Genomic DNA, 72089 nt, shown 5'->3' with positions numbered 1-72089 from the left:
ATTGGAATTGTAAGGAAAAAATGTCAAGAAAAACCCAAAATAAAGTATAAGGACCAAAGTGGTAATTTAGCCACTTTGAGACAAATATGGAAATTATCTCGCCAAGGTCCGCGAAATGTATTACAGGATATATGGTAAAAGTTTCGGGTCAATCGGAGACCTTTTAAAATTTGGACGCGGATGCGTTGTGGGCTAAATTGTCACTTTTGAGAAGTTTAAGGGCTAAAGTGTAAATTAGCCAATTAAGTCTCGAGAATAGTAATTAAAAGATTTTGACGGAAAATAATAATATTGAGTTAGTATTATTTATATGAATATAAATAATACGTAAGTAATCGAGTTAAAAGAATAATTTAACCATTTGGTTAAATTAGAAAGTTTAAAAGAGAAATGGTTTAAGTTAAAGAAATGAAGGATCAAAATGGACAATTAGCCAAGATATATATGATAACTTTCCTTAAGAGTAAGGAAAGGAAGTGATGCGCAGAGGATTTAGAAAGGAAACAGAAGCTTTCGACGATCGATTACGATCCGTCGCCGTTTCGCCGTTTCTCATCCAAATCGCGAGTTCTTTATATCGATTCGTTCAGAATTCGATTCTCTATCATCGCTAAGCTTCAAATCGAGGTAAGCTTGACGTTTTTATTATGAGAATTGATAAATAAGGGTTATTTCGTTTTAACGAATTAAACGAATCGTAATCGCGTTTCTATTGGTGTTTTTGATGAAATTTGAAGTGGTTATTAATGGAAATCATGTTAGAATCGACTTTGGACGTTTAAGCACGTCGGAAATGGCCCGGGGAATGAACCCCGGGGCTGCACATCGGCAGCCGTTTGCTGCACGAACGTGCAGTACACGTTCGTGTAGCATACTGCACGAACGTGCAGTACGCGTTCGTGTAGCATACTGCACGAACGTGCAGCACTCGATCGTGCAGCGTACTGCACGAACGTGCAGCACACGATCGTGCAGCGTACTGCACGAACGTGCAGCGTACTGCACGAACGTGCAGGACACTGCTGCACGAACGTGCAGTCCTTCGCTGAGTGAGGATTCCTGATTTGGGATTTCTGGGCCCTGACGCGACGCGGAAACTCGATTTCAAACAATTTCAAGTCGTGTAATCAATCGTGATTCGATTGAATATCAAAACGTAAACTAGGACGTTTAAAAGAGAAGTGTGATTAAGAGATTATCAAAGTTAAGAATCGTATTTGAAATACGATTATGTTAACCTAAGTTTATAACTTAGGGTTTTGATACTAAGTCAACGTTTATGAATTAAACGTACAGATTATTCGGATAAGTAACTGACTTATTGACGAGCTACTAGACGGACGAGCTACAATAACTAATGGATCAAACGATGCATCGGGCTCGTGTTCATGGGATCCTTATGATGTTATTATTTGGATAGCGGTCACGGTGAGTGGCAAATTTACTTTCGTGTATTATATATATAAAGTTATTTTGCATAGATATACATATACTTTTTATACGCATCGCATGTTATATAATTGATTGAAAGGTTATATGCTTTCTTAATTTCTATATACGAGAACTAGTATGCGATCCGAAGAAACTAGCTACCTATTGGGTGTCAATAGGCTGTGTGATCACCAGTATCGAGTCAGTCTAGTGTGTTTGCATTTGAGAAATAATGTGACACAGCTGGGAGCTGTTGATGATTATGAAATTTACGATTGGGTATATGATTTTGATACGAGTGAGCACTCGGCTACGGTGTAGTCTGGAGTCCCCGTATCTAGTGGCTGGGCCACCAGCGAGTTGGAATCGCAATTGATATTTACGATTGGGTTGAATGATATATGATTATTCGAGAGATGTGTCGCATGCTAGGATATTAGTTTCGTACGGATCAAATACCTGTTTATATGTTTCATATTATTGTTTTCTTAGGATGCAATGTTATATTTTTACATTAATACTGTTAGTAACTTGCAAGCTCACTCAGTATTTTCCAAAATACTGACCCCCTCACAGTGTTTCCTTTCAGGTGACCGGAGTCGGATCAGACAGACCATCTCCTTTGTGTCGGCAGCCTTTTGGCTTACACAAAGTGCGAGTTTTTATAGAGCTGCAGTAGTCAGTAGGTGTCAGTATAAGATTTATGATTTAATTTCAAACGGTATTTGAAAAGTAAACTCTGATATAATTTTATAAATAAGTCGTTTATAAAGGTGACGTTTTATCCGTTTGAATTTTATACCGATTGCCTTGAGAGGAATTGGTTGTGATTATGACTAGAAACAGGGCGGTGCTGGATATGAGATATCGCTCGGTAAGACCCTGGTTTCTAAGAATTGTGCTGCAAACATTTTCAGGAAAGGAATGCGATATTTTGATATTTGAATTATATTACTTAAGAAAGATTTCTGAAAACGTAATATATATAATAATATGTTTTATTCGCGAAAAATTTATTATGGTTTTAGGCTTGCTACGGGTTCCGGAGCTACCACTCTCGTTCCCTAGCGCCGGCCGCGGCTCAATAATTTGGGTCGTGACAAATATGTATTGGTATATTTTCCAAGAAACTTTCTAAAATCACAACTAATTTAAATATGTGTATTCATCAATAATGAAAGAAAAATAATGAGTTATGGTTATTTTGTTATATCTGTTTTTATATAGTGCAATTTAGAAATTTACCTAAAATAAAAACATAATATGGTTTTGTACTTCAACAAGAAAAACTTAGCAAAATTACATCACAATTTTATCAATTTGATATTTTTCCTCTTTTATGTAAAAAAATTTATGATTTTACTCTTACTATATATCACATGTCTGACACATGTGTCAAGATTCTCTTTTTCTTTCTTTTTTTCCTCTTTCTCTTTTTGTCTTTTTCTTTCTCTCGTGCATTCAAGTGACCTGCTGCATTGTTTCCATTTTCAATCAATTATCTCATTTTTACTCATTCTTTTAATTTTTTGTATTTTTTCTTTTGCATGTCAAATATTTATTTTATTTCCAATTTTTACAATAATCCAATTTTAAGCGAGCTTAACAGTTCTTAAATGAATATTTTTATAATATAATTTTAAAGAATTTTCAAATCTTTTTAGTAATTATAAATATAATTATCTTATTTAAAATATTAATTGTTTCTATTGATTCTATAATATGTCTACTATTTTAAAAATTATTACGTATTTTATCATAGTCTTATTATAAAAAAATCATTTTACGTATTTTATCATAGTTTTATCATAATATTATTTTGCAAAATAATGTTACATATTTTTTTTATAATCTCATCATAATCTTTTCAAAACCTTGTCATAATATTATCAATAATTTTATCATATCATAATATTATCATATCACTATATTATCATTACCTTATCATAATTTTTGCATACTTTATTTTACATAATTTATGCAAATATTAGATAATATTTTCATTAATGTATCGTAATATTATCATCATCTTATTATGCAAATCTATTTTACGTACTTTATTGTAACCATATTATAAATTTATCATAATATTGTCAAAATATTATGATAACCTTGTCATAATTTTTGTATAATTATTTTTATTTAATTTATGTACTTTATCATAAGCTTATCATAATATTATCATAACTTTATCATAAAATATTATCATAATTTTATCATTACATTATTATAACCTTATCATAATCTTATCATAACTTTATCACGGTGTTTTAAATTTATTTTACGTAATTTATTATAACCTTATCATAATATTATCATTACATTATCACAATATTATCATGAAATATTATCATTAGAATATCACTAAATATTATCATAATTTTATCATTATATTATCATAATCATAGCATTATATTATATTATCATAATTTTATTATTATATTATTATTAAATTATCATTATATTATCATAATCATAGCATTATATTATTATAACTTTATCATAATGTTATCATAAAATATTATCATTATATTATCATGAAACATTATCTTTATATTATCATAACTTTATCATAATTTTATAATTACATTATCATAATTTTATCATAACTTCATCATGAGCTTATCATAATATTATCACAATCTTATCATAACCTTATCATTACATTATAAAAGTTGGCTTATTGATATTAGTAATAATCAATCTTGATCATGATCATCAAAACACTACCAAATTAAAACTTGACACTGTTCCATAGTACATTTGAGCAATCTAAAACCGTATAAGCACATATGCTATATTAGCAATTGAGAATAGATCATGAAACTTAAATGAAAAAGAATACCACAATAGCAAAATTAGTAGCGTAAGTAGCAGAAATATTAGTAGTCCATGAATTGGTCAATACTAAGAAATCAACCCAGCTCCTCCACCAGCAATCCCTGCGCACGTATAAAAGATTCCAAATTTATCAATTTAAATACAAACCCAGAAAAATGGTACTAATTCAATCCTCCAAAAAAATAACAAAACCTCCAAGAATAGTGGGGATAAGTATCCGCTCCTTCCAATTTTCAGTGAATGAGGAAGAAGAAGAAGAAGACAGTGGCGGTTTCGAATCATGTGATTCCATGTTAAATAAGATTAAGCAGATTGATTTGGTTTAGGCTTCATTCGGAGAAGATGGTTAGGGGAACATTCTTATAAGTCAACCGAGCAGTAACATCAAACATGATAATAACACATTGCCCATGAATGCTGCAAAATAGATAAATCTCTAGCTAAGTCACTTTAAGCTGAAAAGAAAAGAAATTATCTTGTAGAAACCCAATAATCTTATCATTACATTATATTGTCATAAAATAAAATTAAAATATAATAGATCCATACAATAGCACCAAAACGAATCTAGAATTCCAAATAAAGAAAAAAATTCTCTAGAAAATTATAAATTGGTATTTCTACTGTGTTACTAGGATCACAAACAACGCGTCTAGATCTAATCAGATCCTTCAAACGTGAGCGGCGACCATAGACGGCAGCAGAGGCGGAGGTAGAGGCGGCACCGTCGAGGGAAGAAAGGAAACGATAGCGAATCCCGTCGGTTTCAGCTGCTTTACCTACGACCTGTCGTGATCTGTGTTGTTTTTGTGGCAGTTTGTAGTGGTGATATGGAGATCTTCAACGGCAACACGAACAAAAAAACTGATATATAAGACCTAGCTGAGGACGAGAGATTGAAAGGAGAAAGAAAAGTAAAAAGATAAAAATTAAAAAATTATAGAGTACTGTTGACAGGTATATAGAATAAATAAATAAATAATAAATATATTGGAGCAGAAACATAAAAATGAAAAAGTTGAGAGTATTTTGTTTAACTTTTGAGTGGTGAGGTATGTTTTACAAATATTTTTAAAATTAGAGTATTTTTTATAATTTTCTCTTTTGTATATGTAATCACATTTAGAGAATCTAAATAATAGTTTGTGTTTCAACTCAAATGTACTATTAATTAGGTTGTATTAAATGTTAGATTATGTAATTTATAAGGTTCGTAAAGTATAGAATCATGTGTAGTCATTGTTTTGTTTTTTCCTTAAATTGTGTATAACAATTTGCATTCCTATTTGTGTGCATGTTGTGAAATATATAATTCCAGTTCTGAATACTCCCTTATGAATATAGGAGTGATAATATATATATTTTTTTTTATCAAGGCTAGAAATATTGAAGAACAAAATTAAAGTACAATAATGAAAGCTATATAACAATAAAAAAAGAGTTAATTAGACAAAATACTACAATATGTAAACTTAATTAGATAATTACGGTGTCATCTTTCTTTTTTGATAATTACAATTTGTTCTTTTTTAATTTCATTTTTAAGCTTTCTATTTTAGACAAATACCTTTATCTCTTCATCTTCTTCTTTTGTTCTCAGCCAAACCTAATTTCTTCACCATCTCATTCTAATTTTCCTTTTTTTTATCTACAGCCACCCAAATCTATGTTTTCCAACTCAACCTCCTTCTTTCGCCGGTATTTCTTCTCGGCCGCGAGTCCACTTCTACTGCTGCTACTGCGATTCTCAGTCTTTCTTTTTCGTCGCAAGTCATCTTCATACTCTCCTCGTCTTCAGTCACTACCTCCGCCATCGCACACCATCGCCAAAATCCCACTGCCGCCGTCGTCGCACACCATTGTTTTAGTCAATTTTTTTCAGATCTAAAATCGATTTCTTATTTTGGGTGTTAGTTAATCCATTTCTTATTTTGGGTGTTGGTTAAAATCGATTTCTTATTTTGGGTGTTAGTTAATCCATTTCTTATTTTTCTTTTGTGAACGATGGTGATGATGTGGTTGTGGTTCGATTTTCTGGTGCTACACAGCCTGCACTCTAGGTGTTTGTAGAAATGCCTATGAGAATTGTAATGTTTTTGGGTGTTGGATAACTAATGGTTACCATTGGATAAACCGTTGGATAACTTTGTAATAAATTTTATTTTGAATATATTAGTAATAAAATCGTTAGTTAACTGGTTGTCGTCGCCGGAGGTGGCAGATCTGTTGTGATGAAATTTAATTTTGTTGCTATTTAACCAATCGTTAGTTAACTGGTTTTCTTTTGTAAACGACAGTGGTGATGTGGTGGTGGTTCGATTTTTTTTGTGTTGCACTGCTTTCACTCTAAGTGTTTGAAGAAATGCTTATGAGAATTGTAATATTTTTTAGGTGCTGGGGTAATTAATGGTTAACATTGGGTAAACCGTTAAGTAACCTGTAATTTTTATTTTTGATATATCATTAATGAATTCGTTAGTAAACAGTTGCTGAATTTTATGTTTGTGGTTCGATTTTTTGTTGTTGCACGGCATGTTGCACTCTAGGTGTTTGAAGAGATGTTTGTGAAAATTGTAATATTTTTGGATGTTGGGTAACCAATGGTTAACATTGGGTAAATCGTTAGGGAACCTGTAATTTTTATTTTGAATATATCATTAATGAAATCGTTAGCAAACAGTTGTTGAATTTTATGTTTGTTGCTAGTTAACCAATGGTGTACTAATGGTACACCAATGACCTTGTTTTTTTAGAACCATGTTGGTTAACAAATGGTGAATCAATAATTTTAGATTTTAAAAAAGACGATTTACGTTTTATTTGACGGTTGCTCTTGCAGTGATGAAGGGGAGGGGTTTGTAATAGAATTTTCAACTAGTTTAATAAAAATGGAGGTTTGAATTTGAAATAGTTTTTTTTGTTGGTTAACCAACGGTGTTGGTATACCGCTGGGTAACCAAAATCGTATTCCTGAGATTAAAAAAAATATTTTTGAGAATAACAAAAGTTATTTTTGAAAAAAAAAGTACAGATTGTATTTTTCAAAAAAAATTTTTGAGGTAGTATTCTTGAGAATATTTTATCTTTTTTTGGTATTAGCCATAAAAAAATATATGGTTTTTCAAATAGTATGATTTAAAAGTATATGGGCCTAATTACGTAAAAAAACCCCACTTTGCATTTTTTGTTCGTTTACACGCTGACCTTGTAAAAAAACCATTTGTACCCAGTTTTGTGTTTTTCGTTTTCATCCCTACCCAGCACAAGGAAATCATTGACAATTTAATAAATGAAATGATGAAATCATTAAAAACAACAAAATTGAATATTATACTATACTTTTTTCTATTTTAAAAAATACAAATAAGTCTTTCAACTTAAAAAATGTTCAAATATATCCTAATAATTAATTAGCTTTTTTAATTTTATAAAAACTAAAATAAATTTAAAAACTTTAAAAAAAATCCGGAACCAACCGAAGAGCTACTGCCGCTCCTCATCGGAGAAGGAACGGCGGCCGCAGCTCACTTATTCTCCAATTTGGAGAAGGAGCTGCTGCTCCTTTTCCATGGAGAAGGAACTTGGCGGCTTCGAGAAATTTAAAAAGAATATTAAATTAAATTTATTATTATTTTTAATTTTTTTAAAGAAGATGGTAATTTTGTAATATTAATAACATTAATATCTATTTAGTATATAGGTTAAAAATGAAGGATTACTTTAAAAAAAATTCAAATGAAAAGAGTACAATTTAATATTTTTGGATAGGGATGAAAACTAAAAACCTGAAATTGGGTACAAATGGTTTTTTTACAAGGCCAGGGTATAAACGAAAAAAAAGTACAAGGTGGGAGTTTTTTAAGAAATTAAGCCAAATTATATGTACAAGCAAATGATAATAACCGAAAAAAGAAAAATTAAGCTGAAATTCCGCTAATTTTGCCATTTTGGCATCTAACACGAAACTAAGTTCCGTTGTGAGTGTCTTAACTTGAAACTTGATCGATTATGTCGAGAAACCGCTTGAACCTTTAAGGTTTCAACCATTACAATCATGTTCTTTAAGAATATCTAAAAGATAGAGATTTACTAATATAAAACTAAAAATTAAAATAAACAACAAAAACAATAAATAATATAATATTGAAGACAACTCCAATATTTATGGGTCTTAATACAGACAAGAAATTTTTAACATGCAAGCTAATAAGACTTCAAAGATTTATGTTTGGACCATAGATCCTTAACATACAACTCAAAAAAATCAAGATCAAACATGATTTTGTAAGTGCTTTCAAAATTGAACATATAAAATAACACAACTCACTCCAACCATGGAGTAATTATTAAAGCAAATCAAAATAAAAAAAGAAAAAAAAGGGTGGTGGAGGAGGTGGTTTTTCGGCCAAAATGACCGGAAAACCACCTCCTCAAACTAAAAGAGTTGAGAAGTGTTCAGAGAGAAGGGAGAGAGTGTTTTTTCTAGGAGTGATAATATATATAGATTAACATATTAAATAGTTTACTTATTAACTTAATTTATCTATACATGTTTGTGGTTTATCTCTATGCTCTTTTTGAGGTAAGATACACTTACGATTACTTCAATTGGTGACAAGTGGTCAAATATACAACAAAGTATGAAAAATTCAGAATTTATCATGTTTGCCTTTATCTTGTGGTACTTATGGAAGGCACATAATGTCATTTTGTTCGGAGGTGAAGATTGGTCGACAATGAAAATTGTTTCAAAAGTAAATTATTATTATCTAGAATTTATTGTAGCATCCAATTTAATGAGAGAGGCCTCACAAATGGTTCTCCAAGCTAACACTCCTCTTCACCGTATTGGTTGGATTTCTCCCCTCTAGGTAAGAATGAAACTAGTTCTAAATTCAAGTAATCATGTAGGATCTATTGGCGTGATTTGTTCAAATGATTCTAGCACTCCAACTTTATGCTTTGTAAGAAAATACACGATGCTTTCTCCCCAATAGAATTAGAATCTATTGCTATGTTGGAGAGTTTGTTATTTTCCAAGCGTATGGATTATTCACATGTGATCATTGAAGGTGATGCTAAAAATGTATAGAGGCTGCGAATGGAAGTGTCTTCCTGATTCAAGTATTGAGATTTTATTAATTGATGTCACTCGTTTAGCAAAATTATTTCCATCTTATTCCTTTCAATATGTTAAACATACATGTCATCAAATGACTTATAAAGTAACTAGTAAGGCCCTTTATAATTCTTTTTTTTGGGAAAAATCATAATCTCCTATTAGAATGACTCATTACCTCCATGTAACATTTATTTATATTGTAATCTCTAAAAATAATTTTATTTGAATTTCGACAAATTTATTTACTCATTTATTACTTATATTTCCGTTAATTGTATTATAATTATTCATTAGATTGTTTAATTTTTTAGATTTAGATATTGTGAGTGGAATGGGATTCGGGAGCCGCTCGCCTAAGGCTTTTGGCTGACTTCTCGATTTGGAAATGGGTTTTGAAAATAGAGTCCCCATCTAGTTAATCTAGGAATTGCCTTTTAGACCGACTAGGTAACCTTATTCGCTTATGGGTAAAATTACCGTGCATCGGATCAAAGACCAAGTTCGTGGACCTCCCCGGGACTCGTGCGCTTGGCCTATCGGTTATCGGTTTTATTTGCTGGACATATTTGCATTATCTCATCTCAATAGTGTATACAGTTCATAGGATATAAAAGCTGGTAAATAAATAGGGATGAAAGCGGTAAACACGTTTGACACGCATATGACTCGATCTGGACTGGCATTTGAGGCAAGTAGCAGGTACTCTTAAACATACATCTAACCTTAGAAGTTTCTAGCAAATAACAATGTCTGGTTAGTCTGGATATTTTACATGCACAAAGCCTAAACCGGATGTAAACTTTTGATTGATTGATTTTATTAGGCGAGTCTTGAAAAACCTATACAACCGTTAATACATTTTCATGGCAGTCCTACGATGTCTAAGTGATGGGCTGGAATTGCATTAATGGGCCAATTTTAGGTGATTAAGTCATTTAACCGGTTATTATTTGATTTGGAATACTTTTGGAAAGAGGTAAACATCGCTGGCATGCTCAGGGGCAGTTTGATATACACATAAGGTTAGAGATACTTTTTAACCTCGTTGACTTTGAGTGCCTGGCACTCGCGCGTGTTTTGACCATTGGTATGGTCAGAATTGGCTTTCGGTCAGATCATGAGAGTTATGCGTCTCATTGATCCAGTTCTACTGGTTTGATCCGGAGACAATTCCGAGTTCGGATTAGTGCAGAATCGGCTCTGGAAGTTGCTGGTTTGTTAGGCCTCTGGCTTATGGGCTCGGTTTATACACTATGTTACATATTTGGAATTTTGGGTCCGTTTTACATTGAGTCTGGCCCGTTACAATACAGAATATTGTTCTACATTAAATTATCTACGTTTGGATTCAGACTGGGCCTGATTCGGAGTCCGGATGAGTCCGGAAACATGTTTAGAAATTCGAATCGGAGTCTGGAAGATCTGAGAAGGGGCGACGGCGAAGAACACGGCGCCGGTGTGATTTCCGGTGCCGGAAGTTCATAGTGGCGGCGCCGCTACTTTATTCTGGCGGCACCGCCGGTTCTTGGGGACGGCGGTTGTTCGATTTGCAACAGTTTCGGGATTTTGTTTTGTTTCGTTCTTACTCGTTATTACTCCGTTTTTCATGAAAAAGTAGTCAAAACCGCATAGGATTGACCAAAGAATCCAAATATGACAGTATTAAAGTATTTAAATCTCATTTAAACAAAAAAATATTTCGGGGCAGCAACTATTTTTAGGTCTTTTTCATGGCAAAAAGGCTAAATATCCCTAGAAACATGCATTCTAAGAGCCTTAAATCAATTGAGTTTCTGAATTTGAGCTTAAACATGTTTAATTACAGCTAATTAACATGCATATCAATTAATTTTATGGCAATCTAGCAGGATATTAAATAAGCTTTGTATGGCAATTCTATGGTTAAAATCAACAACAAGCTAAACATACACCCTTGAATAGATTACTATAGCAGTTATAACACATATGGCATGCAAGCTAATGGAAAATCAAAGGGAATATTGATAGGTTCCTTAGAATTACCGATATGAGTTCTTGGCTCGTTTGATGGCGAAGTGGATGTGGAATCCAACTTTGAGTCTGTGCGGCTTGCGTTCTTGGAGAATCAAAGCGAATCTTAGGTGTTTTCAGGATTGGGTTCAAGTGCGATTTGTATGTGGTGTGTGTGTAAATATTCGGCCTAAGGGTGTTTGAATTTTTATTTGTGATTTTTACCTTTCTAGTCCGACCCATGACTTAGTTGACTAACAGTAGTATTTATAGTGAAAAGATGTGACATAGGATTCCCTAGAATCTTCTAGAATATTCTAGAATCTTCTAGGGTGAAAGTGTGTGAAGTAATAGGTCTTAAGGATTTAGAATTAGCTTTAAACTCTATTTTTTAATTAAATTCTTATTAAAGCCTGATGGCTACGTAAAAGAGTGCTAAAAGTGTATTTTGGTGCCCGAAAGTGTTAAAAAATGTTACTTGGGCCCTGTAGGTTTGGCTATGGTCAATTTCAGTCTGTAAGACTTGCACATCGGCCCATAAACTTCTAAGATATGACAATTAGTCCAATTTCTAGACTTAGATTATAATTGCTTTGGATTTCTATGGGCTATTTACGCCTAATTTCGTTCTCATCCTCCAAGTTTGCAATTGTGCACAGACTACGCTTGCTTAGATACCTGCAAGCAAATCTGTAGCTCGTCACGCGGACGGATTTCTCTGGAATTTATCATTGGACGCTTCAGTTCCTTATCACTTTTTACCGGTCTGAAAAATAGGTGTCTACAGTTTGCCCCTCTTTAACGAGAATTGGAAAAGTAGGTCAATTCTTGTTCAAGAAGTGACTTGCTGTGAGACAAGCGACTAGGATAATGCCCATCATCTGAGGCTCTCGCTCGCCCGGTGCTATGGTAATACCCTTGCCTGAGCATTACCCGTCTGGTTCTAGTCTACTCCGAATCTAGCCGGGAGCATGTCTTCTCAGTTGCCATTGAACCTGGGCTTGCTGAGTATGTGCCCCGTGGAATGGGGCTATAAACTCTCAGCCATCCCGAGAGTGATCTGATGGCTCGAATCCTGGTAATTGACCTGTCCAAGACTTCTTTATAGAAAATACAGGATCCCTTGGCCCTCCAAAAGGCCACCCTATTGAATAGATGTCAAGGTTCCGTTAATTATTCCACGCTTAACGGATGCTAGTGTCTTTCTGCCAGGCTTCGGTGTCTTTCTACCATTCTCTGGTGTTTTTCCACCAAGCTTTGGCGTTTCTATACCATATTTTGATGTCTCTCTACCATTCTTTGGTGTTTTTCTACCAGGCTTCAGCGTCTTTATGCCATATCTTGGTGTTTTTTTTACCATATGTGGAGTTTGGCTCTGTCTTGAAAATCCCGTCTTCTGGGCAACTTTCTGGTCCTTTAGGGTTATTCTGATTTTTGCCTAGGGTAATTCTAATTATCTGTTTGGGGGTTTCTGTATTTTTGACTTTTGTCTGTCCATCCTCTAGGGTTACTGTACTTCGGACTTCTGTCTTTCTGATTTCTGCCCGGGATAATTATGATCCTTTGTTTGGGGGTTTCTGTATTTCTGACTTTTGTCTGTCCATCCTCTAGGGTTACTGTACTTTTGACTTTTGTCTTTCTAATTTCTGTCTGGGGTAATTCTAATCCTCTAGGGCTTACTCTGATTCTCTCGGGCTTGTTCCAATTCTTTGGGGCTTATTCTAATCCTTTGGGACTATTCTGATCCTCTAGGGTTCCTCTGATCCTCTAGGGCTTGTCTGAAGGCTCTAGGGTTTGTCTAAATGTTCTGGTGCTTTTCTGAAGGCTCCGGGGCTTTTCTGAAGGCTCTGGGCTTGTTCTGATCCATTAAGAATATTCTAATCCTCTGGGGTTTCTCTGATCCTCTAGGACTTGTCTGAAGGCTCTGGAGTTTGTCTGAACGCTTTGGGGCTTTTCTGAAGGCTCTGGGGCTTGTTTTGTATTTTTGGTTGTTCATCTCTTGAAATGTCTGTATTATGTCTATCCGACGGAGGATTCTGTGTTCCGCATTCTTGCTCTACATCCTTATAGGTGCTTTTCTGGCTTTTCCTCAAAGGATGTACTTTTTTGTCTTTTTAGTGACTTGTGCCTTTTTAAGAGAGCCATCCCCTCATTTTTTATTTTTATTTTTCTCTCTTCTTCTTCTTCTATTCTCTGGTTTTAAAAATTTAGTTTGGGCAATGGCACCACCCTTGAACTTTAGGGAGCCGTGTATTAATCCTGACCGGTAGGTTGATCATCATGCTTTTTTACTGGAGGCAGGCGAGGAGGTCCCGCTCTTATTGCATCTGGAGAGGCATTTGTGTGCCGAGACTCATCGAGAAGTACTCTTTTGCTATTTTTTAACTTGTAGATATATGTTTTATTGTCTGTGTAACATCCAGTAAATAATAATAATAATAATAATAATATAATATTATAATGGACAAGACTGTAATTTTAGTATTTTCTAAAATAAAACCCTAAACCTAATTCAAAACTATTTAAAGGAGGCTAATCAATTTTATTTCATATACAAATAAAAATAGAAATTTAGCCGTCATCGAAAGATTAAAACTCACCTTTTCAGTGTGATTTCTATCTTTACACAAAGGTACTACTTTCAACATCGAATTTAATTTAGCTTTGTTTAATAGTGTTGTAATTTAATTATCTTAAATATTAAACTGTATAAAATAAGAACGTCAATTTGTTTCCATTATGTACCCAGTCGTTTATAAAACAAATATTATATAAATTTGATATTTTTTTACTAATAAGAAAATTAATTTTTGTGGTTTGAAGTGGAGATTTGATGCGGAGAGTCATTATTGGCACACAACAAAAATGTATATATGCGTGTCTTGTTTACTCTGTACATAAATTAGCTTCTTAGTTTCACGTTGTAAGAAGCTGGAGATTTTCCAATTTGAATATAGATCAAATGTTATTGGACTCAATTTGATTGAGTTTCAACCATGGTTGTCAAACCTGAATCGGACCGGCCGATTCGACCGGAATAACCGGAAACCGAACACATCTCCGGTTGGGGTTGTACTAAATAACCGTATAATTAAGACCCCGGGTTTTCCAACCAAACCGGCCGGATAACCGTTTTGTAGAACGGTCAAACCGGTCGAACCCGGATCCGGTTCAATTGGATAGTCAAGAAACCAAATACCCTTATCTATCTATAACAATCTTATATGTGGGAAGGGGGGGGAGGAAAAATTACGATATTAGGGTTAATTAAAAGTTTAATTACTATTAAAAATATAAAGCTAATAAAAGTTAATTAAGAGTTTAACTTTTACAAGGAATTTAATTTAAAAATCGGCAATACATGGAGACAATTTAATTTAACCTAAATTACTATTACTTAATTTACAACAACTATATAAGTTAAATAAAAAATAAATATTAGGTATTGTTATGAAGATAATGATTTGAAGCTAAAACTCTCATCAACAAGTTCCGCATCACATTTGCTTTCAACAATGTCCATATTTTTTTACCCTTTTCAATGGTCTTTTTGGATTGTTGGTGATATATAAAATACTCTCATTTGTTATTGTTCTATTTATGTGATAGTGAAATACTGCCATTATTAGGTTAAGATATCATGACTTATGAGAAGAAAGATTATTAACACGTGGAATCATGTGCTAATTCTATCTCCTTTAATTTCTTCTGGGCACTGTTATTAGACCCGTACGAGTCATGAGTCGACTCGTATGAGTCGAGTCGAGTCAGAGCTAAAACGATGTGACTCTATAGGGTGAACCGAAAGTAACCCAGAATCGGTCTAGAATCGTTAGAATCGGTGGCGACTCGGTCGACTCGGTTGACTCGGAGGATACATCCGATTCGGATAAAGTTTCATATTTTTTATACGTTTTTCGTGAAAAAAGGAGAGAAAAGCACAAAACAACAAATTATTTTTCTGTCTCTTTAAGTGAATCAGTTGCAGAAGGATGAAGTATGAAGGAGGAAGAAACTTAAGGAAGAAGATGAAGATGGTAAACTTAAAGAGACAGAAAAATAATGATGTGATTTTTTTACTTTATTAGTATTATATTGTCAGTTCTAGTAATAGAGTTTTATTGGAATTTGTTAACAGAAAGACGCGGGATAGAGAAATTAGAATTTAGGACTACTTTTTGTGTGGCAGAGAAAATAGGAATCCTTATTGACTCGTCAAATCAAACTCCTTTTTGTTCTTAAAGTTATCCATATTTCTAATATAACAATCCTGTTCTAATACGAAAAATATGACTTTCCTATAACTTCTAATTCTAAATTTATTCTTTTATATATAGAGGTGTTATATAATTTTTTTAACATAATTCAGATTAATTTTCTCTCTTCTTTAATTTTCGATCATCTTTTTATTTTGAGCACTTATATAATATATTATTATTCCAGAGTTTACAATCAGCCATCAAATACGATTTTCTAGAAGAACTCTCTTTCTACTTTTTTAATGTTTTATTAGCTTTACATGTCAACCTCTTCTTTTAACATAAAAATCAACTATTTTACCATATATCATAATATTATATTGATGTATTGATTTTAGAAATACATATTATGTGGTTATAATTTTTTTATATATAATTATAAATAGAAATTTAATAAATAATAAAATTTTAATTTTTTCACTTTAATTTTTTTTAGGAATTACTTTATTTTATTTAGGGAAAAGGGTCATTCATGCCCCTAAGGTTTGGAGTTTGGATCAAATAAGCCCTCAACGTCCGGAAAGGTTCACTCATGCCCCTAACCTTTGTAAAAATGGACAATCAGGCCCCTCGGTTTAACGTCGTTCCGTTGCTCCTAAGACTCCGTTAGTATGATCCTACGTGGCAGAGACAAAAAGATCATTTATGCCCCTAAGATTTGGGTCCGGGATCAAATGAGCCCTCAACGTTTGAAAAAGGATCATTTTATGCCCCTAACGTTTGAAAAGGTTCACTTATGCACTCAACGTTTGAAAAAATGAACAATTAGGCCCCCGGTATAACACTTTATCATTACTTCCCAAACTCTATTAGTGTGATCCTACATGTCTGATTTTTAGTGTTTTCCATTAATCGAACCATAGACAACCGACACCGAACATTTAATAGGTAATAATTTCATTTGGTGTTTCTTCTCATGCACTGCCTCCTTCAACTTCATCAACCACTTTTTTTCCATCTCTGACATTGCAAGTTTCATCAAATAAGATATCGATTAATGAAGAGAATTCCTTATTCGATTGTTGGAGAAGGATAGTCTATCGGTTTAGCTCGGTCATGCAATAAAATTAATTTGCAACGACAGAGTATTGTTGCTGGGAGAAAGACCGTCACCATAGAGAAAAATTTGACGGTAAAAATTAGCCACGTTGGATTACACTAACGGAGTCTGAAAAGCAATGAGGCAGTGTTAAACTGAGGGCCTAACTATTCATTTTTCAAACGTTGGGGGCATAAGTGAACATTTTCAAACGTTGGGGGCATAAGTGAACTTTTTTCAAACGTTGAGGGCTCATTTGATCCCGAACCTAAACCTTAGGGGCATAAATGATCCTTTTATCTTTGCCACCTAGGACCACACTAACGGAATTTTAGAAGCAATGAAACGGCGTTAAACTGAGGGATCTGATTGTCTATTTTTTTAAACGTTGGGGGCATGGGTGAACCTTTTCGGACGTTGAGGGCTTACTTGATCCAAACCCTAAACTTTAGGGGCATGAATGACCCTTTTCCCTTTTATTTATTAAATATGGCTTCAAAATCAAAAAAGGGATTTTCAACTACCGATCCTTTTTAGAACCATTGTTCTCGGGTTAACGACAATAGAATGAATTTAAGGTGTAATTATTGTGGATTGCAAAGGTGGGGGGTATAAATCGAATGCAACATCATCTAGCGGGAGATCATGTGTCACGATCCATTTTCATGAATCGCGATCGGCGCCAGGGTATGGGTATGGTGGTACCAAAACTCGTAGCTAGCCTTGCGGATAACCAACTTAACACATTTGAAACAATGTACCTGCATAAAACCATATGCTCGGGGGCAATCGAGACTTCAGCCTAATCTAGCAGTACATATAAACAACATATATTTAAAGTACGCTTATCTCAAAATAATCTCCAACAGTATGACAATATAATATAAATATCATAAACACTGTAATCATGCCAAAAACGATATAGTAATAGTTGGACAAATCCAACAAACAATAGTCAAAACTACAAACGTAAGACTAAGACATAAATAATCTGATACTACTACTGTGGTCTAAGAGTTTAAAACAGTTCGACTCTTTTATTCTGAAAATAAAATAAAGAACCTCCGAGAATGAAGAAACGGAGATCGACCAATACTCAAATCATAAATCTAGAAAATTTGGGAAAACAACGGGGTCAGATTTACTGAGTAGAGTTTATATAACTATTTATATTTATTAAGTTAAAAACATTTAAAACATTTAATAAAATATTTTCATTATGGATTATCAATGAAACCTAAACCACAATTCTAAATTCATTGTCGTGTCGGTGAGACGTATCTCAATTACCGATCCCCGACTATCACTTAATAAATAGTGAGCCCAGCAGACGTATCTTCCACCGGTGCCCTCATTAAGGTGAGACGTATCTCAAACCTACCTCAATACCATAATCATTAGCGGTGCGCACGCAGTCCCGATGATGCCCATCGAGTAGCACGTTCCAAATCAAATCCACAATGCCGAAAACAGTTCAAAAGCTGTTTATACATATGTATATACAAAATATAATAATTTCTTAATAAAGAGGTAAATAGAGATATAAACTCACTGCTTGCTAAATCCACGTGATCCTGACAAGCACCTAACTCTGGTTCGCCTCTGAAGTACGAACAGTCGACGGGTCTAAAAGATAATAAAATCGTAATTAAAACAGACCCTAACTCTAAAGAGTAATAGACACCACATAGGACTAGCACAACACAATACCAAGCCACATTTAATAAACACTTATATTAAACGCATTCCAGATATAACCCAACTTATAGAGTATAAATTATATAAACATATGTAGGGTGATTCGTAAAATAATTTAAATAAACCCAAGTTAAAATCAATATCAGTGAGTCAGCCGAGTTATTAAAAACTACCAAGCTTATTCCCACTTGCTGGGCGACCAAAGTCTAACCCGGTCTAAAAGTTTATCAAATTTATAAACCCGAGTTTATAAATTAAAATACTTGATAAAATAATTATCCTATTTTTTAAAATAGAATTTAGTAACTTCAAATCCAAGTAACCCAAGTTACAACTAAAACTTAACCATTTTAAGTTTATAAAAGTATAGGGGCTAAACTGTACTTTAGCCAATTTGATTTTTGAAATCAAATTTAATTACTCGTTTTCAATTTACTAAATTATAAATCAAATAAAAATTTAAATGTTATCCAATAGATAAAACTTAACTTGAATAAGTCTTTTAGAAACTTTAGGGGCTAAATTGTAACTTTACCAATTTAACATATCAAACAAAATTAACTATAATTATCCGAGTAATTATATTAATTTAGATATAAAATAAATATTGTTCTCAAGTTGCTAATTAAAATTGGAACAAATACAAAAGTTATTATCAATTTATAACATAAAGGTAATTTGGTTAATTGGCAATTTGATTAAGGGCTCAATTTACCAAAACAAAAAGAACAAGGGTTTCAAATAAGTTGACAAAATTTACACATGATCCAATCACACTTTTAGTCATCTTCTCCACTTCACTGAATCCCTTTCCCGCCAACCATACAATTCGAATGGACCAAAAGTATCAACAGTGATATTAACAACAATTATAATTTGTTATTAAAAGCAACTTCAAATCACAGAACTTAATTAATAAAAACTCCAACAAGCATTCAAGACAAGAACAACCATGATACCATGTTCACGTTGCCGGGAAGAACAACGAAGGATGAAGAATAATGAATGGAATCCAATCTCGGACACTAACGATTCAGTTTATGACTAGAACATAAGCTAAGACGTCCAACACATATTCAAATAACGGCAGTAACATGAACAAAGGAATGGCAGTAAACAAGCAAGAATACGGCGAATCGAAACGGCGATAAACGGAGGGTAATTCACGTACCTTTCTTGATTCCAACACGTAACGATCGTAGAGATCTCTGAGTCGATGAGAACCGTCAAAAGACAATCGGATTTAAGCTAATATAATGAGAAAGTATTCAAGAACCGTTTCATGACGATATCGAAACAAGAAATAAGTTAAACGTGAACTTACCAATTTCAAACGAATGAGAAGAGAAGATGAGAGTTTTGATTTTTGAGATTTCAGAATGTTCGGAGAGAGTGGCGGATGAGTGATGAGAATTTAAGTTTTACCAAATAAAGAAACGTGATGCATCACGTTTTATAGAGAGGGAAAGAATGGCTGAGTTTCAGCGTTGTCAAAACGCAAGGGCTGAGGCACAAACGTGCCTTCAGCAAACAAAGGGGTGGTCTCGAACGAGACCACCAACTTGACAAGGTCTAGTTCGAAACCTTTGGTTTCGAACGAGACCGGATGCTCTTTCTTTAGGGTCTCGTTTGAGACCCTTAAGCCAAACAAGGTGATTTCTATTTTTTTTTAATTTTCTAAAAATTAAAACAAACCTAATTAAAACTTTAACGAATCCAACTTTACTCGGACCACAATCGAAACACCGAAACCAAAAACGATCCGGATTTATACTAAAAACTCATCGGAAATTTTAGAAATTTTTACGGTATATTACATTCTCCCCAACTTAATAAAAATTCGCCCACGAATTTAAACACAAACAAATAAACATAACAACACGATAAGCACAGAAACAAACGTAAAACACGTAAACAACGATACACGTACCTCAAGGAAAGAGGAAAGAATAACGTTTCCGTATATCGGAATCCGTCTCCCAAGTGCACTCCTCAACAGAATGATTCCGCCATAGAACTTTGACCATCAGAATCTCCTTGTTCCGTAACCTACGCACTTGCGTATCGAAAATCTCAACTGGCTGTTCCTCATAGGTCAGCTCCTGGTCAATCTCAACACTCTGAGGCACAATCACATGTGAAGGATCCGTGATGCACTTCCTCAGCATAGAAACATGGAATACAGGATGCACTAAAGACATGTCTGGCGGCAGAACCAGACGATAAGCCACATTTACAATCCTCTCTGAAATCTCATAAGGTCCAACATACCTCGGTGCCAATTTCCCCTTGACACCAAAACGAACCACAGCTTTCATAGGCGAAACCCGAAGAAACACAAAATCTCCCACCTGAAACTCGATGTCTTTTCTCTTTGGATCAACATAACTCTTATGCCGACTAAAAGCTGTCTCCAACCTCCGTTTTATCAACGGTACCTTCTCTGAGGTCACCTGAATAATCTCAGCACCAGACAACTTCCGCTCGCCAACCTCTTCCCAGCAGATAGGAGATCGACACTTGCGTCCGTACAAAGCCTCATAAGGTGCCATCTCAATACTCGCATGATAACTGTTGTTGTAGGAAAATTCAATCAACGGCAGATGAGTATCCTAGCTACCCTGAAAATCAAGAATGCACATCCTGAGCATATCCTCCAATGTCTGAATAGTCCTCTCAGACTGACCGTCAGTCTGAGGATGAAAAGCTGTACTGAAGTCCAATCGAGAACCCAAAGACTCATGTAACGCTTTCCAGAACCTCGAAGTGAAAACAAAACCTCTGTCTGAAACAATCAAAACTGGTACACCATGCAAACTGACAAACTTGTCGATGTACAATTGAGCCAACTTCGAAGAAGGATACGAAACCTTGATCGGAAGGAAATGAGCTGACTTGGTCATACGGTCAACTATCACCCAGATGGAATGGTACCCCTGTCGAGTTCGTGGTAACCCAACCTCAAAGTCCATGGCAATCCGCTCCCACTTCCACTCTGGAATAGGTAGGTGCTGCAGATAGCCAAAAGGTCTTTGATGTTCCAGCTTCACCTGCTGGTAAGTCAGACACTTGGAAACGTACTCTGCAACATCCTTCTTCATTCGGCTCCACCAATATGTACCCTTAAGGTCATGGTACATCTTGGTAGATCCCGGATGAACACTGTAAGCTGACCTATGCGCTTCCTCTAGAATTTGATCTCTCAAACCATCTGAATCCGGAACGCACAGTCTAGTACCAAACCTAAGAACTCCGTCAACAAAAACAAACTCGGAATTCCAGTCCAGATGGATCTCATCCATAATCCGTTTTAATTATAGATCCTCAGCTTGTAAAGCTTTAATCCTATCAATCAAAACCGGTTGCAACTGCAGATGTGCCAACAAAATACCATTCTGAGAAACCTGAAAACCGTAGCCTGAAGCTATCAAACCATGCCACTCTCTAACCATTGGGTCTACGTCCAACCTCAGAAATATGGGCCAAACAGCCCGAAGACTTGCGACTCAGCGCATCGGCTACCACATTGGCCTTACCAAGATGGTACTGAATAGTACAGTCGTAGTCTTTCAGCAACTCTAGCCACCTCCTCTGTCTCAGATTCAACTCTCGCTGATCGAAGATGTACTTCAGACTCTTATGATCAGTGAAGATCTCGCAAGTTGCACCGTACAAGTAGTGCCTCCAGATCTTTAGAGCAAAAACCACAGCTGCTAACTTTAAATCATGAGTAGGGTAATTCACCTCATGTTTCTTCAGCTGACAAGAAGCATAGGCGATTACCTGTCCATGTTGCATAAACACGCAACCTAAGCAATCCGAGAAGCATCGCAGTACACAGTAAAACCCTCGATGCCAGAAGGTAACGCTAAAACAGGAGCTGTAGTCAGAATCTATTTCAGCTTCTCGAAACTTGCCTCACACTTGTCGGTCCACTCAAACTTAACACCCTTCTGTGTCAGCTTAGTCAAAGGTGCAGATATCCGAGAGAAATCTTGCACGAACCGACGGTAGTAGCCAGCTAACCCAAGAAAACTCCTGATCTCGGTAACTGATCTCGGCCTCTGCCAATCCATAACCGCCTCAATCTTCTTCGGATCAACCTTGACCCTATCCTTCGACACCGCGTGTCCTAAGAAGGTAAACTGTTCCAGCGAAAACTCGCACTTTGAGAACTTAGCATATAACTGATGCTCTCGCAAGGTCTGTAGTATAGTCCTCAAGTGATAAGCATGCTCCTCCTCTCTCCGAGAATAAATCAGAATGTCATCAATAAAGACGATAACAAACTGATCTAAAAATGGCTTGAAAACTCGATTCATCATGTCCATAAACGCTGCTGGTGCGTTAGTCAACCCAAACGACATGATCAAAAACTCGAAATGCCCATAACGCATTCTGAAAACAGTCTTAGGCACATCAACATCCCGAATCCGAAGTTGATGATACCCGGATCTCAAGTCAATCTTGGAAAAGCACTTCGCACCTTGAAACTGATCAAACAAGTCGTCGATGCGAGGAAGATGATATCTGTTCTTGATGGTAGCTTTATTCAACTGCCTGTAGTCGATACAAAGCCGAAAGGAACCATCCTTTTTCTTAACAAACAGAACTGGAGCACCCCACGGAGAAGTACTCGGTCTGATGAAGCCACTGTCTAACAGTTCTTGTAACTGCTCCTTCAACTCCTTCAGCTCAGTAGGAGCCATTCGATACAGCGGTATCGAAATACGACCAGTTCCAGGAACAACGTCAATGCAGAACTCGATATCCCGATCAGGTGGTAATCCAGGCAACTCCTCTAGAAAAAACGTTAGTGAACTCATTCACTATAGGGACAGTGTTCATACTGCCCACCTCAGCATCCATATCTCAAACCACATCTAAGAAAGCTTGACAACCCTTACTCATCATCCGCTTTGCCTTGATTGCAGAAATCAGATACTTAGGCGTCTCCGCCTTCTCCCCTTGAAAAGAAAAGGGTAGATCACCTGGAATCCGAAACTCAACCGACTTCCCTCGACAGTCGATCGAAGCATAATGGCGTGCCAGCCAATCCATCCCCAAAATCACGTCAAATGAAAGAACATCCAAAACAACTAAATCAGCACGCAAGTCTCTTCCATGGATAACCACGGAACACGATGGATACACAACGTCCACCACCACACAGTCAGACAAAGGAGTAGAAACGGATAAAGGTTCACACAAACTCGTTGTTGTTACACCCAACTTAGCATCAAAACACGTAGACACAAAAGAATGGGTTGCACCCGCATCAAAAAAAACTAAAGCATTTACAAAGGAAATCTGAATATTACCTTGCACCATTGCGTTAGATGCGAGAGCATCCTGAGGAGTCAAGGCAAAAACTCTGGCCTGACCCTGACTCTACTGCTGAGAACTCTGTCCAGTACCATAGCTGCTAGAACCTCTACCGCCGTTGCCACGGCCTCCAAAACCACGCCCTCCAGAACCTCGGCCCCGCTTGCCACAAAAGAAGCGGCAGGTTGAGAGAACCCTGCCGGTGCAGAGAACGCTGGTCTCTGACTCTGATAGAATGGCTGAGCAACACTAGCTGCTGACATCTGCTGCCCAGATACCTGACACTCTCTGGCAAAGTGACCCGGCTGGCCACAAGTAAAACAACCCCCTGGTGCTAAACGACACTCGCCCAGATGTCGACGTCTGCAATTCTGGCAGAAGGGAAAACTAGCACCTGCACTGTTACCGCGCCCAAAACTGCGGCTGCTACCGCTGTTGCCTGAACTATAGGTGTAAGGCTGATAACTCTTCTTGACACCCCTCTTCTTGTTCTTGTATTCAGAAGGCGTCGATTGGTAGCTACCACCACCACTCGGCTGTCCAGGGCCAGATGACGTCTTAGCCTGAGAAGAACCTGGAATATCCCCAAACTGCAATAACGAGCTCTCCATACGCCAAGCACTGTCCACTATGTCTGTAAAGTCTCTGCGTATCTCAGTTAGCAAACTCATAAAATCGCCCCCTAAGCCTTTTACATATCTGTCGTTCACCCTTTGCGGATCTGCCTGCAGGTCCGGAGCGAACCGACCCAACCTCACGAACTCTGTCGTGTACTCGGATACTGACCTATCATCCCTAGTAAGCATAAGCAACCTGTCTCTATGACCCTCTGTCACTGAGAACGGCAAGAAGAAAGCTCTGAATCTCTCCACAAATTGAGCCCAAGAGATGGTAGCCATGTCAGCATGAACAGATCTACGAAACCTGTCCCCCGCTGAACCCTTCATATACATCTCGACTAGAACGACGGTCTGACGCTCAGTAGCCTGTAATCGCCGAGCATTCTGCTCAACCTCCTCGAGAAAATCCAGCGCGTCTCCAGAACCGTCAAACTCAGTTGGCTTCAGCCTCATGTAAGCCAAAACCAAATCCCTGTCAGTGGTTCCGACACCGCCAACTACTGCACCACCAGCCCGTGGTTGCTGCTGAACTATCTGACCCAAAATCGCATACTGATCCTGCATTGCGACTTGACCTGCTTGCAGATGAACCTGGTTGAGTTGTAAAGCAGCAACTCCAGCCAAAAACGTGTTGAAGTCAAAATCGTCGAACTCAGGTTGTGCCACCCCTGGTGCTTGAGCACCCCCTGCAGCACCGCGTCCTACGCCTCTGCCTCTACCTCTGCCACCTCGACCTCGGCCAGCTTGACCTCGGCCACCTCGACCTCGAACAGCTCGACCTCTGCCTGCTAGTCCTCTACCAGCTTGAACCTCTGGTTCATTCTGGTCCACCTCCATAGAGATTGCATCATCAGCCTCTGCATTTTGCTGAGCCGCAGCACGAGTACGAGTATTCATTCCTAAGAATAAAAAAAAATTCTCAATACAAGCATTATTTAACCAAATAAACACAACATGGCGAATCAGCCAACAAGTAATCACCCAAGTGAAAACAATCATATAAAAAGCAATAAAGCAAATAAATTTACACGACTGACTCACGACATTCCTATAGGAGTAGGCAGAAAGTTCGAAAACAAAAGATGACGTTTCAAGGACAAGACTCGAATCCTAATTCCGCAGTAGTTCCTAGGACAAATTAACAACCTCAACATGCCAATCAATTAAACACTTAACATTAAGAAGGCCTTGGTTTGAAACCAAAGCTCTAATACCAAGTTTATCACGACCCATTTTCATGAATCGTGACCGACGCTAGGGTATGGGTATGGTGGTACCAGAACCCGTAGCTAGCCTTGCGGATAACCAACTTAACACATTTGAAGCAATGTACCTACATAAAACCACATGCTCGGGGGCAACCGAGACTTCAGCCTAATCTAGCAGTACATATAAACAACATATATTTAAAGTACGCTTATCTCAAAATAATCTCCAACAGTATGGCAATATAATATAAATATCATAAACACTGTAATCATGCCAAAAGCGATATAGTAATAGTTGGACCAATCCAACAAACAACAGTCAAAACTACAAACGTAAGACTAAGACATGAATAATATGAAACTACTACTGCGGTCTAAGAGTTTAAAATAGTTCGACACTTTATTTCAGAAATAAATAAAGAACCTCCGAGAATGAAGAAACGGAGATCGACAAATGCTCAAATCATAAACCTGGAAAATTTGGGAAAACAACGGGGTCAGATTTACTGAGTAGAGTTTATATAACCATTTACATTTATTAAGTTAAAAACCTTTATTAACGTTTAATAAAATATTTTCATTATGGATTATCAATGAAACTCTAAACCACAATTCTAAATCCATTGTCGTGTCGGTGAGACGTATCTCAATAACCGATCCCCGACTATCACTTAATAAATAGTGAGCCCAGGAGACGTATCTTCCACTGGTGCCCTCACTAAGGTGAGACGTATCTCAAACCTACCTCAATACCATAATCATTACCGGTGCGCACGCAGTCCCGATGATGCCCATCGAGTAGCACGTTCCAAATAATATCCACAATGCCGAAAATAGTTCAAAAGCTGTTTATACATATATATATACAAAATATAATAATTGCTTAATAAAGAGGTAAATAGAGATATAAACTCACTACTTGCTAAATACACGTGATCCTGACAAGCCCCTAACTCTGGTTCGCCTCTGAAGTACGAACCGTCGACGGGTCTAAATAAAATATTAAAATCATAATTAAAATCAGACCCTAATTCTAAAGAGTAATAGACACCACATAGGACTGGCACAACACAATACCAAGCCACATTTAATAAACACTTATATTAAACGCATTCCAGATATAACCCAACTTATAGAGTATAAATTATATAAACATATGTAGGGTGATTCGTAAAATAATTTAAATAAACCCAAGTTAAAATCAATATCAGTGAGTCGGCCGAGTTATTAAAAACTACCAAGCTTCTTCTCACTTGCTGGGCGACCAAAGTCTAACCCGGTCTAAAAGTTTATCAAATTTATAAACCCGAGTTTATAAATTAAAATACTTGATAAAATAATTATCCTATTTTTTAAAATAGAATTTAGTAACTTCAAATCCAAGTAACCCAAGTTACAACTAAAACTTAACCATTTTAAGTTTATAAAAGTACAAGGGCTAAACTGTACTTTAGCCAATTTGATTTTCGAAATCAAATTTAATTACTCGTTTTCAATTTACTAAATTATAATCAAATAAAAATTTAAATGTTATCCAATAGATAAAACTTAACTTGAATAAGTCTTTTAGAAACTTTAGGGGCTAAATTGTAACTTTACCAATTTAACATATCAAACAAAATTAACTATAATTATCCGAGTAATTATATTAATTTAGATATAAAATAAATATTGTTCTCAAGTTGCTAATTAAAATTGGAACAAATACAAAAGTTATTATCAATTTATAACATAAAGGTAATTTGGTTAATTGGCAATTTGATTAAGGGCTCAATTTACCAAAACAAAAAGAACAAGGGTTTCAAATAAGTTGACAAAATTTACACATGATCCAATCACACTTTTAGTCATCTTCTCCACTTCACTGAATCCCTTTCCCGCCAACCATACAATTCGAATGGACCAAAAGTATCAACAGTGATATTAACAACAATTATAATTTGTTATTAAAAGCAACTTCAAATCACAGAACTTAATTAATAAAAACTCCAACAAGCATTCAAGACAAGAACAACCATGATACCATGTTCACGTTGCCGGGAAGAACAACGAAGGATGAAGAATAATGAATGGAATCCAATCTCGGACACTAACGATTCAGTTTATGACTAGAACATAAGCTAAGACGTCCAACACATATTCAAATAACGGCAGTAACATGAACAAAGGAATGGCAGTAAACAAGCAAGAATACGGCGAATCGAAACGGCGATAAACGGAGGGTAATTCACGTACCTTTCTTGATTCCAACACGTAACGATCGTAGAGATCTCTGAGTCGATGAGAACCGTCAAAAGACAATCGGATTTAAGCTAATATAATGAGAAAGTATTCAAGAACCGTTTCATGACGATATCGAAACAAGAAATAAGTTAAACGTGAACTTACCAATTTCAAACGAATGAGAAGAGAAGATGAGAGTTTTGATTTTTGAGATTTCAGAATGTTCGGAGAGAGTGGCGGATGAGTGATGAGAATTTAAGTTTTACCAAATAAAGAAACGTGATGCATCACGTTTTATAGAGAGGGAAAGAATGGCTGAGTTTCAGCGTTGTCAAAACGCAAGGGCTGAGGCACAAACGTGCCTTCAGCAAACAAAGGGGTGGTCTCGAACGAGACCACCAACTTGACAAGGTCTAGTTCGAAACCTTTGGTTTCGAACGAGACCGGATGCTCTTTCTTTAGGGTCTCGTTTGAGACCCTTAAGCCAAACAAGGTGATTTCTATTTTTTTTTAATTTTCTAAAAATTAAAACAAACCTAATTAAAACTTTAACGAATCCAACTTTACTCGGACCACAATCGAAACACCGAAACCAAAAACGATCCGGATTTATACTAAAAACTCATCGGAAATTTTAGAAATTTTTACGGTATATTACATTCTCCCCAACTTAATAAAAATTCGCCCACGAATTTAAACACAAACAAATAAACATAACAACACGATAAGCACAGAAACAAACGTAAAACACGTAAACAACGATACACGTACCTCAAGGAAAGAGGAAAGAATAACGTTTCCGTATATCGGAATCCGTCTCCCAAGTGCACTCCTCAACAGAATGATTCCGCCATAGAACTTTGACCATCAGAATCTCCTTGTTCCGTAACCTACGCACTTGCGTATCGAAAATCTCAACTGGCTGTTCCTCATAGGTCAGCTCCTGGTCAATCTCAACACTCTGAGGCACAATCACATGTGAAGGATCCGTGATGCACTTCCTCAGCATAGAAACATGGAATACAGGATGCACTAAAGACATGTCTGGCGGCAGAACCAGACGATAAGCCACATTTACAATCCTCTCTGAAATCTCATAAGGTCCAACATACCTCGGTGCCAATTTCCCCTTGACACCAAAACGAACCACAGCTTTCATAGGCGAAACCCGAAGAAACACAAAATCTCCCACCTGAAACTCGATGTCTTTTCTCTTTGGATCAACATAACTCTTATGCCGACTAAAAGCTGTCTCCAACCTCCGTTTTATCAACGGTACCTTCTCTGAGGTCACCTGAATAATCTCAGCACCAGACAACTTCCGCTCGCCAACCTCTTCCCAGCAGATAGGAGATCGACACTTGCGTCCGTACAAAGCCTCATAAGGTGCCATCTCAATACTCGCATGATAACTGTTGTTGTAGGAAAATTCAATCAACGGCAGATGAGTATCCTAGCTACCCTGAAAATCAAGAATGCACATCCTGAGCATATCCTCCAATGTCTGAATAGTCCTCTCAGACTGACCGTCAGTCTGAGGATGAAAAGCTGTACTGAAGTCCAATCGAGAACCCAAAGACTCATGTAACGCTTTCCAGAACCTCGAAGTGAAAACAAAACCTCTGTCTGAAACAATCAAAACTGGTACACCATGCAAACTGACAAACTTGTCGATGTACAATTGAGCCAACTTCGAAGAAGGATACGAAACCTTGATCGGAAGGAAATGAGCTGACTTGGTCATACGGTCAACTATCACCCAGATGGAATGGTACCCCTGTCGAGTTCGTGGTAACCCAACCTCAAAGTCCATGGCAATCCGCTCCCACTTCCACTCTGGAATAGGTAGGTGCTGCAGATAGCCAAAAGGTCTTTGATGTTCCAGCTTCACCTGCTGGTAAGTCAGACACTTGGAAACGTACTCTGCAACATCCTTCTTCATTCGGCTCCACCAATATGTACCCTTAAGGTCATGGTACATCTTGGTAGATCCCGGATGAACACTGTAAGCTGACCTATGCGCTTCCTCTAGAATTTGATCTCTCAAACCATCTGAATCCGGAACGCACAGTCTAGTACCAAACCTAAGAACTCCGTCAACAAAAACAAACTCGGAATTCCAGTCCAGATGGATCTCATCCATAATCCGTTTTAATTATAGATCCTCAGCTTGTAAAGCTTTAATCCTATCAATCAAAACCGGTTGCAACTGCAGATGTGCCAACAAAATACCATTCTGAGAAACCTGAAAACCGTAGCCTGAAGCTATCAAACCATGCCACTCTCTAACCATTGGGTCTACGTCCAACCTCAGAAATATGGGCCAAACAGCCCGAAGACTTGCGACTCAGCGCATCGGCTACCACATTGGCCTTACCAAGATGGTACTGAATAGTACAGTCGTAGTCTTTCAGCAACTCTAGCCACCTCCTCTGTCTCAGATTCAACTCTCGCTGATCGAAGATGTACTTCAGACTCTTATGATCAGTGAAGATCTCGCAAGTTGCACCGTACAAGTAGTGCCTCCAGATCTTTAGAGCAAAAACCACAGCTGCTAACTTTAAATCATGAGTAGGGTAATTCACCTCATGTTTCTTCAGCTGACAAGAAGCATAGGCGATTACCTGTCCATGTTGCATAAACACGCAACCTAAGCAATCCGAGAAGCATCGCAGTACACAGTAAAACCCTCGATGCCAGAAGGTAACGCTAAAACAGGAGCTGTAGTCAGAATCTATTTCAGCTTCTCGAAACTTGCCTCACACTTGTCGGTCCACTCAAACTTAACACCCTTCTGTGTCAGCTTAGTCAAAGGTGCAGATATCCGAGAGAAATCTTGCACGAACCGACGGTAGTAGCCAGCTAACCCAAGAAAACTCCTGATCTCGGTAACTGATCTCGGCCTCTGCCAATCCATAACCGCCTCAATCTTCTTCGGATCAACCTTGACCCTATCCTTCGACACCGCGTGTCCTAAGAAGGTAAACTGTTCCAGCGAAAACTCGCACTTTGAGAACTTAGCATATAACTGATGCTCTCGCAAGGTCTGTAGTATAGTCCTCAAGTGATAAGCATGCTCCTCCTCTCTCCGAGAATAAATCAGAATGTCATCAATAAAGACGATAACAAACTGATCTAAAAATGGCTTGAAAACTCGATTCATCATGTCCATAAACGCTGCTGGTGCGTTAGTCAACCCAAACGACATGATCAAAAACTCGAAATGCCCATAACGCATTCTGAAAACAGTCTTAGGCACATCAACATCCCGAATCCGAAGTTGATGATACCCGGATCTCAAGTCAATCTTGGAAAAGCACTTCGCACCTTGAAACTGATCAAACAAGTCGTCGATGCGAGGAAGATGATATCTGTTCTTGATGGTAGCTTTATTCAACTGCCTGTAGTCGATACAAAGCCGAAAGGAACCATCCTTTTTCTTAACAAACAGAACTGGAGCACCCCACGGAGAAGTACTCGGTCTGATGAAGCCACTGTCTAACAGTTCTTGTAACTGCTCCTTCAACTCCTTCAGCTCAGTAGGAGCCATTCGATACAGCGGTATCGAAATACGACCAGTTCCAGGAACAACGTCAATGCAGAACTCGATATCCCGATCAGGTGGTAATCCAGGCAACTCCTCTAGAAAAAACGTTAGTGAACTCATTCACTATAGGGACAGTGTTCATACTGCCCACCTCAGCATCCATATCTCAAACCACATCTAAGAAAGCTTGACAACCCTTACTCATCATCCGCTTTGCCTTGATTGCAGAAATCAGATACTTAGGCGTCTCCGCCTTCTCCCCTTGAAAAGAAAAGGGTAGATCACCTGGAATCCGAAACTCAACCGACTTCCCTCGACAGTCGATCGAAGCATAATGGCGTGCCAGCCAATCCATCCCCAAAATCACGTCAAATGAAAGAACATCCAAAACAACTAAATCAGCACGCAAGTCTCTTCCATGGATAACCACGGAACACGATGGATACACAACGTCCACCACCACACAGTCAGACAAAGGAGTAGAAACGGATAAAGGTTCACACAAACTCGTTGTTGTTACACCCAACTTAGCATCAAAACACGTAGACACAAAAGAATGGGTTGCACCCGCATCAAAAAAAACTAAAGCATTTACAAAGGAAATCTGAATATTACCTTGCACCATTGCGTTAGATGCGAGAGCATCCTGAGGAGTCAAGGCAAAAACTCTGGCCTGACCCTGACTCTACTGCTGAGAACTCTGTCCAGTACCATAGCTGCTAGAACCTCTACCGCCGTTGCCACGGCCTCCAAAACCACGCCCTCCAGAACCTCGGCCCCGCTTGCCACAAAAGAAGCGGCAGGTTGAGAGAACCCTGCCGGTGCAGAGAACGCTGGTCTCTGACTCTGATAGAATGGCTGAGCAACACTAGCTGCTGACATCTGCTGCCCAGATACCTGACACTCTCTGGCAAAGTGACCCGGCTGGCCACAAGTAAAACAACCCCCTGGTGCTAAACGACACTCGCCCAGATGTCGACGTCTGCAATTCTGGCAGAAGGGAAAACTAGCACCTGCACTGTTACCGCGCCCAAAACTGCGGCTGCTACCGCTGTTGCCTGAACTATAGGTGTAAGGCTGATAACTCTTCTTGACACCCCTCTTCTTGTTCTTGTATTCAGAAGGCGTCGATTGGTAGCTACCACCACCACTCGGCTGTCCAGGGCCAGATGACGTCTTAGCCTGAGAAGAACCTGGAATATCCCCAAACTGCAATAACGAGCTCTCCATACGCCAAGCACTGTCCACTATGTCTGTAAAGTCTCTGCGTATCTCAGTTAGCAAACTCATAAAATCGCCCCCTAAGCCTTTTACATATCTGTCGTTCACCCTTTGCGGATCTGCCTGCAGGTCCGGAGCGAACCGACCCAACCTCACGAACTCTGTCGTGTACTCGGATACTGACCTATCATCCCTAGTAAGCATAAGCAACCTGTCTCTATGACCCTCTGTCACTGAGAACGGCAAGAAGAAAGCTCTGAATCTCTCCACAAATTGAGCCCAAGAGATGGTAGCCATGTCAGCATGAACAGATCTACGAAACCTGTCCCCCGCTGAACCCTTCATATACATCTCGACTAGAACGACGGTCTGACGCTCAGTAGCCTGTAATCGCCGAGCATTCTGCTCAACCTCCTCGAGAAAATCCAGCGCGTCTCCAGAACCGTCAAACTCAGTTGGCTTCAGCCTCATGTAAGCCAAAACCAAATCCCTGTCAGTGGTTCCGACACCGCCAACTACTGCACCACCAGCCCGTGGTTGCTGCTGAACTATCTGACCCAAAATCGCATACTGATCCTGCATTGCGACTTGACCCGCTTGCAGATGAACCTGGTTGAGTTGTAAAGCAGCAACTCCAGCCAAAAACGTGTTGAAGTCAAAATCGTCGAACTCAGGTTGTGCCACCCCTGGTGCTTGAGCACCCCCTGCAGCACCGCGTCCTACGCCTCTGCCTCTACCTCTGCCACCTCGACCTCGGCCAGCTTGACCTCGGCCACCTCGACCTCGAACAGCTCGACCTCTGCCTGCTAGTCCTCTACCAGCTTGAACCTCTGGTTCATTCTGGTCCACCTCCATAGAGATTGCATCATCAGCCTCTGCATTTTGCTGAGCCGCAGCACGAGTACGAGTATTCATTCCTAAGAATAAAAAAAAATTCTCAATACAAGCATTATTTAACCAAATAAACACAACATGGCGAATCAGCCAACAAGTAATCACCCAAGTGAAAACAATCATATAAAAAGCAATAAAGCAAATAAATTTACACGACTGACTCACGACATTCCTATAGGAGTAGGCAGAAAGTTCGAAAACAAAAGATGACGTTTCAAGGACAAGACTCGAATCCTAATTCCGCAGTAGTTCCTAGGACAAATTAACAACCTCAACATGCCAATCAATTAAACACTTAACATTAAGAAGGCCTTGGTTTGAAACCAAAGCTCTAATACCAAGTTTATCACGACCCATTTTCATGAATCGTGACCGACGCTAGGGTATGGGTATGGTGGTACCAGAACCCGTAGCTAGCCTTGCGGATAACCAACTTAACACATTTGAAGCAATGTACCTACATAAAACCACATGCTCGGGGGCAACCGAGACTTCAGCCTAATCTAGCAGTACATATAAACAACATATATTTAAAGTACGCTTATCTCAAAATAATCTCCAACAGTATGGCAATATAATATAAATATCATAAACACTGTAATCATGCCAAAAGCGATATAGTAATAGTTGGACCAATCCAACAAACAACAGTCAAAACTACAAACGTAAGACTAAGACATGAATAATATGAAACTACTACTGCGGTCTAAGAGTTTAAAATAGTTCGACACTTTATTTCAGAAATAAATAAAGAACCTCCGAGAATGAAGAAACGGAGATCGACAAATGCTCAAATCATAAACCTGGAAAATTTGGGAAAACAACGGGGTCAGATTTACTGAGTAGAGTTTATATAACCATTTACATTTATTAAGTTAAAAACCTTTATTAACGTTTAATAAAATATTTTCATTATGGATTATCAATGAAACTCTAAACCACAATTCTAAATCCATTGTCGTGTCGGTGAGACGTATCTCAATAACCGATCCCCGACTATCACTTAATAAATAGTGAGCCCAGGAGACGTATCTTCCACTGGTGCCCTCACTAAGGTGAGACGTATCTCAAACCTACCTCAATACCATAATCATTACCGGTGCGCACGCAGTCCCGATGATGCCCATCGAGTAGCACGTTCCAAATAATATCCACAATGCCGAAAATAGTTCAAAAGCTGTTTATACATATATATATACAAAATATAATAATTGCTTAATAAAGAGGTAAATAGAGATATAAACTCACTACTTGCTAAATACACGTGATCCTGACAAGCCCCTAACTCTGGTTCGCCTCTGAAGTACGAACCGTCGACGGGTCTAAATAAAATATTAAAATCATAATTAAAATCAGACCCTAATTCTAAAGAGTAATAGACACCACATAGGACTGGCACAACACAATACCAAGCCACATTTAATAAACACTTATATTAAACGCATTCCAGATATAACCCAACTTATAGAGTATAAATTATATAAACATATGTAGGGTGATTCGTAAAATAATTTAAATAAACCCAAGTTAAAATCAATATCAGTGAGTCGGCCGAGTTATTAAAAACTACCAAGCTTCTTCTCACTTGCTGGGCGACCAAAGTCTAACCCGGTCTAAAAGTTTATCAAATTTATAAACCCGAGTTTATAAATTAAAATACTTGATAAAATAATTATCCTATTTTTTAAAATAGAATTTAGTAACTTCAAATCCAAGTAACCCAAGTTACAACTAAAACTTAACCATTTTAAGTTTATAAAAGTACAAGGGCTAAACTGTACTTTAGCCAATTTGATTTTCGAAATCAAATTTAATTACTCGTTTTCAATTTACTAAATTATAATCAAATAAAAATTTAAATGTTATCCAATAGATAAAACTTAACTTGAATAAGTCTTTTAGAAACTTTAGGGGCTAAATTGTAACTTTACCAATTTAACATATCAAACAAAATTAACTATAATTATCCGAGTAATTATATTAATTTAGATATAAAATAAATATCGTTCTCAAGTTGTTAATTTAAAATTGGAACAAATACAAAAGTTATTATCAATTTATAACATAAAGGTAATTTGGTTAATTGGCAATTTGATTAAGGGCTCAATTTACCAAAACAAAAAGAACAAGGGTTTCAAATAAGTTGACAAAATTTACACATGATCCAATCACACTTTTAGTCATCTTCCCCACTTCACTGAATCCCTTTCCCGCCAACCATACAATTCGAATGGACCAAAAGTATCAACAGTGATATTAACAACAATTATAATTTGTTATTAAAAGCAACTTCAAATCACAGAACTTAATTAATAAAAACTCCAACAAGCATTCAAGACAAGAACAACCATGATACCATGTTCACGTTGCCGGGAAGAACAACGAAGGATGAAGAATAATGAATGGAATCCAATCTCGGACACTAACGATTCAGTTTATGACTAGAACATAAGCTAAGACGTCCAACACATATTCAAATAACGGCAGTAACATGAACAAAGGAATGGCAGTAAACAAGCAAGAATACGACGAATCGAAACGGCGATAAACGGAGGGTAATTCACGTACCTTTCTTGATTCCAACACGTAACGATCGTAGAGATCTCTGAGTCGATGAGAACCGACAAAAGACAATCGGATTTAAGCTAATATAATGAGAAAGAATTCAAGAACCGTTTCATGACGATATCGAAACAAGAAATAAGTTAAACGTGAACTTACCAATTTCAAACGAATGAGAAGAGAAGATGAGAGTTTTGATTTCTGAGATTTCAGAATGTTCGGAGAGAGTGGCGGATGAGTGATGAGAATTTAAGTTTTGCCAAATAAAGAAACGTGATGCATCACGTTTTATAGAGAGGGAAAGAATGGCTGAGTTTCAGCGTTGTCAAAACGCAAGGGCTGAGTTACAAACGTGCCTTCAGCAAACAAAGGGGTGGTCTCGAACGAGACCACCAACTTGACAAGGTCTCGTTCGAAACCTTTGGTTTTGAACGAGACCAGATGCTCTTTCTTAAGGGTCTCGTTTGAGACTCTTAAGCCAAACAAGATGATTTCTATTTTTTTTTAATTTTCTAAAAATTAAAACAAACCTATTTAAAACTTTAACCAATCCAACTTTACTCGACCACAATTGAAACACCGAAACCAAAAACAATATGGATTTGTACTAAAAACGCATCGGAAATTTTAGAAATTTTTACGGGATATTTCATCATGATAATGTTGCTCCTTGCACTCAATGTCCACAAGAAGTGAAAGATCTTTGTATTAAAATTTTAGGAGATTTCGAAATTCAAAAATTTCAACATGAGAAGGAGTGTTTTGATGTAGATGAAAGAGCTCAAGGAGATCTAAATTTAGGTGAAAAAAGAAAGAATATGGATGCATTCATAACTAAAGGTAAAGGAACCAAACAACAAACTTTAAATGCAATGTTAAAAAAAATAGAACCCGTAATTCAAAGTATTTGTAGATTTCTATATGGACATGTATTACCTTCTGTTTTGGTGAATAGTCCATTATTTTCTTCTATGTTGGATACAGTTAGTGAATATGGTAGGGGGTTAAAACCTCCTAGTTATCATGAAGCTAGAGTCACTTATTTGAAAAAATAAGTGGAAAGTGTGAATTCAATGCCAGAGAAGTATAAAAAAGAATGGAAAAAAACAGGTTGTACTTTGATGTCTGACGGGTGGACTGATAAAAAATCTAGATCTCTCACTAATTTTTTAGTAAATAGTCCAAGTGGGACAGTTTTTCTTAAAGCTATAAACACATCTGTTGTAATCAAAGATGCACAAAAGTTATTTGAAATGTTGATGGACTAGTGGAGGAAATTGGACAGGAAAATGTTGTTCAGGTTGTGACTGATAGTGCTTCAGCTTATGTAAAAGCTGGGGACTTATTGATGGAAAAGAGAAAGAAATTATTTTGTTCTCCTTGTGCGGCTCACTGTATTGACAATATATTGGAGGATATAGGTGAATTGTTGATGTTTAAAGATACAATAAAGAAAGCTAGGGAAGTTTGTGTTTATATTAATAGGCATGCTTGGGTTCTTAGCATGTTTAGAAAGTTTTATGACAAGAAGGAGTTAAAAAGAGCCGGAGTTACAAGATTTGCTACAACTTTTCTCACATTGAAGAGTTTTGAGGAAAATAAACTTCCACTTAGAGCGATGTTTGCTTCAGAGGACTGGGCAAAGAGTCAGTATGCTTCCAAGCCAGAAGCAAAAAGGGTGGGCACAATTATGTTATCTGATGTTCGATTTTGGAAATCAGTTAAGTATTGTCAAAAGTGTGTGAGTCCAATTATCAAAGTTTTAAGACTTGTTGATGGGGATGCCAAACCGGCTATGGGGTATATTTATGAAGCAATGGATAGGGCAAAGGAGCAAATTGCAAACAATTTCAATAAGCAACTGACAAAGTATGAGCGAGTTTGGAAAATTATTGATACAAGATAGGATTTGCAACTCCATAGGCCACTTCATGCAGCTGGTTATTTTCTTAATCCCAAGTAAGAATTATATTTATCAAAATAAAATATTTTATATTTAGATGAAATTGATAAGAATCTATGATTAACTCTAATAATTTTGTTTTTTTAGGTTTCAGTACGACGAGTCATTCAATGCCGATACCGAAGTCAAAATAGGATTATACACAACAATTGAGAAGATGTTTCCGGATATCGAAACAATAATTAAAGTTGATCAACAATTAGAAAAGTTCAAAAAAGGAGAAGGAATGTTCGGGATAACCATGGTACTTTGACTAGAGATAAAAAAACAACCAGGTTTACGGTGGGAAAGCTATGGAGAAGAATGTAAAGAGATTCAAAGTCTTGCTATTAGAGTATTAAGTTTAACATGTAGTGCTACAGGATGTGAGCGAAATTAGAGTACATTTGAGCATGTTCGTTCTAAAAAGAGAAATCGTTTAGAACAACAAAGATTGAATGCTCTCGTGTTTGTTAAATATAACATTCAACTTGAATTAAGGCAACCAAAGAGGGAGAAACGTGGTGAAACATATGATCCAATTTGTTTGAGTGATATGGAATCCGATGATGAATGGATCACCGAAATTGAAGAGAGTTGTCTACTCGAAGACAATTCATGGATGGATGTCAATGAATGCTTTGATGATGATGAAGGACTAGGATCTACTAGCCAAAGAAAACGAGGACCAAGAAACTTGAGGCATGATAGACACGAAAAAGAAAAGACAGTTGAAGATGAGGTAATGGAAGTGTCACGACCCAATTTTCATGAATCGTGACCGGCGCTAGGGTATGGGTATGGTTGTACCAAAACCCGTATCTAGCCTTGCGGATAACCAATTTAAACAGTTAAAATAATGTACCTGCAGAAAACCACATGCTCGGGGGCAACCGAGACTTCAGCCTAGTCTAGCAGTACATATAAACAATATATATTTAAAGTACGCTTATCTCAAATAATCTCCAACAGCATGGCAATATATAAAATACCATAAACACCGTAATCATGCTAAAGCTAATAAAATAATAGTTGGACCTATCCAACAAACAATAGTCTAAAATATAAGTAAAAGACTAAGACATAAATAATCTGATACTACTACTGTGGTCTAAGAGTTTAAAACAGTTCGACTCTTTTATTCTGAAAATAAAATAAAGAACCTCCAAGAATGAAGAAACGGAGATTGACCAATGCTCAAATCATAAACCTGGAAAATTTGGTAAAATAATGGGGTCAGATTTACTGAGTAGAGTTTATATAACCATTTACATTTATTAAGTTAAAAACCTTTAAAACATTTAATAAAATATTTTCATTATGGATTATCAATGAAACCCTAAACCACAATTCTAAATTCATTGTCGTGTCGGTGAGACGTATCTCAATAACCGATCCCCGACTATCACTTAATAAATAGTGAGCCCAGGAGACGTATCTTCCACCGGTCCCTCATTAAGGTGAGACGTATCTCAAACCTACCTCGATACCATAATCATTAGCGGTGCGCACGCAGTCCCGATGATGCCCATCGAGTAGCACGTTCCAAATCAAATCCACAATGCCGAAAACAGTTCAAAAGCTGTTTATACACACATATATATATACAAAATATAATAATTTCTTAATAAATAGGTAAATAGAGATATAAACTCACTGCTTGCTAAATCCACGTGATCCTGACAAGCACCTAACTCTGGTTCGCCTCTGAAGTACGAACAGTCGACGGGTCTAAAAGATAATAAAATCGTAATTAAAACAGACCCTAACTCTAAAGAGTACTAGACACCACATAGGACTAGCACAACACAATACCAAGCCACATTTTTATAAACACTTATATTAAATGCATTCCCAATATAACCCAAGTTATAGAGTACAAATCATCTAAACATATTTAGAATGATTCGTAAAAATAATTTAAATTAATTCATGTTAAAATCCATATCAGTGAGCCGAGTGATTTAAAACTACCAAACTTTTTCACACTTGTTGGGCGACCACAGTCTAACCCAAAGCAAAATTTTATTAAATTTATAAACCCGAGTTTATAAATTAAAATAACTTAATAAAATAATTATCCATTTAAAAATAGAATTCAATATCTTGTAATTTAAGTAACCTAAATTACAACCCAAAACTTAACCATTTTAAGTTTATAAAAATTCAGGGACTAAACTGTACTTTAGCCAATTTAATTTTTTGATATCAAAATTAATTATTCGTTTTCCAATTTACTAAATTATAGGATAAACAAAATCCAAAAAGTTATCATATAGGTAAAACTTAACTTAATAAGCTTTTTAGAAACTTTATAGGGTAAACTGCAAATTAGCCAAATTGACATTTCCATTTAAAATTAAATATAATTACCCAAGTAATTATATTAATTTAAGTTATTAAATATTTAACGTATTCAAATTGTCTATTTAAAATTGAAACAAAAATCAAAAGTTAAAAACAAACAATTATGATTCAATTGATTTAAACTAACAACTTTAGTGACCATTTTGGCCAATTAGCCATCTTATTCCTTTATTCCCGCCAACCCTCTTGTTGAATGAATTAATCAAATCACTTGCAATCTGTAACTTGAATCATTCAACCAAAAACCAAAAGCAATTTAATCCTAAGCTTATCACCCAAATCACCTAATCATAACCTAATCCTTATTAACGTCACCTAAACTAACAAGAATAATATCATAAACACGTTACTGAAACCATGGTAATTTCACGGTGGCATCAAGAATTTGTTAAACGATGGGTTGACGACGGCACAACACGACTAGACAGCCATAAACTCAAGTAATCGATCTATATTCTATTCATGTAAGGTTAATGGGGACTAACAAAGGCAACCGAAACATAGACAAGAAGAACAACAGTTATAGCATGAATACGGCGAATCAAAACGGCGATAAACGAAGGAATTCTTACGTACCGTTAATGATTCAAATACGTGAGATTCAAAGAGATCGTTGAGTCGATGTGAACCGTCAAAGGATAATCAAAATATATCTAAAACAATAAGCTAGAAATCAAGAACCGTATTTTGACGATATCGAAACGAAGAACAATGAAGGGAAACTAAGCATGAACACTTACCGGATGGGAACGATTGAATGATGAAGATGAAGTTCAGATTTGCTAAGGAGGAATGGCGGCTGAGTTTTGTATAAACGATTGAAAGTTTAGGTTTATGAATTAAGAATCGTAGACAGATTATATAGAAGAGAAAATATGATGACTGCAAAATATATTCGCTGCATAATTTCTCTTAATGATTCATGGGCCTCTCTTAAAAATGCATGAGCTTTTTAATATACTAAAGACATGGGCCTTCCATATTATTCAAAAGAATGGCCAAAGTTACGTTTGAAATTAAGTTAAATGCATGAGTTGCATGCATGAAATGTATTTACTCGTTTTCTTTTCTTTTCTTTTTCTTTTAAATTTAATAATGCACACTAAACACGAATCGGGCCACGATCGAATCAACAAGCGACAAAAATAAAAAAAGAATAATAAATTAGTTGAAGCTTGACGGAATGCAAAAATTAATAACTAAAGTAAAACAAATAATTTACGGGATATTACATTCTCCCCAACTTATTAAAAATTCGTCCTCGAATTTAGAACGCAAAACTCGAAGAGTAACAACACGTAAGGCACACAAAATCCAACAACGATAGCACATAATCAAAGATACACGTACCTCAAGGAAAGAGGAAAGGATAACGTTTCCGCATATCGGACTCTGTCTCCCAAGTGCACTCCTCAGAAGAATGATTCCGCCACAGAACTTTGACCATCGAAATCTCCTTGTTCCGTAACCTACGCACTTGCGTATCGACAATCTCTACTGGTTGTTCCTCATAGGATAACTCCTGGTCGATCTCAACGCTCTGAGGCACAATCACATGTGAAGGATCTAAGATGCACTTCCTCAACATAGAAACATGAAATACAGGATGCACTAAAGACATGTCTGGCGGCAGAACCAGACGATAAGCCACATTTCCAATCCTCTCTGAAATCTCATAAGGACCAACATACCTCGGTGCCAACTTCCCCATGACACCAAAACGAACCACGCCTTTCATAGGCGAAACCCGAAGAAACACAAAGTCTCCCACCTGAAACTCGATGTCTTTTCTCTTCGGATCAGCATAACTCTTATGCCGACTAAAAGATGTCTCCAACCTCCGTTTTATCAATGGTACCTTCTCTGAGGTAATCAGAATAATCTCAGCACCAGACAACTTTCGCTCGCCGACCTCTTCCCAACAGATAGGAGATCGACACTTGTGTACGTACAGAGCCTCATAAGGTGCCATCTCAATGCTCGCATGGTAACTGTTGTTGTAGGAAAACTAAATCAACGGCAAATGAGTATCCCAGCTACCCCAATAATCAAGAATGCACATCCTGAGCATATCCTCCAATGTCTGAATAGTCCTCTCAGACTGACCGTCAGTCTGAGGATGAAAAGCTGTACTGAAGTCCAAACGAGAACCCAAAGACTCCTGTAACGCTCTCTAGAACCTCGAAGTGAAAACAGAACCTCTTTCAGAAACAATCAAAACCGGTACACCATGCAAACTGACAATCTTGTCGATGTTCAACTGATCCAACTTCGAAGCAGGATACGAAACCATGATCGGAAGGAAATAAGCTGACTTAGTCATACGGGCAACTATCACCTAGATGGAATTGTACCCCTGTCGAGTACGTGGTAAACCAACAACAAAGTCCATGGCAATCCACTCCCACTTCCACTATGGAATAGGTAGTGGCTGCAGATAGGGGTGAGCATCGGTCGATTCGGTTAGAATTTTTTCGGTTTTCGGTTTGGAAAATTCTCAAACCGAACCGAATCGAACTTTTAATTTAGAGGTGAAAAACTGAACCGAACCAAACCAAAAATTCGGTTTGGTACGGTTCGGTTCGGTTAAAACCGAATTTTACCATTTTTATTTTTTTAAACTTTTTATATTAAAATTAATTGAAATATTAAATAATTAGAGTCTAATAAACTTCCATATATGTTTAAATAACAATTATTAACTCATATATCAATAATAATTAAGATATAAAGACAAAAAAGATATAAATATAAGTATATATGTATATTATTTTTAAAAAATATATATATTTTATATTAAAGTTCGGTTAATTCGGTTTTTCGGTCGGTTCGGTTTTCAAAACACCCAAACCAAACCGAACACCGAACACCAAACTTTACCTAGAGTAGAAACCGAACCAAACCGTTTTCACCGAAAAACCAAACCAAACAACGAATTTCGGTTCGGTTTTCCGGTTTGGTTCGGTTCTTGCTCACCCCTAGCTGTAGATGGCCAAAAGGTCTCTGATGTTCCAGCTTCACCTGCTGGCAAGTCAGACACTTGGAAACGTACTCTGCAACATCTTTCTTCATTCCGCTCCACCAATACGTACCCTTGAGGTCATGGTACATCTTGGTAGATCCCGGATGAACACTGTAAGCTGATCTATGCGCTTTCTTCAGAATCTGGTCTCTTAAATCATCCAAATCCGGAACGCACAATCTAGAACCAAACCTGAGAACTCTGTCAACAAAAACAAACTCGGAATTCCCATCCAGATGGATCTCATCCATAATCCGTTTCAATTGTGGATCCTCAGCTTGTAAAGCTTTAATCATATCAATCAAAACCAACTGCACATGCAGTTGTGCCAACAGACTACCATTCTGAGAAACCTGAAAACCGTAGCCCAAAGCTATCAAACCATGCCACTCTCTAACCATGGGTCTACGCCCAACCTCAGAAATATGGGCCAAACTGCTCGAAGACTTGCGACTCAACGCATTGGCTACCATATTAGCCTTACCACGATGGTACTGAATAGTACAGTCGTAGTCTTTCAGCAACTCTAGCCACCTCCTCTGTCTCAGATTCAACTCTCGCTGATCAAAGATGTACTTCAGACTCTTGTGATCAGTGAAGATCTCGCAAGTCGCACCGTACAAGTAGTGCCTCCAGATCTTTAGAGCAAAAACCACAACAGCTAACTCCAAGTCATGTGTAGGGTAATTCACCTCATGCTTCTTTAGCTGACGAGAAGCATAGGCGATCACCTGTCCATGTTGCATCAACATGCAACCTAAGCCAATCCGAGAAGCATCGCAGTACACAGTAAAACCCTCAATGCCTGACGGCAATGCCAAAACAGGAGCTGTAGTCAGAATCTCCTTCAGCTTCTCGAAACTTTCCTCATACTTGTCGGTCCACTCAAACTTAACACCCTTTTGTGTCTGCTTAGTCAAAGGAGCAGATATTCGAGAGAAATCATGCACGAACCGACGGTAGTAGCCAGCTAATCCAAGAAAACTCCTGATCTCGGTAACTGACTTCGGCCTCTGCCAATCCATAACCGTCTCAATCTTCTTCGGGAAACCTTGATCCCATCCTCCGACACCACGTGTCCTAAGAAGGTAACCTGTTCCAGCCAAAACTCGCAGTTTGAGAACTTAGCATACAACTGATGCTCTCGCAAGGTCTATAGTATAGTCCTCAAGTGATAAGCATGCTCCTCCTCATTTCGAGAATAAATCAGGATGTCATCAATGAAGACGATAACAAACTGATCTAGAAACGGCTTGAAAACCCGATTCATCATGTCCATAAACGCTGCTGGTGCGTTAGTCAACCCAAACGACATGACCAAAAACCCAAAATGCCCATAACGCGTTCTGAAAGCAATCTTAGGCACATCGACGTTCCGAATCCGAAGTTGATGATACCAGGATCTCAAGTCAATCTTGGAAAAGCACTTTGCACCCTGCAACTGATCAAACAAGTCGTCGATGCGAGGGAGAGGATATCTGTTCTTGATGGTAACCTTATTCAACTGTCTGTACTCGATACAAAGCCGAGAGGAACCATCCTTCTTCTTAACAAACAGAACTGGAGCACCCCACGGAGAAGTACTCGGTCTGATGAAGCTACTCTCCAACATTTCTTGTAACTGCTCCTTCAAATCCTTCAGCTTAGCAGGAGCCATCCGATACGGCGGTATCAAAATAGAACCGGTTTTAGGAATAATGTCAATGCAGAACTCGATATCTCGATCAGGTGGTAATCCAGGCAACTCCTTTGGAAAAACGTCAGTGAACTCATTCACTATAGGGACAGTGTTCAAACTACCCACCCCAGCCTCCACATCTCTAACCAGAACTAAGAAAGCTTGACAACCCTTACTCATCATCCGCTTTGCCTTGATTGCAGAAATCAGATTCTTCGGTGTCTCTGCCTTCTCCCCTTGAAAAGAAAAGGGTAGATCACCTGGAATCCGAAATTCAACCGACTTCCCTCGACAAACGATCGAAGCATAATAGCGTGCCAGCCAATACATCCCCAAAATCATGTCAAAAGAAATTACATCCAAAACAACTAAATCAGCACGTAAGTCTCTTCCATGGATAACCACGGAACACGATGGATATACAACGTCCACCACCACACAGTCAGACAAGGTGGTAGAAACAGATAAAGGTTCACTCAAACTTGTTGGTGTTACACCCAACTTAGCAGCAAAACACATAGACACAAAAGAATGGGTTGCACCCGCATCAAATAAAACAAGAGCATCTACAAAAACAATCTGAATAGTACCTTGCACCACTGCGTTAGATGCGAGAGCATCCTGAGGAGTCAAGGCGAAAACTCTGGCCTGACCCTGACTCTACTGCTGAGAACTCTGTCCAGTACCATAGCTGCTAGAACCTCTACCGCCGTTGCCACGGCCTCCAAAACCACGCCTTCCAGAACCTCGGCCCCGTTGGCCACCAAAAGAAGCGGCAGGCTGAGAAAACCCTGCCGGTGTAGAGAATGCTGGTCTCTGATTCTGATAGAATGGCTGAGCAACACTAGCTGCCGACATCTGCTGCCCAGATGCCTGACACTCCCTGGCAAAGTGACCCGCCTGGCCACAAGTAAAACAACCCACTGGTGCTAAACGACACTCGCCCGAATGTCGACGTCTGCAATTCTGGGAAAAGGGAAAACTAGCACCTCCACTGTTACCGCGCCCAAAACTGCGGCTGCTACCGCTGTTGCCTGAACTGTAGGTGTAAGGCTGGTAACTCTTATTAACACCCCTCTTCTTGTTCTTGTACTGAGAATGTGTCGATTGGTAGCTACCACCACCACTCTGTTGTCCAGGGCCAGATGACTTCTTAGTCTGAGAAGGACCAGAAATCTCTCCAAACTGTAATAACGAACTCTCCATACACCAAGCACTGTCCACTACGTCTGTAAAGACTCTGCGTGTCTCAGTTAGCAAACTCACAAAATCCCACCCTAAGCCCTTTATGTATCTGTCGTTAACTCTTTGCGGATCTTCCTGCAAGTCTGGAGCAAACCGACCCAACCTCACGAACTCCGTCGTGTACTCGGATACTGACATATCATCCCTAGCAAACGTAAGCAACCTGTCTCTGTGACCCTCTGTCATTGAGAACGGTAAGAAGAAAGCTCTGAATCTCTCCACAAATTGAGCCCAAGAGATTGTAGCCATGTCAGCATGAACAGATCTACGAAACCAGTCCCCAGCTGAACCCTTCATAGACATCTTGACTAGAACGACGTATGACGCTCAGTAGCCTGTAGTCGCCGAGCATTCTTCTCAACCTCCTCGAGAAAATCCAGCGCGTCTCCAGAACCGTCAAACTCAGTTGGCTTCAGCCTCATGTAAGCCAAAACCAAATACCTGTCAGTGGTTCCGACACCGCCAACTGCTGCACCACCAGCCCGTGGTTGTTGCTTCTGAATAATCTGACCCAAAACCGCATACTGATCCTGCATAGTGACCTGTCCCGCTTGCAGCTGAACCTGGTTGAGTTGTAAAGCAGCAACTCCAGCCAAAAACGTGTTGAAGTCAAAATCGTCGAACTCAGGTTGTGCCACACCTGGTGCTTGAGCACCTCCTGCAGCACCGCGTCCTACGCCTCTGCCTCTACCTCTGCCAGCTTGACCTCGGCCACTTTGACCAGCTTGACCCCGACCAGCTGGGCCTCTGCCTGCTAGTCCTCTACCAGCTTGAACCTCTGGTTCATTCTGGTCCGCCTCCATGGAGATTGCATCATTAGCCTCAGCATTTTGCTGAGCCGCAGCACGAGTACGAGTATTCATTCCTAAGAATGAAACAAAAATTCTCAATACAAACAAATTTTAACCAAATAAACACAACATGGCGAATCAGTCAGCAAGTAATCACCCAAGTGAAAACAACCATATAATAAGCAATAAAGCAAATAAATTCGCACGAATGACTCACGACATTCCTATAGGAGTAGGCAGAAAGTTTTCAAAATAAAAGATGATGTTTCAAAGACAAGACTGGAATCCTAATTCTGCAGTAGTTCTTAGGACATGTTAACTACTTAACATGCCAAACAATTAAACATTTAACATTTAAAAGGCCTTGGTTTGAAACCAATGTTCTGATACCAAGTTTGTCACGACCCAATTTTCATGAATCGTGACCGGCGCTAGGGTATGGGTATGGTTGTACCAAAGCCCGTAGCTAGCCTTGCGGATAACCAATTTAAACAGTTAAAACAATGTACCTGCAGAAAACCACATGCTCGGGGGCAACCGAGACTCAGCCTAGTCTAGCAGTACATATAAACAACATATATTTAAAGTACGCTTATCTCAAATAATCTCCAACAGCATGGCAATATATAAAATACCATAGACATTATAATCATGCCAAATCTGATAAAATAATAGTTGGACCTATCCAACAAACAATAGTCTAAAATATAAGTAAAAGACTAAGACATAAATAATCTGATACTACTATTACGGTCTAAAAGTTTAAAACAGTTCGACTTTTTATTCTGAAAATAAAATAAAAAACCTCCGAGAATGAAGAAACGGAGATCGACCAATGCTCAAATCATAAACTAGGAAAATTTGGGAAAACAACGGGGTCATATTTACTGAGTAGAGTTTATATAACCATTTACATTTATTAAGTTAAAAACCTTTAAAACATTTAATAAAACATTTTCATTATGGATTATCAATGAAACCTTAAACAACAATTCTAAATCCATTGTCGTGTCGGTGAGACGTATCTCAATAACCGATCCCCGACTATCACTTAATAAATAGTGAGCCCAAGAGACGTATCTTACACCGGTGCCATCATTAAGGTGAGACGTATCTCAAACCTACCTCAATACCATAATCATTACCGGTGCGCACGCATTCCCGATGATGCCCATCGAGTAGCACGTTCCAAATCAAATCCACAATGCCGAAAACAGTTCAAAAGCTGTTTATACATATGTATATACAAAATATAATAATTTCTTAATAAAGAGGTAAATAGAGATATAAACTCACTGCTTGCTAAATCCACGTGATCCTGACTAGCACCTAACTTTGGTTCGCCTCTGAAGTACGAACAGTCGACGAGTCTAAAAGATAATAAAATCGTAATTAAAGCAGACCCTAACTCTAAAGAGTACTAGACACCACATAGGACTAGCACAACACAATACCAAGCCACATTTTTATAAACACTTATATTAAATGCATTCCCAATATAACCCAAGTTATAGAGTACAAATCATATAAACATATTTAGAATGATTCGTAAAAATAATTTAAATTAATTCATGTTAAAATCCATATCAGTGAGTTAGCCGAGTTATTTAAAACTACCAAACTTCTTCCCACTTGTTGGGCGACCACAGTCTAACTCAAAGCAAAACTTTATTAAATTTATAAACCCGAGTTTATAAATTAAAATAACTTAATAAAATAATTATCCATTTAAAAATAGAATTCAATATCTTGCAATTTAAGTAACCTAAGTTACAACCCAAAACTTAACCATTTTAAGTTTATAAAAGTTCAGGGACTAAATTGTACATTAGCCAATTTAATTTTTTCAAGTCAAAATTAATTATTCGTTTTCCAATTTACTAAACAAAATCCAAAAAGTTATCCTATAGGTAAAACTTAACTTGAATAAGCTTTTTATAAGCTTTAGAGGGTAAACTGCAAATTAGCCAAAATTGACATTTCCATTTAAAATTAAATATAATTACCCGAGTAATTATATTAATTTAAGTTATTAAATATTTAACGTATTCAAATTGTCTATTTAAAATTGCAACAAAAATCAAAAGTTAAAAACAAACAATTATGATTCAATTGATTTAAATTAACAACTTTAGTGACCATTTTGGCCAATTAGCCATCTTCTTCCTTTATTCCCGCCAAACCTCTTGTTGAATGAATTAATCAAATCACTTGCAATCTGTAACTTGAATCATTCAACCAAAAACCAAAAGCAATTTAATCCTAAGCTTATCACCCAAATCACCTAATCATAACCTAATCCTTATTAACGTCACCTAAACTAACAAGAATAATATCATAAACACGTTACTGAAACCATGGTAATTTCACGGCGGCATCAAGAATTTGTTAAACGATGGGTCGACGACGGCACAACACGATTAGACAGCCATAAACTCAAGCAATCGATCTCTATTCTATTCATGTAAGGTTAATGGGGACTAACAAAGGCAACCGAAACATAGACAAGAAGAACAGCAGTTATAGCATGAATACGGCGAATCGAAACGGCGATAAACGAAGGAATTCTTACGTACCGTTAATGATTCAAATACGTGAGATTCGAAGAGATCGTTGAGTCGATGCGAACCGTTAAAGGATAATCAAAATATATCTAAAACAATAAGCTAAAAATCAAGAACCATATTTTGACGATATCGAAACGAAGAACAATGAAGGGAAACTAAGCATGAAAACACTTACCGGATTGGAACGATTGAATGATGAAGATGATGTTCAGATTTGCTAAGGAGGAATGGCGGCTGAGTTTTGTATAAACGATTGAAAGTTTAGGTTTATGAATTAAGAATCGTGAACAGATTATATAGAAGGGAAAATATGATGACTGCAAAATATATTTGCTGCACAATTCCTCTTAATGATTCATGGGCCTCTCTTAAAAATGCATGAGTTTTTTAGTATGGGAAGATTAGGATAATACTCTATTTTTTAAAATAATTTAATTTCCTACCTCAATAAGGAAAAGATAGAGAAAATACCTCATAATTTTAATGCTTTTATTTTTTTTTATTGTAAAGCATGTTTATATTGTAATTATACCTACTTTTTATTAATTTTTTTTACTCTAAATACCTCATATGACAGTTGTCATGTTTTTACATTTCTCTCTCTTTTTCTTTCTCTCTCCTCTCTTCTTCTTCTTCTTCTTCTTCTTCTTCTTCTTCTTCTTCTTCTTCTTCTTCTTCTTCTTCTCCTGTATTTCTTTTTTTCTTCGTCAATTTTCTTCTTCTTTATTTCTTCTCCATTTTTCTTTCTACGCCGTTCCTTCATCGCTTCGCCGCCGTTTCTTCATTGCTCCACCGTCACTGCTTTATTCAATCATATTTTATTTTTTTCTTTAATTTATGGTGATTATTGCGATTTTTTAACATTTAGATATAAATAAATTGCTCTTGAATTTTTTTCCAATTTTAGATCTAAAAATCTGCATGAAAAAACGATATTATGATGAAAAAACGATTTTCTGCACAAAAAACGATTTTCTGCAAAAAACAGCATCTGATTATCATAACACTGCAGAAAAAAAGATTTTTTATAAAAAAACAGTCTCTGATTATCATATGAGTATCACTATATTATCATGTTGTTATCATAACACTGCATTAAGAATGATTTTCTACAAAAAAAATTGATTATCATGTTGTTATTACTGTATTATCATCTCGTTATCATAATATAATCATATGATACCGACATGATAATATATTATTGTACCTAAATGATAATGTTATGACAACGACATAATAATAAAATACTGATAACAGTATGACAATATGATACCTATATGAAAAAAATTATAATAACGAGATGATAATGTGAAGAAAATAGTATGATAATGAAGTATAATTAGGTCATATTATCATACTATTATTATCTTCACCTTATCATCTTATTATTATAATTTTTTTATAATTTTTTTTTCATACATGTATCATATTATCATACTATTATCTTCACATTATCATCTCGTTATCATAATTTTTTGTAATTTTTTTCATACAGGTATCATATTATCATACTATTATCTTTACATTATCATCTCATTATCATAATTTTTCTGTTTTTACATATATGTATCATATTATCATAACTTTATTATTTTATTATCATCTGGTTATCATACCGGTGTCATAAATCTTTTTGTTATTCTATTTTCACGTACGTTATCATCTAGTTATCATAACCTTATCATAATTCATTATCATCTAATTATCATACTCCAGTGTTATGATAACAACATTATAATCAAACACTATTTTATCATACATTATCATAGATGTTATCATATATGTACCATAAATATTATCATCTCGTTATCATATGATAAAACATTATCATATGACACTATTTCTGTAAAAAATTTTCCATGTAAGTATCATATGATAATGTTATGATAACGATATATGATAATATTATAATAACGATATGATAATCAAACATTATTTTCTGCAGAATTTTTTTTCCTGCAATGTTATGATAATTACATGATAATATAGTGATACTCATATGATAATCAGAGGATGTCTTTCTATATAAAAATTATCTTTTCTGTAGTGCTATGATAATGTGATGATAATGCAGTAATACTCATATAATAATAAAAGTTAGGCATAATTATAATATAAACATGTGTTAGAGTAAAAAAATAAAAACAATAAAAAGGTGAGATATTTTCTTTATCGTTTCCTTATTGAGGTAGGAAATCAAATTATTTTTAAAAATGGAGTATTTATCCTAATTTTCTCTTTTAATATACTAAAGACATGGGCCTTCCATATTATTCAAGTTACGTTTGAAATTAAGTTAAATGCATGAGTTGCATGCATGAAATGTATTTACTCTTTTTCTTTTATTTTTTTTATTTTAAATTTAATAATGCACACTAAACACGAATTGGACCACGATCAAATCAACAAGCGACAAAAATAAAATTAAATAAAAATATATAATAATAATGATAATAATAATAATAAATTAGTTGAATCTTGACGGAATGCAAAAATTTATGACTAAAGTAAAAAAAATAATTTAAAAATACGGGATATTACAGGAAGATTTTGATTTAGATTCGTTCAATGGCGAAGAAGGAATTGAAGAACAAGGGGAAATAGAAGACTTGACAATCTTAGGAAATAACAATAGTGATGAGGATGACGACGATCTCGAACTTGATAGAAACTAGCTTTATTGATAGTCTAATATAGTTGATTTAATTTTTTTATTAGATGGTATTGGTTTATTTTAGAGTATTTTAAGTTATTTTATTTTATTATAATATTTTATATTAACAGTTTTATATATAATTTTTTTAATTTTTTTTAAAATAGCCGAATTTTACGATTCGATTCGGTTCTCGATTCACAAAATTACAATTTCGATTCTCAAGTCGAATCTCGATTTGACAACTATGCTTCTGGGCAAGCATAATTTTTTTTATCATCAGCCTTTATACCCTTATGGTCTTAGCTATTGCAGATTCAACTGCAGATCATGTTTGGATAGAAAAATTGCCTTTGGTGATGATGGATGTTATTCTTATTCAATAGGTTAAAAGACAGAAGAGACTCAATTGGCCATATTGATGGGTTTAGACATGCAGGAGTAGTGTAATTGTAATTTTTTTCTTGCTTTAATTTGTTTTTAGATGTCTGTTTATCCATACAAAAATCATTATATGAAGGTGAGCTTTTCGAATTTAGAGCATATATTTATTGATGACTAATTCTTTCGCTAGAGCCACATGATTTTTATTTTGTCGAGAAGACAGTATTTAACGGTTCAGCTAAAGTATTTGTGCCTTCCAAATTTTTCTTTATAATTTCTATATATGTTTCTGCAATTTTAGTGTTTAAATATATTTACTATTTATATATATATATATATATATATATATATATATATATATATATATATATATATATATATATATATATATAAACAGGTCATATAAATTTTCATTCAAACTAAAACAAATATTTTTTATTAAAAAATATAATATTTATTTAATATTTTAATTATTGTTAAATATATAATGAGATATATAAGTATCGCTCACGTGCGTAATATTAGCCTTAAATAGAAGTCTATTATTGTAGCAAAAATCGTAATTAATTGTCACGTATAGGATAGGATTGTATAATTTCCCGAATATCCTGGAAATAGTGATAGAAAAGTGATAATGATCTATACTGATTCGTGAGTTATAAATAAGAGTTTGATTTATAAGAAGAGTCTAAAATTAATGGGACAGTACAAATTAAGTAAGAGTTTAATAAAATACAAATCATTATTAGATTTTTTTAGCAAAACCATTATTAGATGATATATACTATAAATTGGTAAAGTGGATACAAATTAAATAATTAAGTTTAATAAAATATATACTCCATTAGATGATGTACGGAAATTGGTAAAGTGGATTGTAAAATCTATATCTAATATTAAGTGATAAGAGTTTAATTACTATTAAATAATAAATAAAAATACTATGAATTGATTAAGAATCTAACTCATTTAAGGAAGCTATGTTAGCTTTTAGAAATTTAGGCAATTTTCCGAAGAAGTTTAATTACACAGGAATACAAATTACACGAAGAATGCCATCTAAATATCATTCTCTTGCTACATTTTCAATAAAAACAAAATAATATATAATGATTTATTACTAACTAAATTATTTTACTTAACAGATTAATATCTAATATATAACGGGGTCATATAAATATTATTCATTTATAGAAATAACATGTGGCCAAATTCTATGTAATTTATAATAATAGACTTAATTAAGGATATAATCTATAATTAAAAAAATAAATAAAAGGTTAATTAAAATAATAAAATATAATAAAAGAATAAGCATTCAATTTAGTTTTAAATATTGTATTCCGTACCGCATATGTAAAATACTACATTTAACAAAAAGAGAGTTGAATTGAAGTTGAAGTCTAAAGCTATAATAATTAAGGCAAGTCTAACATTATATTACACTGCATTACACGTATAAGATGCATGTAATTTAAAGAATAAAAAAAATAAACATTACATGTCGAAAAAAAATTAACTCATTGTAAATACGTCTATACTTCTAATTATATCTGTTCATGAGTTTAAGCACTAGCCCCGCCCGCCCATGCCCGTCCTGTTAAGGCCGGACTTGGACACTAATATTTGGTCTCAAGCCTGGCCCGAGCCCGAACCCGCAAAAAGCCCGCTTTTGTATGGACGACCACAGGGCTTTCAATATCGTAAAAAATCAATGTAAGTCCGCCCAAACCCGACCCAAGTCCGCCCAAGTCCGGTCCGAGCCCGCCCAAACCCGGCCTATAAACATGTCTACTTCTGATGAAACACAACTAACTAATTAAATGTATATTAGTTAAAGAATGTGTAAATTTATAATCAAACACCACCATCATTGTAAATATATGTACACTACTTATCAAACACAACTAATTAAACATAAATTAGTTAAATTATTATTATTATAATATTTAACGGGTCATATCATATCACTCACACGTGGCAAAATATCTATCTATAACTATCTTATACTCCCTCTGTCCCACTCTAATTGACAAAATAACTAAATCAATAACCAATACAATCTAATAAATGACATAGAGAGTTACTTGTATACCCTTCTATTGATAATAGAGCTAATTAATGCTATTAGTATACTAGTCAATTTTTCATTAAATATTCATCATTTTTCCATATAAGAGATATTTTTAAATGAGGGTAAAGATGGAAAATTAAAGGATAAAATTATAGTTTTGTTAGTTTTGTCAATTAGAATGGGACATTAAAAACTCCATATTTTGTCAATTAGAATGGGACGGAGGGAGTATGTGGGAAGGGGGAGGGGGGGGGGGGGGGGGGACAGGCAAATTTACGCTATTAACCTTTAAAAATTAAAAAATTTACAAAGTTAAGTACAAATCTAATTCCAATAAGAAATTAGGTTAATTAAACAATTTATAAATAGTTAAATAAGAGTCTTGCAATTAAGTAGGAGTTTTATTTTGTAAATATAAAATAAAGTTAAATGAACATTCCGTTAAATAAGAGTTTGCAATTAAGTGGAAGTTTTTTTTTTTGAACATAAATCAGAGTTCTTTTTTTTTCTTCTTTTGATGAAAACAAAACTGCTAAAAAACAAACACAGCATAAAAAAAACGACTAAACTAAAGAACTATATTCTAGGATTGTCTTGCAACCAGGTTTGGAGTAAACTTGGAGGGCATTTTTCAAACCAAACTTTTCCTTCTCTTGAGTCTGCTATGGAAGCTGTAATACCCCAAAACGTTTAATTATTTAATTGGATCATATGTCCAGTTTCGAGTCGTTAGAGTGACGATATCAGAAAGTTTTCCGATAAAAATTAAGATAAATGAGTTGTAGTAGGTCGGTTTCGGAAAAGATAATAGCGAAGAATTTGATAATATATTTCAATTCTAAAGTCGGAATTTGAATTATAAGGAAAAATATTAAGAATAGTCCCAAAATAAAGTTCAGGGACTAAAGTGTTAATTTAGCCACTACGTTTCGAAAATGGAAATTTTAGGTTTTGACGGGAAAATATTAATATTAGGTTTCGTATTATTTATAGGATATAAATAATACATTTAAGTTATAATTTAAAAAGTTATTGATATAGTTATGGACTAAATCGTACGAAAGAAAAGTTTGAAAGATAAGTAGTAACAAAGAAAGAAAGGAGGGACTAAAACAGACTTTTAGCCATTCAATATATGAGTTAGCATTTGAATGAGGAAAGGAATCAGAGAGTGAGAGAAGAGTGGCAGAAGCTTCGATCGATACTGTCGTTTCGCCGCCGTTTCTCTGTCGACGTCCGATTCGAGCAATTTTCGCGGCGATTTCTTCAGAATCAAAAGCTCTATCCATTTTGATCTTCAAATCAAGGTAAGAAATCGACGATTGGTGTGGAAATTAAGGTTTAGTTGGCTGTTTTGATATTTATTATGGAGGGGTGTCGAATTCAACGTACTTAAGTTGTTTTTAACATTTTTGGAGAACTTATGATGCGGGTTTTGAGAGAATGGAAGTTGTAGTAGGTCGGGGTGCGGCGAAACAGCCCAGAAACGACGTTTCCGGGGCTGTGCATAGCAAGCAGCTATGCGCGCGCATAGCTCGGCTATGCGGGCGCATAGCTCGGCTATGCGGGCGCATAGCCGAGAAGCTATGCGCCCGCATAGCTCAGGCTATGCGAGCGCATAGCCAAGCTGTGCCCCGCACAGCTTATTCGAGCTGCGCGCTCGCACGACGATTTTGAAGGGACCAAAATGGACTTTTGTCCCGATTGACCGAGGTTTTTGACATTTTCGAGTATTGAACTTTAAAGATTAATTGGAGACCCCGATAACTTAAAAAGTAAGATTTAGCTCGACGTTTTACGCGAGTAACGATAATGAAAAACGATAAGGAAATTGTATATTTCTCGAATACAAGGAATGATATTCGATAAGTCGTGAGTACGATTAAGAATTATCGAATACGTGAATAATACTAAGAATGAAACCAAAACCTAAATTATGAAAGTATTATACGTATAAACACGTGATTTACGTCTGACTATTAAACGTTAATTAATATGTATCAGACGTACGACCGAGCAGTGAGGGCATTAGAGGTGGACTAGTACGAGCATACCACCACATCGACCTTATTATAGAGTGGATAGCGGTCACTGTGAGTTGCACTTTACTTTCGTGTATTACGTATTAAAGTTATTTAACATTATATTTTATATGTACGTGGATTGTTTATATGGATCACATTATATAAGATTTGATTAAATGATATATGTTTCTATCAAGTATATATACGAGGAACTAGTATGCGATCCGAAGAAACTAGCTACCTATTGGGTGTCAATAGGCTGTGTGATTACCAGTACCGAGTCAGTCTAGTGTATTTGCATTTGAGAAATGATTCGGGATGATACGATATGATATGAATATGAACAATGAATTTGATACGAGCGAGAACTCGGTAACAGTGTAACCTGAGCCCCGTGTCTAGTGAGTTGGACTCACACTTTGGGATTAAGGGATGAGTCGCGATCGACGAGGTAGAGTGTGAACACTCTCGGGTCGGACTATTTGGATCACTATGATTTGATTATTTGAAAGTTGTGTGCATGTTAGGATAGTAGTTTCGAACGGATCAAATACCTGTTTATACGTATTATTTTATATTATTGTTTTATTGAAATGCGATGCTATGTTTTTATATTAGTACTGTTAGTAAAATGCAACCTCACTCAGTATTTTTCCAAATACTGACCCCTCACCTTTGATGTCTTTCAGGTGCTTAGTGTGTGGACTTAGCTAGAAGCCAGTTTTGAAGTCTAGATGGCAGCTGTGCATGGAAAGCTACGAGTTAAGCGAAAGGAAAAACTGCGACCAAAACGTACTAGTGAACGTCAAGGAAAGTATAAGGACAATTTTAAGATCTCAACAAGTTTTATGAAAATTCGAGGACAAATTTTTATAAGGGGGGAAGAATTTAATACCTCAAAATATTTAATTAGCTAATTGGACCACGTGTCTAGTTTTGACTCGCCAGAGTGGCAATATCAGAAAGACTTCAGAGGAATTAAAGTAAATAAATTTCAAGTAGGTCGGTTTCAGGAAGTTAATTATGAGGAAATTAGGTTGTATTTCAATTCTAACATTAGAATTGGAATTAAAAAGAAAAATATTAAGAAAAGCCCAAAATAAAGTACAGGGACCAAAGTGGTAATTTAGCCACTTTGTGTCGAAAATGGAAATTTGTAGGATTTGACGGGAAAATAGTAATATCGAGTTTCATATTATTTATTGGATATAAATAATACATATAAGTTATAATAAAAGAATTTATCGATTTAGTTATGGACTAAATCGTACAAAAGAAAAGTTTGAAAGAATAAATTGTAACAAACTAAAAAAACAAGGACCTAAGTGGTATTTTTGCCAAAATATATAAGGAATGAAATATGAAAGAAAGAATCAGAAAGAGGAAGAAGGCTCAAGAACGTTAAAACCACCGATCACGATCGTTTCGCCGCCGTTTCTCCGTTCGACGTTCGATTCAAGTGATTCAAGCGGCGATCTCTTCAGAATTGAAGACTCTATCATCTACGGGCATCAAATTAAGGTGAGAGGTCAGTTTTTGGTTTGACAATGACGAGTTAAGGTTGTTTTAGTTAAGGATTAAGAATTTAATGTTTTGGATCGATTATAATGTTTTTGTGAGAAACAGAAATACGGGTTTGGTTGGAAAAAGTGTTAAAAGCATGTCGGGGATAGCGGATATCGGCGAAGCGCCCGAAAAACTCGTTTTCCGGGGGTTGCAGTCGGTGTGCGATCGCACACCGAAGTGTGCGAACGCACACTTGTAGTGTACGAACGCACACAGTGGGTCCGCAGGGACCTAATTTGGCTTTTAGCCCTAATTGAACGAGATTTAATATTTTTGAATATTAGACCCTAAAAACGATTAAGGACCCCGATAATTTAAAAAGTGAAGTTTTAGCTCGACGTTTTACGCGAGCAGCGATAATGAAAAACGCTAAGGAAATTATACGTTTCTCGAATACAAGAAACAGAGTTCGATATATCGTGAATACGATAAAGGAATATCGAGTTCGCGAATAATATTAAGAATGAAATATAACCCTAGAATTTAAAGTATTATACGTATTAAAATGCGAGGTTCACGTCTAATTATTAAACGTTAATTATTATGTATCAGACGTTTTAGCGAGCAGAGAGGTCAGTAGACGTGGGATAGCGAGGGCATATCATTTCATAGATCACGTTATTGATTGGAATGCGGTCATTATGAGTTGCACTTTACTTTCGTGTATTATATATATATATATATATATATATATATATATATATATATATATATATATATATATATATATATATATATATATATATATATATTAAAGTTATTTTATATAGATATGTATACTGTTTATATGCATCGCATAACATACGATTTGATTAAATGTTATATGTTTCTATCAAGTTTATATACGAGAACTAGTATGCGATCCGAAGAAACTAGCTACCTATTGGGAGTCAATAGTCTGTGTGACACCAGTGTCGAGTCAGTCTAGTGTGTTTGCATTTGAGAAATAAATTGATATGTATAATGAGATACGAATAAGAATTTTGAATTTTGATAATGATTTGATACGAGTGAGCACTCGGTTATGGTGTAACCTGGAGTCCCTGTATCTAGTGGTTGGACCCACCAGTGAGTTGGACTCACAACTTGAGATATAATGATTTGATTATTCAAAAGTTATGTCGCATGCTAGGATATTAGTTTCGAACGGATCAATTACCTGTTTAATCTTTTACATTTATATTATTGTTTCCTTGAAACGCGATGCTATGTTTTTATAATATACCGTTAGTAATTGCGAACTCACTCAGTATTTTCCCAAATACTGACCCCTCACCTTTGATGTTTTTCAGGTGCTTAGTTTGTGGACCTAGCTAGAGGCCAGTTTTGAAGTCCAGAAGTCAGCTGTGTATGTATAGTTTCTGACTTCTGTGAATACTGCAGTAATGGTTCCGTGTTAACAGAGTCGTAGCCTAGACAGCAGTACATTTTGAGTGTACATGTTACTTGCTGTCTTGTTTATATGTTTTTGTAGGCTACGTGTTTTATATGTTGTTCACGGCACCAGATGCCATTGATATGTTTTGATATACTAACTGATGTATATAGTACCGCGAGGCCAGTTCGTACAGGGTACGGTAACTAGAGCCCACGAGGTTAACAGAACAGTTAGTGTAAATATTTGTGTATATATATATTATGTATAATTGCTTCTGCTGTGTTGTGTTATTTGTTTATCATTTGCAAAAAATTAATAATGGTTTAGGGCTTGCTACGGGTTCCGGAGCTACCACTCCCGTTCCCTAGCGCCGGTTGCGGCTCAATATTTTGGGTCGTGACAATGTTGGTATCAGAGCAGTTGGTCCAGTTACCACTACAAGTTTGTTTCAGTGTTTATTTGAGAGCAGTTGGTCTAGTTACCACTGCTAGTTCGTCTGAATGTCTGTTTGATTTGGAAGACTCTGTCAAGTAAGTAAACCTAGGAACTACTGCAGCAAGAGTCGAACCTTAGTTGTCTGCATTTGTTTGATATGTGCATTAGTAATACGTGGTACAACGCGGGTGAATTAGGGATACTAAGTTAATAAGTGATTAGTAACAGTATATACGAACGACTGAGATAACTAGACGTTTACTACTTGCGTTGGGATTGTTAAATGGTTATCTGCTTGCGAACTACGTGCGGCTGGATTAAATGCTAAGTGTTTACAGCACCTTATAAGTTAATATTGGAATTGCGTGTGGAAATGGACTCAGATGGTCACTTATGTTTGAAATGATTTCTTTTCAACATGTCTGGGAAAAACGGAGTTCAGTCGCATGCTGCTGAAGAACGGGAGGAAACGCCTCCTATATTTCAAAATGGGTTTCATAACAAAATAGGCGAACCATCTGGGGTCCATCAGAACGGATTCCACGCAGATAATAGGAGATCGCCAGAAATTTATCAGAATGGCTATATGTCTGTTTCAGAAATTGGTAGTTCTTCTGGAAATAGAAATAGGATACACTCGCCAGAAGTGGAATACAGTGAAGAAGATGAGGAGGAACCAGAAGAAGATCCGGAGGAAGATCCGGAGGAGGATCTTGAGGAGGATCTGGAGGAAGATCCTAAGGAGGATCTAGAAGAAGATATAGAAGAAGAGGCAGAAGAAGAAGATCCTCTGGAGGAAGAGTATGAAGAGGAGGAACTGTTAGAAGAGTCAGATGTTGAACAGTATATAAGCGAGCATTTCTGGTCTAGGGTGCAGAGATACCGCGATTTGAGAGAAGATGCAGATATAGCAAATGGTCTGGCACAAATAGCTATAGACCAAGTCAGGAGATAGATGTGCTCCTTCTCTCGAGGAATGCTAACAGTAGGGTTGTATTCTGCTGATTTTCTGTGAATGGTTGAGGGAGTCCCTGATCTGAATGAAGATAATAGAACCATCAACCGTAGATACGTCAGAGGCTTAGGACCTGAATTCGGTGAGCTATATGAATACGTAGGTGAACATTTTGGGACGCCCACTATGATGGCCCGTAGGATCGAGACTGAGCGTGAGTGGGAGGGCGATCCAATACGACCCTTCTATTTTAGACGTGAGTACCATTTGGACTACGTCAACACATCCTCCAGAGTTAGGACCAACCCCTACATTGTGCAAAGAGGCGGAAGCAACTCCGGTAGAACAGTTAGGGGCCGACATACAAGCATAGTCATTAGGGAACCTAGCATTCCGCATCAGGCACCTCCAGGTATTAGCGATTTATATGCTTTGTGCATTTACGATTATATGTTAGCATTGTTGTGTTTATATGTTTGCTGCATTGCATAATAGAATGTCAGTACCAGGATACGCCTATATGTTAATACCTCGGAAAAGTGAGAACCTATAGGAAGCGATGTTAATAAACACGCGACTAATAAAAGAATATATAAACATAATTTACAAAAGAAATAATATAATAAACACCACATAATACATTTGTCGTGAACGTAATTCCTATATTACGTTCTAGAAGCTGTAAAGGAAAAGATAGATTATTGGAAGGGGAATCGATGTGGAACATTGGTACATGTGTTTGTATATGACATGATACGGTATGTTGCAGAAGTGGATGTGGTGATTACAGCAATAGAGAATTTTGAATGGAATTGAGATATCGGAGATATGGAGAAAGAAGTGATGTGACAGAAGAATAGTCAGGAAAATGACAGAAGTGACAGCAATATAAAAATTTATAATATACCTAATAAGCATAAAGAAAGTCGTTAATAGTCGCAGAGTGTACAATCTAGAGTAAACTTACGATTTTATGAAAAATTTGAAAGTTTTTATAATTTTTTCAAAGTACAATTGTGCTCAGGCATCGCATATGATATTGCATAACCACGATAGGAGTGCATTATAAAATGATTCTCAAAATGTAGATCATGCATCATATCTTTACAATAATGCAGAAAAATACGATTTTGAGCAACTCTTTGGTGATGAGAGGTATCATCACTCTGAGCTACAATTGTATTCACGATTTCAAACGATTTATGAAAAGTAGATTTAAAAGAGCTGGCCAGCCAAAGAATGTTTTCAAATCTTTTGTTTAGTAAGTGAACTCAAATGTGAAACTCTGCGACAGATAATAAAAGATTCTTAATAGTTACGAATAAAAATCGTAAAAGAAACCCCAATAACAAAATAAAGCCATGTTAACGAATAATTACGACAAGGCTAATGAAGCTAAAGGAGAATGTGAATAAGGAGTTATCGCCTGAGAGCATACGCAGTTAAGATGCGATGTGCCGACAATGTCTAAGGGTACAATACCTATCCTTATGATAGAATAAAGGATGAAGATGTGATGATTATCCGTATATTAAGATAAGTAATATAGCGATCAAAAGTTATATCGGAAGAGAGAGAATAAGAGAGTAAAGGACGAGAAGATGATAATATGAATGATGAACCTCAAATGATATTTTAAGGATACATAACTCTATTAATGTCAACATTAGAGGATATAAAGAATCACATCAAAAAGGAAGTAAGGGATACGAACGGCGAAGAAGACGATTTTTGCAAGATGTGAAAGTTAGAAATTAGATAGATCAAGAAACGAATGATGCTGTATGACTGATATTAAGTAAGGCTATTAATGTCAGCATTAAAAGTTATAAGTTGTGTTAACAAAAAAGGAGAAAGGTTAAGTTATGAAACTCTAGTCTAAGGAGAAGAGCACACGCATAGGTATACGTGTCATTAAATGTAAGAATGGCGGATATTATGAAAGGAAGTATAGTAGGAAACGTATGTGTCCTTGAATGTAGTAAGATGAATAGAGCAGTGGAAAGTTCTAGATATATATTCGAAAGATTGTCAGAATAGAATAACAGCAATAGAATTGCTATAAACGGAGGAAGGACGTAATGGATACAATAAGTAAAGGATATGAGATGATATTAGTACAAAGAAAGTAAGTTATTTAAAAGGGCAGTCAGAATCGTGATATAAGTGATAAGGAAACACTTCGAGAAGAAGATGAAAGACAGAATAGGGACAAACTAAGAAACGATCATAACCAGTATTAAGATGATACCTTAAAGAATGAGAATAAAATTATGAAGCAATTCGAAAGTAAGAAGAAGAAGTATAAGACGAGAAAGGGAGTTGATTATACAGTAAGAAGGAATGACGATTAAGGAAGTAAATAAGTTATTAAGAATCTACTGAATCCGTTAAGGATGAAAATTAAAGATGAAGTTAGTTAAAGATGAGAAAGAAGTTAAGCGAAAGTTAATTAACGAGAAAGATTCTTGAAACAGTTAAATGTCAAGAAACATATGAAATTCTTATAAGGTCATCATGAATAGGGAACTGTGACGTAAAGGAAGAACATCGTTAACTAAAAAGTCAATAAGATTCGAGACAAACCTCAAAGTAGCAATTAAAGGAAAGTGAAGGGGATAAGAATACGAGTAGTACTAGTAAACAAAGGCAACTGTACAAGCCATACAATCGAAAGTAACATGAAATGAAACGTTTAAGACAACGGTAAATGAGTGAAGAATCACAATTAACAGGATGACATAAGGTTCACGATAGCTTAGAGAAGCAAAGGAAAGAGAAACTAAAGATAGTAAGGAATATATCAGGCTTAACTATGTTAAGAAACAGTGAATGTGTTAGACATAGAGCAAGTTGAAAGAAATTGGTTGATAAGGAATGAAGTGCCAGATAATAATAGAAAGGAGTAAGAAATGACAAGGACCCGCTAGGAAAGAAAAGTGACAATGTTAATTACAAAGGAAAATGCTTATAGAAATATGAATAAGATAAGTACGTCATTAAGGAGGCAATCGACACGTCGTGACTATGCATGTACAAAGCAAACGAGTAGCGACCCGATGGCTACTACAAATGAAATAACAGAACGAGAAAACATTAGACAATGAGTGACAATGTTGGTATTGCAAGGACTACGACATTAAGAATATGTCAAAGGCTATTCTATTTTGGGAAAGATAATCGATGAGGCGAAGGTACCAATAAGAGGGTTCTTAACGACATAATAGCCAGCAACTATAATGAGTTGGATAGACAATCGATTAGCGACAAGTATGAAGTTGTAGATGTGCATGGAAAGCTACGAGTTAAGCGAAAGGAAAAACTGCGACCAAAACGTACTGGTGAACGTCAAGGAAAGTATAAGGACAATTTTAAGATCTCAACAAGTTTTATGAAAATTCGAGGACGAATTTTTATAAGGGGGGAAGAATGTAATACCCCAAAATATTTAATTAGCTAATTGGACCACGTGTCCAGTTTTGACTCGCCAGAGTGGCAATATCAGAAAGACTTCAGAGGAATTAAAGTAAATAAATTTCAAGTAGGTCGGTTTCAGGAAGTTAATTATGAGGAAATTAGGTTATATTTCAATTCTAAAGTTAGAATTGGAATTAAAAGGAAAAATGTAAAGAAAAACCCAAAATAAAGTACAGGGACCAAAGTGGTAATTTAGCCACTTTGTGTCGAAAATGGAAATTTGTAGGATTTGACGAGAAAATAGTAATATCGAGTTTCGTATTATTTATTGGATATAAATAATACGTATAATTTATAATAAAAGAATTTATCGATTTAGTTATGGACTAAATCGTACAACATAAAAGTTTGAAAAATTAAATTGTAACAAACTAAAAGAACAAGGACCTAAGTTGTATTTTTGCCAAAATATATAAGGAATGAAATATGAAAGAAAGAATCAGAAAGAGGAAGAAGGCTCCAGAACGTTAAAACCACCGATCACGATCGTTTCGCCGCCGTTTCTCCGTTCGACGTCCGATTCAAGTGATTCAAGCGGCGATCTCTTCAGAATTGAAGACTCTATCATCTACGGGCATCAAATTGGGTGAGAGGTTGGTTTTTGGTTTGAAAATGATGAGTTAAGGTTGTTTTAGTTAAGGATTAAGATTTAACGTTTTGGATCGATTATAATGTTTTTGTGAGAAACAGAAATAGTGGTTTGGTTGGAAAAAGTGTTAAAAGCACGTCGGGGATAGCGAATATCGGCGAAGCACCCGGAAAACGAGTTTTTCGGGGGCTGCACTCGGTGTGCGATCGCACACTGAAGTGTGTGAACGCACACTTGCAGTGTGCGAATGCATACTTGCAGTGTGCGAACGCATACTTCCAAGTGTGCGGAGGCACACTGAAGTGTGGAAACGCACACAGTGGGTCCGCAAGGACCTAATTGGGCTTTTAGCCCTAGTTGAACGGGATTTCAATATTTTTGAATATTAGACCCTAAAAACGATTAAGGACCCCGATAATTTAAAAAGTGAAGTATTAGCTCGATGTTTTACGCGAGCTGCGATAATGAAAAACGCTAAGGGAATTATACGTTTCTCGAATACAAGAAACATAGTTCGATATATGGTGAATACGATAAAGGAATATCGAGTTCGCGAATAATATTAAGAATGAAATATAACCCTAGAATTTAAAGTATTATACGTATTAGAATGCGAGGTTCACGTCTAATTATTAAACATTAATTATTATGTATCAGACGTTTTAGCGAGCAGGGAGGTCAGTAGACGTGGGATAGCGAGGGCATATCATTTCATAGATCACGTTTTTGATTGGAATGCGGTCACTATGAGTTGCACTTTACTTTCGTGTATTATATATATATATATATATATATATATATATATATATATATATATATATATATATATATTAAAGTTATTTTATATAGATATGTACACTGTTTATATGCATCGCATAACATACGATTTGATTAAATGTTATATGTTTCTATCAAGTTAATATACGAGAACTAGTATGCGACCCAAAGAAACTAGCTACCTATTGGGTGTCAATAGGCTGTGTGATCACTAGTGTCGAGTCAGTCTAGTGTGTTTGCATTTGAGAAATAAATTGATATGTATAATGAGATACGAATAAGAATTTTGAAATTTGATAATGATTTGATACGAGTGAGCACTCGGTTACGGTGTAACCTGGAGTCCCCGTATCTAGTGGGTTGGACCCACCAGTGAGTTGGACTCACAACTTGAGATATAATGATTTGATTATTCGAAAGTTATGTCGCATGCTAGGATATTAGTTTCGAACGGATCAATTACCTGTTCATATGTTTTATTTTTATATTTTTGTTTCCTTGAAACGCGATGCTGTGTTTTTATAATAATACCGTTAGTAATTGCGAACTCACTCAGTATTTTCCCAAATACTGACCCCTCACCTTTGATGTCTTTCAAGTGCTTAGTTTGTGGACCTAGCTAGAGGCCAATTTTGAAGTCCAGAAGTCAGTTGTGTATGTATAGTTTCTGACTTCTGTGGATGCTCCAGTAGTGGTCCCTTGTTAACAGAGTCGTAGCCTAGACAGCAGTACATTTTGAGTGTACGTGTTACTTGTTGTCTTGTTTATATGTTTTTATAGGCTACGTGTTTTATATGTTGTTCACGGCACCAGATGCCGGTGATATGTTTTGATATACTAACTGATGTATATAGTACCGCGAGCCCAGTTCGTACAGGGTACGGTAACTAGAGCCCGCGAGGTTAACAGAACAGTTAGTGTAAATATTTGTGTATATATATTATGTATAATTTCTTCTGCTATGTTGTGTTATTTGTTTATCATTTGCGAAAAATTAATAATGGTTTAAGGCTTGCTACGGGTTCCGGAGCTACCACTCCCGTTCCCTAGCGCCGGTTGCGGCTCAATATTTTGGGTCGTGACAGTTTTATTCACGGCCCAGATGCCAGTGATGTGTTCTGTTACACTAACTTTTGTATATAGTACCGCGAGGCCAGTTCGTACAGGGTACGATAACTAGAGCCCGCGAGATTTTGAACAGTTAGTGTAAACATATGGTTACGTGTTATATATGTGTATTTGCTTCCGTTGTTTGTTATAAATGTTTTATTTAATTGCGAAAAATTATTAGTGGTTTAAAGCTTGCTACGGGTTCCGGAGCTACCACTCCCGTTCCCTAGCGTCGGTTGCGGCTCAATATTTTGGGTCGTGACAATGTTGGTATCAGAGCAGTTGGTCCTGTTACCACTGCAAGTTTGTTTCAGTGTTTATTGAGAGCAGTTGGTCTAATTACCACTGCCAGTCTTGTTTGAAGGTCTGTTTGAGTTGACATACTCTGTCAGTAATTAAACTAGGAACTACTGCAGCAAGAGAGTCGGACCTTAGTTGGTTGCATTTGTTTGATGTGTGCATTAGTAGTATGTGGCAAAACGCGCGCGAATCTAGGTTACTAAGCTATTAAGTGATTAGTATCTGTATATACGAACGACGGAGATAACTAGGTGTTTACTACTTGCGCTTGGATTGTTAAATAGTTATCTGCTTGCGAACTACGTGCGGCTGGATTAAATGCTAAATGTTTACAGCATTTTATAAGTTGATATTGGAATTGCGTGTGGAAATGGGCCCAGATGGTCGCTTATGTTTGAAATTGTTTCTTTTCAGCATGTCTGGGCAGAACGGAGCTCAGTCACATGCTGCTGAAGAACGGGAGGAAGCACCTCCTATATTTCAAAATGGATTTCACAACGAAATAGGCGAACCATCTGGGGTCCATCAGAACGGATTCCATGCAGATAATAGGAGATCTCCAGAAATTTATCAAAATGGCTATATGTCTGTTTCAGAAATTGGCAGTTCTTCTGGAAATAGGGGCAGAGTACACTCGCCAGAAATAGAGTATAACGAAGAAGATGAGGAGGAACCGGAGAAAGATCCGGAAGAGGATCCTGAAGAAGATCCTGAGGAGGATCCAGAGGAGGACCTAGCAGAGAACCAAGAAGAGGAATTAGAAGAAGAGTTAGAAGAAGAAGATCCTCAAGACGAGGAGTCTGAAGAAGAGGAACTGTTAGATGAATTAGACATTGAGGAGTACAGAAGCGGGCATTTCTGGTCTAGAGTGCAGAGATCCCGCAATTTGAGAGAAGATGCAGATATAGCAAACGGTCAGGCACAGATAGCTCTAAATCAAGTTAGGAGGCAGATGCGCTCCTTCTCCCGAGTAATGCTAACAGTAGGGTTGTATTCTGCTGATTTTCTGCGAATGGTTGAGGGAGTCCCTGATCTGAACGAAGATAACAGAACCATCAACCGTAGATATGTCAGAGGCTTAGGGCCTGAGTTTGGTGAGCTTTATGAGTATGTAGGTGAACATTTTGGGATGCTCACTACGATGGCCCGTAGAATCGAGACTGAACGTGAGTGGGAGGGCGATCATGTACGACCCTTCTATTTTAGGCGTGAGTTCCATCCGGACTACGTTAACACATCCTCTAGAATTAGGACAAACCCCCATTTCGTGCATAGAGGTGGAGGCAACTCCGGTAGAAGAGTTAGAGGCCGACATACAGGCGTAGTCATTAGGGAACCTAGTGTTCCGCATCAGGCACCTCCGGGTATTAATGATTTATATGCTTTGTGTGTTTGTGTTAATATGTTTGCATTGCTATGTATATGTTTGCTGCATTGCATAATAGAATATCAGTATTAGGATATACCTATAGGATAATACCTCAGGCAACGAGAACCTATAGGAAGCGATGATAATAAACACGCGACTAATAAAAGAACGTATAAACATAATTTACAAACACAATAATATAATGAACATATATCATATAATTATTGCGAACGTGATTCCTATATTACGTTCTAGAAGCTGTAGAGTAAAAGATAGATTAATGAAAAGGGAATTGATGCGAAACATCAATACCTGCATTGGTATATGACATGATACAATGTATCGAAGAAGTGGATGTAGTGATTACAGCAATAGAGAACTTTGAATTGAGTTGAGTTATTGAAGATATGGAAAAAGAAGTGATGTGACAGAGGAATAGTCGGGAAAACGACAAAAAGTGACAGCAATACAAAAAGTTATAACGTACTCAATAATAACAAAGAAAGCCATAATAGTCGCAGAGTGTACAATCTAGAGTAAACTTACGATTTTATGAAAAGTATGAAATTGTTTTAAGACTTTTCAAAATACAATTATGCTCAGACATCGCATGTGACATTGCATCATCATGATAGGGATGCATAAAAGAACGATTTTCAAACTCTAGATCATGCATCATATCTTTACAATGATGAAGAAAAATGCAATTTTAAGCAACTCTTTCGTGATGAGAGGTGTCATCACTCTGAGCTATAATTGTATTAACGATTTCAAATGATTTATGAAAAGTAGTTTAAAAAGAGCTGGCCAGCCAAAAGATGTTTTGAGATCGTTTTGCTTAGTAAGTAAACTCAGATGTAAAGCCCTGCGACGGATAATAAAAGATTCTTAATAAATAAGAATAAGATTTGTAAAATAAACCCTAATAATAGAATAAAGCCATGTTAACGATTAATTGTAACAAAGCTAACAAGGCTAAAGTAAAATGCGAATAAGGAATTATCGCCGGAGAGCATACGCAGTTAAGATGCGATGCGCTGGAAATGTCTGAGGATACAATATTTATCCTCATGTTAGAAAAAAGAATGAAATGACGGAGAATTATATTGTAAGAAAGAAAAGTAAAGGTACGAAGTGACGAAGTATATAATGATTATTCTTACGACGAGATAAATAATGTAACGATTAAGAATCATATCGGAAGAAAGAGAGTAAGAGTGTGAAGAACCATGAAGATGATGATATGGAATGATGAACATCAAGTGATATACAAAGGATATGCAACCTTATTAATATTGGCGTCGGGAAATATAAGACATGTAAACGGAAAGAAATTAAGTTATAGAACCCCAGTATAAGGGTAAGGATACATATGAGAATCATAGGAAGCGTAGTAAGATACGAGTATAAATAAAAGATTTGTAAAATGATGAGAGAAATGGAAAGTTCTAGAAACACATTAGAAGGATCATCAGAATAAGTACAGCAATAATAGAGCTGTCATGATCAGATGAAAGATATAAGAGGTTCAAAAAAAAATAGAAATATAAGATGAAAGAAAAGTCATTCATATAACAAGAAGGAACTGCGATAAAGAAAATGATGAAAACTTATGACGTTGTCGGTTATAGATTATGCAAATACAAAAGCGGATAAATGTGAAATTAAGTCAATAAACTATTAAAGATCTATTGAATCAGCTGAAACTTAAAGGTAAGAATGAAATTAGACAAGGATTGGTCAACAAAGTTAAGCGAATGCTAAAAAATAAGAAGGATCTACGGAAAAGCCAAGTACTAAGAGGACATATAAGATTCTTATAAAGTTAACGTAAAGGTGAAGAATTAGAATGAAATGAGGAGACATCTTTGACAGATAAGTAAAGAGAAAGCTTGAGTTAACCTTTAAAGGTCAACCAAAGAAAAGCAAAAGAAATGAGGAATATGAATGGTATCGGTAAACAAATGCAACTATGCAAGCTACATAATGTAGATCAACGCAAAATGGAGCGTTTATAACAATAGCGAATGAATAAAGATCGTGACTAGCAAAACGACGTTAGGCTTACGACAGCTTGATAAAGGAAGGAAAAAGAAGAATTAAAAGATAATTGAAGTTTGTTGAACTCAAATTCATGAAGGAATAATGGTCATGAAAGATGAAGTACAATCTAGAAATGATTATTTGATAAAGAAACGAAGTATCAGATAGTGAAAGAGAAGAATAAGAAATGAAGACAACGGTCTGAGAAAGGAACATTTATAACAATGGTGAACAGTTCTTAATTAGTCCAGTAACGCGAAGCTATCCATAACAAAAGGGTGAACAGTCGAAGAGAAAAGTAGGAATTAAAGATAAACGTCTAGAGAAGGAACGTGACAACAAGGGATGCCAGTAAAGATTAAAACTACAGATTTTTTGTTATAAGAACGTATATTTTTAAAAGTATGTCATTAAGGATGTGGATAACACGTCATTGACTACTCATGCATAAAGGAGGCGGACGACAACCGATGATTATTACAAACTGAATACGAGATCAAGGGAATATTAGTCAATGATTAATGACAGCAAGAACTATAACAGCAGCTTTGGGATTATAAGATGAACTCTCATGGAAGTGATAATAAAGTAAATACGCTACTAAGAATGAGATGCCAGATCGAAAAGACATTAAACCAAGTTTAATCAGGACAACAAGAAGAAAACCCCGATCAGGTGGCAATGACGCAAGAATTTCAATATTGAAGATGCGTCTGAAGTCGCATTATTTTGAAAAGACAACAGGCAAGACAAAAATAACAATAGGATGTACGACATCAATATCCTCACTTATTCGAAAATTCAGGTACGATTGTAAATTTCGGGGACGAAATTCTTTTAAGGAGGGAAGAAATGTAACTTCCAAATAATAATAATAATAATAATAATAATGACAATAATATAATAATAATGACAATAATAATAATAATAATTTAATACTAATATATATATATGTAATTAATTATTAATTATATTTACAAATAAGATAAAGTGGCATAATTGTAATTTAACCTTTACAAAATAAAACCTAACCCTAATAGTTTTATATATAAAGAAAATAAATCCAGCCGTACTTGTATACTCAAAACAAATTTCACTTCTTATTCTTCATCATTATTTTCTATTCTCTGCATCTATATTTGGACAAATCAAAGATATTTTATTTTCGTTTGTATTGGTAATTAAATTGTGGTGTTTTATTGATGGTGATTGTTGATAGCATATTATCATTCTTTTTTCTTTTTTTAAATATAAAGATATATGTATAATCAATTTAAAGTTTTTCCAAAACCTATACGTACATGGCATTTGTTCTTCATCCTTTCATATATTGAAAAGGACAAAATGATGACACAGGAAAGAGA

The 72089-nt window shown here is 36.3% G+C and overlaps 1 protein-coding gene across 1 annotated transcript; it reads left to right on the top strand.

Annotated features, from left to right (window-relative positions):
* The first annotated feature begins 37052 nt into the window (after positions 1–37052).
* LOC126681648 (uncharacterized) lies at positions 37053–43602 on the top strand. Its single transcript, XM_056105873.1, has 6 exons — positions 37053–37202; positions 37265–37848; positions 38030–38186; positions 38305–38336; positions 38423–38663; positions 43588–43602. Exons 1-6 carry the CDS (start codon positions 37053–37055, stop codon positions 43600–43602), a joined length of 1179 nt encoding a protein of 392 aa, XP_055961848.1.
* Positions 43603–72089: the final 28487 nt, after the last annotated feature.

This window comes from Mercurialis annua, linkage group LG5 (genome assembly GCF_937616625.2).
Source record: "Mercurialis annua linkage group LG5, ddMerAnnu1.2, whole genome shotgun sequence".
NCBI classification, from domain to species: Eukaryota; Viridiplantae; Streptophyta; class Magnoliopsida; order Malpighiales; family Euphorbiaceae; genus Mercurialis; species Mercurialis annua.
Note: the sequence above shows the minus strand (reverse complement) of the source record. Positions and strands in the feature narration are given on the sequence as shown.

What these genes read in the sequence shown, in the direction of transcription:
- LOC126681648 (XM_056105873.1), top strand. Translation starts at nt 37,053, where the DNA reads ATGCCAGAGAAGTATAAAAAAGAATGGAAAAAAACAGGTTGTACTTTG. An exon ending in AAGCTATAAACACATCTGTT is followed by an intron (nt 37,203 to 37,264) that starts GTAATCAAAGAT and finishes GAAATTGGACAG; the next exon opens with GAAAATGTTGTTCAGGTTGT. An exon ending in ATTAGAGTACATTTGAGCAT is followed by an intron (nt 38,337 to 38,422) that starts GTTCGTTCTAAA and finishes ACTTGAATTAAG; the next exon opens with GCAACCAAAGAGGGAGAAAC.